At 43.5% G+C, this 72,089-nt stretch overlaps 3 protein-coding genes across 4 annotated transcripts in view; 1 reads left to right on the forward strand and 2 right to left on the reverse strand.

Moving 5' to 3' along the window:
* Positions 1–4,417: 4,417 nt before the first annotated feature.
* On the reverse strand, positions 4,418–5,881 carry LOC139422084 (forkhead box protein I3-B-like). Its single transcript, XM_071173233.1, has 2 exons — positions 5,147–5,881; positions 4,418–4,966 (listed from the first exon to the last, which is right to left on the reverse strand). Exons 1-2 carry the CDS (start codon positions 5,739–5,741, stop codon positions 4,425–4,427), a joined length of 1,137 nt encoding a protein of 378 aa, XP_071029334.1. The 5' UTR covers positions 5,742–5,881; the 3' UTR covers positions 4,418–4,424.
* Positions 5,882–10,962: 5,081 nt separating this feature from the next.
* On the reverse strand, positions 10,963–22,701 carry LOC139422085 (lymphocyte cytosolic protein 2-like). The gene is made up of 21 exons (XM_071173234.1): positions 22,425–22,701; positions 22,223–22,285; positions 22,046–22,092; positions 21,350–21,415; positions 21,225–21,253; positions 21,061–21,101; positions 20,731–20,935; positions 20,464–20,561; positions 20,306–20,366; positions 20,111–20,212; positions 19,999–20,024; positions 19,684–19,703; positions 19,321–19,425; positions 18,841–18,865; positions 17,825–17,837; positions 17,612–17,687; positions 17,429–17,472; positions 17,203–17,288; positions 12,061–12,135; positions 11,672–11,821; positions 10,963–11,342 (listed from the first exon to the last, which is right to left on the reverse strand). Exons 1-21 carry the CDS (start codon positions 22,500–22,502, stop codon positions 11,205–11,207), a joined length of 1,548 nt encoding a protein of 515 aa, XP_071029335.1. The 5' UTR covers positions 22,503–22,701; the 3' UTR covers positions 10,963–11,204.
* A 38,844-nt stretch (positions 22,702–61,545) lies between these two features.
* Positions 61,546–72,089, forward strand: part of LOC139420838 (protein FAM53C-like) — a 22,246-nt gene continuing 11,702 nt past the window's right edge. For both annotated transcript variants that reach the window (XM_071171182.1, XM_071171181.1), the window contains exons 1-3: positions 61,546–61,739; positions 62,992–63,232; positions 67,719–67,776. In XM_071171182.1, coding sequence (XP_071027283.1) covers positions 63,161–63,232; positions 67,719–67,776 — 130 coding nt within the window. In that variant the 5' untranslated portion in view covers positions 61,546–61,739; positions 62,992–63,160. The remainder of the gene's footprint in view (positions 61,740–62,991; positions 63,233–67,718; positions 67,777–72,089) is intronic.

Below are 72,089 nucleotides of genomic sequence, written 5' to 3' on the forward strand. Positions count from 1 at the left end.
TACTCATTCCAGGGTTTTTCTTTATTTTGACTATTTTCTATGTTGTATTATAATAGTGAAGTTATCAACACTATGAAATAACAGATATGGAATCATGTAGTAACCAAAAAAGTGTTAAACAAATCAAAATATATTTTATATTTGAGATTCTTCAAAGTAGCCATCCTTTGCCTTGATGACAGCTTTCCACACTCTTGGCATTCTCTCAACCAATGTAGAAAATTGTACAACTTTTGACAGGTACTGGTACTCTATATAAACAAACATTTAATAAATTAGCAATGTTTTTGAGACATAAATTCCAACTGAAGACCATGTAAATATGGGTTTAATGTCAGTCTACTGAACAATCCCCCAATTAGGCCTTTGTTGTTGTAAAATACCTGCAATAAGATAACACTATCTTGGGCAAAGTCATAACAATCAACTTTCTCAAATGTCTTAAAATGTCATTAATATCTTTGATGCTCTTACTCAACTCTGATCATATTTTTAAACTGTACCAAACAAATAAAAACACAATGTCTTCTACATACTCTGTATCCCTCTTCTTCTTTCTTTGGGTGGATCCAACAGTTTGTTCCAGACCTGTAGGATTGAGCTCGAGGGCATAGTGAGGTGTTCATCTCTACCCCCATCAGCATCAGTGTTTACCAACAATACTGTCCTATTGATGTGGAATGTGTCAGTAAACACAAGGCACACTTACTGTGTCGTTGGACGTGAGGCACCTCGTCAGATTTACTCATCTGAATGGGTGCCCCATTTTACCAAGGGCAGATAGCGATAGCATTATGCCTGCCCTGTTGTATCACTAAAGACGTAAAGCTTGTGTCATTTGACAGGGCAAGGTCAATACAATGAAGAGAAGTGTGTGTGTGTGTGTTTGTGTGTGTCTGCATGTGTGTGTGTGTGTGTGTGTGTGGCACATGCCGGACTTATCAGTGTATTAGTGTTGACTGGGTTATTATTGCCCCAGTGTTGCCAGGCTGGGGTCTTTGTATTAAGGTCCACATTACTCTCCCCCACCTCTACGTAATTAGAGTCATTGAGTGATTCACCCAGTTGGGATGGTAGCACACCTTTCTCTGTGTCAAATGGGTTTACTGGTTTGGATTGAATGTACTCACGTTAGGGTTGGTACAATGAACTGTGTATGTGGCGTATTACAGTAATATACTTAATAATGATTACTCAGGAATTACCTACCTATGTGAAGATCATATGTAACTTCCTAAACCTACGCAATACAGTCGATGCAGTGGGAGATAATAGTTGAAAACAAACAAAAAAATTGTCGTCGGACACAACATGGATAAATCACGGTCATACCGTTCAACCCTGTCTTTTGGGATACAATACTGCTCCAAAGTTATTTTAAGCAACTGGAGAGAGAAAAAAAAGGTCTTAATTAAATATAATGTCTGATAAAGCCTTTTCATGTCAATGAATGTCAGCAGGTCTTTTCAAATGAAAATGAAGAACCTGCCTGAGTTGACGAGGTAGTGATGAAAATGCATTTTGGATCACGCCACTAGAAATGTTGATGTAAGACAGTGAATCAGGGGAGAAGCATTTGAACAGGTAAAAGTGACCCACTGTGCCATTCGCCCCCTTTTTTTTAACAATATCATTTGGTTTTAGACTGAGCGTGTGGATGAGCAGAGAGATGTGTACAGTGAACAGGTAGAGGGGGTTTCAGGATGCCGTCTGCCCCCTTTGGCCTCAGACGTGCCCCTGCTGTGAGCTAGAAGACAGACCACCGGCACATGTCAAACACAGGACGCATTAAGCCTGGCAGCTGTTGATCTATTTGACTTGTTAAGAGACATTCATTTACATATTGGGTTTTTATCTGATTATTATATTATTTCTAATCGTTTATGTAGAGAAATTGTATTTACCTTAATTAAATCGACCTGGCTAAGATTTTTTTATTATTTTTAAATACTAAGGGAGCCTGAGCTGGTTACAGGGAGCCTGAGCTGGTTACAGGGAGCCTGAGCTGGTTACAGGGAGCCTGAGCTGGTTTTTCCACTACTGGCATGCAGGAAGCTAAAGACAAAAGAAATCTATCTTTCCCCATAAGCAACACTGACAGAAACAGTTGAAGAGGCACAAGACTGTAAACACAGGGCACCCTTACTGTGATCGCTGGTCACGTATTTATCCCCTCTTTATGACACGTCTGAAAGGGGAGGGCTGTTTCATCCAGTCAAGATAGTATTGGGTCAATAAAAACACATGAGGATGAGGATGGGGTCACTGGAGAATGTGGGTGGGGTGGTGGCGGCGATGGTGCTATAGTTAGAGATGTGTGGCACATGCCACTCGTATCAGCTTTGACTGGGTAATGATGAGGCTGCTGTTGTCATGCGCTGACAGAGTGATTGGACGCCTGAGGGTTCATTTGGATAATAAGACAAAGACACATACTGTACTGATATTTGTCAAAAAAAACAACCATTCACACTTCTCTAACAGAGGAAAGGATTTTTTAAAATTGTTTTATTTAACTAGGCAAGTCGGTTTTTTAGTTACAATGACAGCCTACCCTAGCCAAACAACACTTGTCCATTTGTTCCCGCCCTATGGGACTCCCAATCACAGCTAGATATGATACAGCCTGGATTTGAACCAGGGACTATAGTGACACCTCCTACACTGGGATGCAGTGCCTTAGACCGCTGCGCCACTCAGGAGCCCAGGAGGAAAGGAAGCATCAAAGTAGAGAACAGAGGCGAATGATTATGCCTGTGACTATCACACAGCCAAGACCACTAAGACAAGTGATCATGCTTCCATGTTAAGGGAACCCTCTTTCCCCTTCACTCACCTTCCAGACTGAGTAGTAACAGGGGAGGTGTGGGGTGAGGAGAGGAGAGATGGATTGGAGGGCGCTGAGGCCTGTAGAGAGGATCATTATCCACTTCCCCCTTCTCCTCACTCTCCCCAATCCTCCCTTCAATTTCTCACTCAATGTTTCTCTCATGCCTCTCCACAGATTCTTCCATGCCAGAGATACACATGGGAATGGTTCCTCAAGCATGTTCTCTAGTCCCCCTTTGCTGCCTGCTACTCAGAGGGAGAAATGGGGTGCTGAGTTCCCACAGCTCTAAGCGTTGGGCTACAGATGTTGACCTCAGCATCTTACTGACCTCCTCAGTGGAATCTGTTGAGGTGATGTGTTTTTGTGTGTTTTTTTTAGCTCTTGTGAATATTAGAGGTGTGACATTTTAATGTTGCAGTCAGCAGTTTCTACATTGTGACGGGGTGAAAGCAAATAGTTCAAGCAAATAACTACATGCCGTATACTGTATGTAATGAGTCTACTGTGAATATTATTATTTGACCCTGCTGGTCATTTATGAACATTTGAACATCTTGGCCATGTTCTGTTATAATCTCCACCCGGCACAGCCAGAAGAGGACTGGCCAACCCTCATAGCCTGGTTCCGCTCTAGGTTTCTTCCTAGGTTTTGGCCTTTCTGGGGAGTTTTCCCTAGCCACCGTGCTTCTACACCTGCATTGCTTGCTGTTTTTTTTTTTTTTTCCAACATGGGAAATAGCACACAATTGCAAATAGTCTTTTAACGTTTTTAGGTGTGCTGTTCATATAGTTTAAAATGAAATGGATCTGTTAAATAGGTTATTATGTGTCCAAAAGCATGGCTGACTAATGGTGAGAGGCATTAGCTTATACCCTGAACCGAAGAGGGGCAAATAAAGGGAGATTGAGGAGAGGGGGCTGTAGCTGTAAGTGGGAGCAGAGGGCAACCTTGAGGAACAAGTTCTGTTGCATATATCTTTTTTTCCCTGGCTCTCACCTGTCCCCCTCCCATTCAGTGTTTAACGGTTTCTTTGCCTCCCTCATTTCACACCCTGTCTCTCAGATCATTGACTGTAATGGGAGCTTGTCTTATCTCAATCAAAAGCACTGGCAATCAGATCTAGATCAAACTGCATGATATAATGTACCATCCTAAATAGTTATTTCAGAATTAATCATGTTTTGAAGTGTGACCATAATCTGTATTTGCCTCTTTAAATCTGTTTTCATGCAATAAATACTCCCAGAAAAATAGCAGTGAGAATTTCTTATTGTTGTTGTTCTTTATTTAAAAAAATAGTAAAAAGCTCGATGACAGGACATTTACGTACATCACATACAAAACCCACTTTAAAAATGTTTGAATCCAAGAATCCCTCAAATGTTTTACAGATAGTTGAGTTCATATTATAAAGACAGTATATGGAACAACAAACAATATACATACGTACAATCAATTAAGAGTGAGGGAAAAAAAACATTGTAAATCATCCTCTTTAGTATGAGTTCAGTGAAGTTTCATTCTCTGCTGAGGAAGACGTTGTAGTGAGAGTTTGCCCAAAGGCAGGCTGCCCTATGGAGTATCAGTTGTGCTTTACACCTCTGTGCCTTCCTGTTGGTAAAGTATTGAGTCCAAGGCTGGGTATAGCTGGTTGCTGAGCAGGGAGCGGACAGAGTCCCTGTAGCCCCCAGGGTAGAGGGGAGGGGAGGAAGGGATGGTTGGGTGCTGCGGATGAGACATATGGACTTCCCAGTGAGGCACTGTAGCGTTGGGAGAGTAGGAGCCGTATCCCTGGGACGGAGAGGCCCGTTGGGGTACCTCTATAGGCAGCCTGGGTCTGTGGAGGGTGTCTGCCTCTACTGTGTTTGATACCGTCCCCACTTCAGCCATCTGAGACAGGAAGCTGTTCAGGCAGAGGGAGGGAGCTGAGGAGATGGGGGAGGGGCCGCGGTCAGAGGAGCTGGACACGTCACTCATGTTGTTGGGGTGTTTGGGGCTGGACTCTAATGACTCAGAACCTGAGGAGCCCCCGTCGCCAGGCAGGGATTCCGACTTCCTCTTCCTCTTGCGACGGAAGTTGCCATTGTCGAACCTCTTCTCACAGTTGGGGTCCAAGGTCCAATAGTTACCCTTGCCTATAAGGAGACACATAAGACATCTTTGTTAAGGATTTGCTCTCACATAGTTGGGCAAGAGTTAATATCTGTCTGAGACACATTACACCATTTTTTTAAAGGTTACAAATGTATACATTTCTCTTGGAACACCTTGAAATTAAAAGACCAATTTTTTTTAAACCAAGGAAATGTTCTTACCTGGATCATCCTCATCTCGGGGCACCTTCTTGAAGCAGTCATTGAGGGAGAGGTTGTGGCGAATAGAGTTCTGCCACCCGGCCTTGCTTTTGTTGTAGAAGGGGAAGTTGTCTGCTACATATTGGTAGATCTGGCTCAGGGTGAGCCGTCTCTCTTGGGCCCCATGTATCGCCATGGCAATAAGGGCAGAGTAGGAGTAGGGTGGCCTGACTAGCTTCATCAGCTCTTCTTGAGAGGGCATGGAAAACCAGCTCAGGTCCCCTACCACAACCCCCGGCCCATCAGCACCCAGATAGGGCCTTTGCATGTTGCAGTGTTGGGGCACATAGGGCCCACAAGCTGGCACCGTGGGTCCCTCTATGTAGGGAACACTGTTGAGCTCTGGGCCATTGAACCACAGGTAAGGGTTGGTAGAAGGGCTGGTGTAGTCTCCCAGGTCATAGGCAGGAGGGGTGGCCTGCTGCAGGCTAGGCACGGCTGGAGGGCTGTAGAAGCTGTCGCTGTACAGGCTGAACTCTGGAGACTCCTGTCCCAGACTGGGGTACTGGGTTCCACATGAAGGTGGAGAGAGGCTCTGTGGCACAAACATCGTCATGCTCACCCACAGACTGGTCCTTGGATTGGCAGCTGGTCTCTTCAGTCTGATAAATGGCTCTGGTAAAAAAAAAAAATCTGGATCTTACTTTTCTTCAGTATTATCTGTTCCTCTGCTTCGAGCTGAGAGGTGAATTTGCCTTTCACTCTGTTCTATTTTGTGTCCAGTACAGGTGCATCACAACCTGCCACCTGTCTCACCTGGTCAATTTATAGTACTACAGCGACACCCACGTCTGCTCTGATTGGTTGTTTCTGTGACCGTGTCACACTTTGCATTTGAGTGAGTTTAGGCCGGTTTAGGCGTGGAGGATTCCCTTTGAATTGGAGGTGGAATTCCACCAGTACTCCAACAGCAGTTAGTCTAAGCTCTGTGAAATGTTTTGCAATTTTAATTTGACACCCACCCAGTCAATATGGTTAAGAACATGGGAAAAATGATTGTTTTACTGAGTAATGGGAAATTGGTGCGGCATTTACAAATATTACAGTAATTTAAAAGCATGCATAACAATTTAGACTCTAATATAATAGGTCACTTATTCTTTGGGGAAATCCTGTAAATGGGTTAGCTAACAACGTCACAAAAACGATGCGCACACATCAATGGGGCAGAAGTCCGGGAGTTGTTGTGAGTCTGGGTGGCCAGATATCTACCAACAATGAAAAGAAACTGCCATGTGGGGAATAGTAAGTGACTCGTTTCAGCTAGTTTTGTCTTGTTCTTGATACCCAACAAGATCTCAGAGCATTTCGTATTATTCTCTACGTAAATCTAAGACACTAGTTTTTGTATGATATGTTATGTTTCGTATGGTGTGTATTAATTTGTGGATGTACATCATCCATTTCAATTACAATTCATATAAAATGTTTTACAAATTGCAATTTGTACAATATGTTACAAATTTGCAAAATGTACAATATGTTACAAATAGGGCCTAAAACGATGTTTTCCTTCTACCAGCCACTGTGGCAAGTAGATTTAAAAATCTACCAGCTACTAACATTTTTTACCAGTCAAAATGTTTTTTGAAACACGAGGATAAAGTCTCACTTTAGTAGTTAGACCAACTGTTATGCCTGTGTGCATTGGTTATAAAAACAAATCTGTCAGCACTTCACTCACAGCGCACACAGCCCCCCAGCATGGATTCCTATTTATTTGTGTATTACCAGATATGAAATAAAATTTTATTAAATTCTTGCATGGTAGAGCCCTGTGTGTGACCATCCGCCAACGTGGCTGGTGAATTAGACATTCTTACCCACCAATGCCAAAATCTACCCGCATTTGGCAGGTGGCCGGTGTTCATTTTAGGCCCTGGTTACAAATGTCCAAAATGTACAATATGTTAGGAATTTGCAAAATGTATGATATGTTACAAATTCCAATTTGTTGTGACTAAAAGGTTAAGGTTAGGGTTAGGGGAAGGGTTAGCTAACATGCTCAGTAGTTGCAAAGTAGCTATAAAGTAGTAAGTAGTCGAAAAGTTGCTAATTAGTTAAAATGCTAAAGTTGTCTGTGATGAGATTCAAACACACAACCTTTCGGTTATATGCCCACCCATTCACCCCGACCAACCACCCGCCTTTCATTTTTGCTTAAAGTAACCTTCTGTCTTATGTAACCATACCAAACTGTAACATATCTTACTCATTTTGGTGGCCCGGATTTAAGTTACTATGTTATGTCTAGTATATGAGACCAGGCTGTGATACCATGTCTTGTTTTGAGCTGTTTTGACTCATTTCATGTCATTGCTAATATGGCTAAAATTCACTGGCTAGCTAACCAACAAATGTAACAATGTATTTGAGAGACAAACAAGTGATCATTGTGCAAATGTATTCATGTTTTCAAGAAACATTGGAGACGAAATATAGTTTACATGTTGTCAACTATCTAAGCCAACCCTGTCTGTTTTACCACATAGTTGCACATGCATCTGGTTTTGTTGCTAAACAACCAACCCGTCTATGGTGAAATAACTGGTGTTTTTGTAGGGTTTCTAAATAAACACCAACAATTTGGTCATTGGTAAACACAGGCGTAGGAGATCTTATATGTTTTGTTCTACGAGATAATCTTCATCAGCTAATGTCTATTTTATCTATAGTATTTATCTATTTTTTTAAAGTACATAAAGGCTTCATAATTCAGAAAGGTCATGACTGAAATGATCTCCTAGAACAAAATCTCCTAAACCTGTGTTAACCTCAGAACTTATTTTCGGCGTTTATCCCAAAACCCTGTTCTTTCCCCATTAATTTTCCCCATAGAGACGGCTGATCGAACCAGAGGTAACTCATTTCCGGGTTATATGATACAAGCTGGCGAGCTCTGTTGTCATGAATCTTGACCTGGAGGCAGGTCTTAGGGGGGTACAACAAATTACAGACACGTATTGACTGTTTTTACGGCTTTCTTATTAAAATAATGTAGTAATAATGATTTTAATGTACTGCTCAAACTCCTTTTAGAAAACAAGGAATAATGTTTTTTTATTTGTGAATTTATATAAACGAATATGACATTTCCCCATTAGCACAATTAAATGTGAAATAGTTTTTATTTATCCTTATTATAGTTAAGGAAACCGAGCAGCATATTTTCCCATAATAAACAAAAGTCCTCAAGAATGTTATCAATTATAAATCTGCAAATATCTTGCCATAATCTCTTTACATGTAGACAATGCCAAAATACATTCAAAAAATGTTTCTGGATGCTCATCACAAAAAGTACAGTTAATGCTAATGTATGTTCTTATGTTAGCCATGGTATATTGGCCATTTACCACAAGGTGCCTTATTGCTATTACAAACTGGTTACCAAAGTAATTAGAACAGTAAAGGATTTTTTTGGAATACCCATTGTATACGGTCTGATATGCCACAGCTTTCAGCCAATCAGCATTCAGAACTGAAACCACCCAGGTTATATTAACAAATTATTTCCCGTAAGTTGTAACATAAGGAATAAATACAACATCCCTTTGAAATAAAGCACATATATTTCTATCATTGAACTGAGGGAGCAAGGAGAAACACATTGTTCCTGGATAGTCAACAGGAGGCTATTTCAAAAAGGTGAGGTCTGGTTACACCTCTAAACGGCATGAGAGTTCCAGATGGAATATTGTCAAAGACTATGGCAAACTCTCTAGGATGGCGTATATGCTGTTCTCTGTTCTATGCTTCCTGTATGGATACTGGTGTTTTGTGCAATAAAATAAATAATAATAATAATAAGCAATTGAAAGAAATGTTAACAGATTTTTTTAAATGGCAGAACTGAGCGATTTCCGCTAAATGGGCCAGCTGCATGAAAACCAAAATGAGCTTTTTGGTCTTCATTTAAGGTTAGCAGTGTGGTTAAGGTTAGGTTAAAAATCAGATTTTATGACTTTGTGGCTGTGCCAGCTACCACTCTGCAGAGCTGCGTCCAGTTGGCTACATGAGTCACCCCAATAAATACCACCGGCAATTCTCACTGAAGTGTTTTTGTCAACTGGGTGCCAGTTAGTTGGTCAGTCAGATTTCTGCAGCAGAATATGAAGACAGATGCTGTTCTCCATTTAGCTAACTATAATAAATAACTTGAAACAACACTAATGTTTACAGGTATCTTTATTTAGGGACAGTGCTAACATGGTGAGTGTATTTGTGATTGTGAAAATTATTTTTAAAGGAACTTCAACAGGAGAGATCACATGGATCTTATTGCTATCGATAAGCCACACTTGGGACAGCTAACCTTTTGTTCACAGTACATTTAGCAGGAAGGGTCTAGCTATATGGTAACATTTGATCATAAATACCATAGCAAAATGATTTTCATGTGGTAGCCCAGTTAGCCACGGTTTGCAGGCAGCATCAATGTAACATTTGCAGGTAGTGTCTTATGTAACCATACCAAACGTAACATATCATACTCATTTGTATCTTGCGTTTTCATTTACTATGTTACGTCTATTCTATGAGGCCAGGCTGCGTGGCTCCAGAGAGCTTGATGTCTATGGCTTCTTCATGCAGAATAATTCATTTTTACTTAGACAGGGACTTATGTACCGCCATGGCCTTTTTCAGGGTGAGCGAGGGCTTTGATTTCAGTGATCCATGCAGGCTTTACTGCGAACATTTCTGCACAGTCATGGATGATTCAAGCCTGAATTTCGGCAGACAGAGGTATATGGCAGTTGGGTAGTTTTTGTTCCTCATCATTTGTTCCTCCCAAATATATATCCCACCTTATCAGCTCAGAGTTGTCTCTCTCAAGTTGCCTGCAAGGACAGGTTAAGTGTTCCATGATTCATTTCCAGGAAAAAAAAATCTTGGAGGCTGCCAAGGATGGCAGTTAGTGTGATTGATGTAATCCTCTCCTGCTGTGCTGACACAGACATAACAGCATGTCTGTCTCTCCAGGAGGGTTATATTGTCGGCTATTGTATTATACATACTGTACGATTTATATTTTCTCTCTAGGCAGAGGAGTCAGGTTTAACATGTATTACACTAATGTAAGGCTTGTGTAAATTATAACAAACACATTTGAGATTAGGGACATACATCTTTTATATACAGATTATGATTATGGTTTACAACAGGTTCGTGGTGCAGATGCAACACACTTGAACTTGTTTTAATACTACACCACCAGATCAGCAGTGAGACAACCCTTTTTGTCATCGTCTATGTTTCAGGCAAGTTAGAGAAACAACGGAAGTCGTTGACAAAAAAGTCAATGGAAAAGACGGGCAGAATTTGGCACAGAGGTCAGTGAAGTTTTTCTAGTGTGCCGCCATCAATAACCAATGATTTGTAGAATTTCTGCCACGTTTCCAATCCCAAAAAATGCAAAGATGGTTTAAACAGTAAATACAGCTACATAAAGGAACATACAGTGTCAGAAATTAAATTTACATTGCTTTCATTTAACCGTGCAAGGAAAGAAATACTGTTTAATTTGGAAGCCAATCAATTCCGTATTATGAAAGCTCAGCAGTAGTGATTGACTGTTTACCCCACTATGTCCTTACTTGGACAATGTGTGCTTGGTTCTGATTCACAGCAGATCTTGCTGCTATCTAGGCTCGTAACAGGAAAATAACACAGAGCAACATAAACATTTACAGAACTACGCACACGGACATTTTCAGCCTCTGTGGTTTCCGTACTCAAATAAATACATAAGTAGAGAGAAAAAAAAAGACAAATATTGTTGAACCAGTATTGACTTTTCTTTTTCAAGTCCATCGAGTAAACAGTTGACAGTGGCGCACTCTTCATCCAAGAGTCACTTGGCTTTACATTAAATGACTGTACATGTAAAGACAATGTACTGGAATTCAAAGGTTGCATAATTCATTCCCCCATAATGTTAGTGGTATTCTTTTATTAAAACCAATGTCAATCTTGACTATTGGTCCATGTTATTGTTCTCCCTCCCCCCAGGTTTCTACTAAAAGGATGGACGGAGACCTGCTGGGTAGATCAGGGGACACTGGTTCTGCTGACCTGCTTCACGGTTCTTAGCATCAATCAGCAGAAGTGGTTGCTGTCTGTAATGGTTGATGATGTGTGCCACCATCGGAAAGGTCTGAAACAGAAAACAGGAACCCATCCATTAGCAGGGGTTCATTGAGTCGTATCATAACAAAAGCTGAAACATACATGTCAGATGGTACATCTAATCAAATATTCTTGTTGATTGTGGAGCCAAAAGTACTATATAACAAACTTTCAGATTCCAGATACAGTTCACAAAGCTCACTACGTCATCCTCAGAATGCTTGCTAATATGATATAGAATTACACATTTTACTCCGACTGGTCATAATTAGGGCTATGAATTTATTTTGGACCATTTGACCTGAACAGGATCAACTCCAAGCCTCAGTCAGGATGAATGAGGTAGATATTGTGTACCTCTGAGCCCTTCAGACCAGTTCCCAGCAGAAACTCGTTCTGTTCGCAGCGAATCTGGATATTGTAGACTTTGTCCTGGTAAAGCACCATGAGCGTATAGGGCTGGATGGACGAGCGCTTAGAACTGTCTCGTACCAGAAATGCACCATCCTAATCAGCAAGTGAAACAGAAAAACACTGCTCGTCATAGTGGTGTTTGTATTCTATCACCACAGAGCACTAGTGAACTATACATATTTATTTAAATAATATTGTCATTTTGGACATTGGACTATATATGATATTTCATGGTCCCCTTCGAAAAACCATTGTCACAATGAATCTGTAAGTGCAGAGTTATTACCGTCAACCAGGTGTGTGAGTGATATTGGTAGCAGAAGACGCCTCACCTTATTGACCCGTCTGAGACAGCTCTCCGCTTGGCCCCGTGACACCTGGCCAACGTACCACTGAGGGTTCATGTCCTACACATTCACATAGGAACACAATCACACATCAATAATATGGGATTTGTGACCTGTTACTAATTTCTGTAATAGGATTCAGACAAAAACCATGTCACAACAACAATTGCTACGTTCGTAATGTTTCCAAATGTTTCAATAGAAGTGAGTTGTCGTCTTTTACAAACCTATCAAGAATATTTTTTCCATCCTCGTAACATTGCCTAAATCAGAAAACTTTTGTCTAAAAATGTGCAGAAAAGCTAATCCATGCTTTTGTCACTTCTAGATTATACTACTGCAATTCTCCACTCTCCGGCTGCCTGGATAAAGCACTAAATTAACTTCAGTTAGTACTAGACTCGGCAACTAGAATCCTGACTAGAACCCAAAAAATGTGATCACATATTACTCCAGTGCTAGCGTCTCTACACCGGCTTCCTGTTAAGACTAGGGCTGATTTCAAGGTTTTACTGCTAACCTACAAAACATTACCTATCTCTCCGATTTAGTCCTGCCGTACATACCTACACGTACGCTACGGTCACAAGACACAGGCCTCCTTATTGTCCCTATAATTTGCTAATCAAACAGCTGGAGGCAGGGCCTTCTCCTATAGACCTCACTTTTTATTGAACGGTCAGCATATCGAAGTGAGAGACACAGACTCGGTCTCGAGCTTTAAGTCTTTACTGAAGACTCATCTCTTCAGTAGGTCAGTTGGACCTATGATTGAGTGTAGTCTGGCGTAGTTGAACGGCAAGGTACTGGAGAAACAAACTGCCCGGGTCCCCCTCTCTCCACTGGGTTTCTTTATCTCTAACCCTATTACGGGGGCTGAGTCACTGGCTTACTAGTGCTCTTCCATGCCGTTCCTAGGAGGGGTGCGATACTTGAGTGTGTTGTGTCAGACATTATCTTTCTGTCTGGTTTTGCGCCCCGTCGGCCTTGTGCGTCGGAGGAGATCTTCGTGGGCTATACTCAGCCTTGTCTCACTGTAGTAAGTTGGTAGTCTGTTGATATCCCTCTAGTGGTGTAGGGGTTGTGCTGTTGTAAAGTGGGTGGGGTTATATCCTGCCTGGTTGGCCCTGTCCGGGGGAATCGTCGGGTGGGGCCACAGTGTTCCACTTGACATTTCCCACATGTTATGTTACTGCCTTATTCTAAAATGGATTAAATAAATAACAATCCTCATCACACATCTACACACAAATCCCATAATGACAAAAAACATTAGTATTCAGACCCTTTACTATGACACTAGAAATTGAGCTCAGGTGCATCCTGTTTCCATTGATCATCCTTCAGATGATTCTACAACTTGACTGGAGTCCACCTGTGGTAAATTCAATTGATTGGACATGATTTGGAAAGGCACAAAACCTGTCTATATAAGGTCCCACAGTTGACAGTGCAAAAACCAAGCCATGAGGTAGAAGGAATTGTCCGTAGAGCTCCGAGATAGGATTTTTTTTTTAAATGTATTTATTTTTATTTTACTAGGCAAGTCAGTTAAGAACAAATTCTTATTTTCAATGACAGCCTAGGAACAGTGGGTTAATTGCCTGTTCAGGGGCAGAACGACAGATTTGAGGGCCCTCGGAGTGTGGTGTCAGGAAAACAACCTCACACTCAACGTCAACAAAACTAAGGAGATGATTGTGGACTTCAGGAAACAGCAGAGGGAACACCCCCCTATCCACATAGATGGAACAGTAGTGGAGAGGGTAGCAAGTTTTAAGTTCCTCGGCATACACATCACAGACAAACTGAATTGGTCCACTCACACAGACAGCATCGTGAAGAAGGCGCAGCAGCGCCTCTTCAACCTCAGGAGGCTGAAGAAATTCGGCTTGTCACCAAAAGCACTCACAAACTTCTACAGATGCACAATCGAGAGCATCCTGGCGGGCTGTATCACCGCCTGGTATGGCAACTGCACCGCCCTCAACCGTAAGGCTCTCCAGAGGGTAGTGAGGTCTGCACAACGCATCACCGGGGGCAAACTACCTGCCCTCCAGGACACCTACACCACCCGATGTCACAGGAAGGCCATAAAGATCATCAAGGACATCAACCACCCGAGCCACTGCCTGTTCACCCCGCTATCATCCAGAAGGCGAGGTCAGTACAGGTGCATCAAAGCTGGGACCGAGAGACTGAAAAACAGCTTCTATCTCAAGGCCATCAGACTGTTAAACAGCCACCACTAACACTGAGTGGCTGCTGCCAACACACTGACACTGACTCAACTCCAGCCACTTTAATAATGGGAATTGATGGGAAATGATGTAAATATATCACTAGCCACTTTAAACAATGCTACCTTATATAAATGTTACTTACCCTACATTATTCATCTCATATGCATACGTATATACTGTACTCTATATCATCGACGGTATCCTTATGTAATACATGTATCACTAGCCACTTTATACTATACTATGCCACTTTGTTTACATACTCATCTCATTTGTACATACTGTACCCGATACCATCTACTGTATCTTGCCTATGCTGCTCTGTACCATCACTCATTCATATATCCTTATGTACATATTCTTTATCCCCTTACACTGTGTACAAGACAGTAGTTTTGGAATTGTTAGTTAGATTACTTGTTATTACTGCATTGTCGGAACTAGAAGCACAAGCATTTCGCTACACTCGCATTAACATCTGCTAACCATGTGTATGTGACAAATAAAATTTGATTTGATTTGATTTGATTTGTACCTTGTCAGCTCGGGGGTTTGAACTTACAACTTTCCGGTTACTAGTCGGTTACTAGTCCAACACTCTAACCACTAAGCTACCCTGCCGCTGTCGAGGCACAGATCTGGGGAAGGGTACCAAAACATTTCTGCAGCATTGAAGGTCCCAAAGAACACAGTGGCCTCCATCATTCTTAAATTCAACAAGTTTAGAACCACCAAGACTCTTCCTAGTGCTGGCTGCCAGGACAAACTGAGCAATCAGGGGAGAAGGGCTTTGGTCAAGGAAGTGACCAATAATCCAATGGTCGCTCTGGCAGAGCTCCAGAGTAGAAGGACAACCATCTCTGCAGCACTCCACCAAATCAGGCCTTTATGGTAGAGTGGCCAGACGGAAGCCATTCCTCAGTAAAAGGCACAAGACAGCCCACTTTGAGTGTGCCAAAAGGCATCTAAATGACTCTCAGACCATGAGAAACAAGATTCTCTGGTCTAATGAAAACAGGATTGAACTCTTTGGCCTGAATGCCAAACGTCACGTCTGGAGGAAACCTGGCACCATCCCTACGATGAAGCATAATGGTGGCAGCATCATACTGTGGGGATGTTTTTCAGCGGCAGGTAATGGGAGACTAGTCAGGATCGAGGGAAAGATGAAGGGAGCAGAGTACAGAGAGATCCTCCTGCTCCAGAGCGCTGAGGACCTCAGACTGGGCCGAAGGTTCACCTTCCAACAGGACAACGACCATAAGCACACAGCCAAGAGAATGCAGGAGTGGCTTTGGGACAAGTCTCTGAATGTCCTTGAGTGTCCCAGCCAGAGTCCGGACTTGAACCTAACTTAACATCTCTGGAGAGACCTGAAAATAGCTTTGCAGCGATGCTCCCCATCCAACTTGACAGAGCTTGAGAAGATCTGCAGTGAAGAATGGGAGAAACTCCCCAAATACAGGTGTGCCAAGCTTTTAGAATCATACCCAAGAAGACACAAGGCTGTAATCACTGCCAAAGGTGCTTCCACAAAGTACTGAGTAAAGGGTCTGAATACTTATGTGATATTTCTTTCTTTTAATTTCTTCAAAATTTGCAAACATTTCTAAAAATATATTTTTGCTTTGTCATTATGGGGTATTCTGTGTAGATTGATGAGGGAAATATGCTTCCTCTAATTCTCTCTCTCTCTCCTCCCAGAGGAGCTGCACTCTAGGACCGTGCTTCAGGACTTACATTTTTTTTTAAATCTTTATTTAACTAGGCAGGTCAGTTAAGAACAAATTCTTATTTTCAATGACAGCCTTGGAACAGTGGGTTAACTGCCTGTTCAGGGGCAGAATGACAGATTTGTACCTTGTCAGCTCAGGGATTTGAACTTGCAACCTTCCGGTAATAGCCCAACGCTCTAACCACTAGGCTACCCTGCACTACTTGGCCGGATGACTCCTGGCTGTCCCCAGTCCACCTGGTCGTGCTGCTGCTCCAGTTTCAACAGTTCTGCCTATGGCTATGTTCACCGGACGTACTACCTTGTCCCAGACCTGCTGTTTTCAAAATCTCTCTCTACCGCACCTGCTGTCTCGACTTCTGAATGCTCAGCTATGAAAAGCTAACTGACATTTAGTCCTGAGGTACAGACCTGTTGCACCCTCTACAACCCTGCTGGTCATCTATGAACATTTGAACATTTTGAAGAACAATCTGGCCTTAATGGCCATGTACTCTTATAATCTCTACCCGGCACAGCCAGAAGAGGACTGGCCACCCTTCAGAGCCTGGTTCCTCTCTAGGTTTCTTCCTAGGTTCCTGCCTTTCTAGGGAGTTTTTCCTAGCCCCCGTGCTTCTGCATTGCTTGCTGTTTGGGGTTTTAGGCTGGGTTTCTGTATAGCACTTTGTGACATCTGCTGATGTAAGAAGGGCTTTATAAACACATTTGATTGAATGATTGATTAAATGCTCAAAATTACCATTATTTGCACATACAGTACTGCATGAGGGCCTACTGACATATTTGATTGATTCAATAGGAGCTGACTGTCTCACATAGTCAAAGGGCTCTGCTCGTAGACACCACAGCAATTGAGACTAGGGGCTGCAGCCAGAATCTACAATACTCCCTTGGAAGTTATTCCATGTGTAACTCTGTGTTTTTGTCTGTGTCACACTGCTTTGCTTTATCTTGGCCAGGACGCAGTTGTTCTCAACTAGCTTACCTGGTTAAATAAAGGTGAAACTTAAAAAAATAAATAAAGAAGAACAATACAATGTCGCCACCTACTGAGCTATGCAAGTCATTGCATCACTAGAGCCGGTCCAACGTAAGTACGTTCATATTCGAGAATCTGTCTGTCTGTCGGTCTGTATGTTAGGCGGTCACCTGTTCATCCTCTAGGTCTGCCGGTGGGGGCATGGAAGCTTGCACAGGTGACGGCACGGGCATAATCTTGCTCCTGTGGGAGAAAGCTTAGAAAGGAAAAAGGAGAATCCAATCAGTGATCAATCGAGAAGTTGTGAGTCATAGCTGTCAGCTGTGAGTCACACAGTATCATTTACCAGAGTAGAGTGTTTGATAATGGGGACCGAAGTCAAAACACAGCACTCACATGCCTGCAGTCTTGAAGCAGTTGTAGCGATATTAGGTGGCAAGCTGGAGAGAGGTGGAACAAGAGTTTAGAAGTTACCATTCAAATGGTAACCTTTATATTCCATCACCGCTGCAAAGTTATATCCTCCGTATAAGCCATTTTCCTTCCCTAACTTTGACGTTACAAAACAACTGATCTTACCAGTCTGAAGGTAAGGGTGGTCTAGGGAGCCCTGGTCTAGGAAATGTGTTGGAGTTGAAGGACTTGGCCATGGACACTAGAAGAGATACATATAATCATTATGAGAATGAAAGACGTACTGCATAGTCCCTCAGGTTAAAAACAGGAGGAAGATGAAGTGTAATGTAAAGTTCCCTTGTACAAGAAGAAAAAGCTTTTTAGAAAATGACTTACCTTCATTTCGTACCTGTTGGTGACATAAGAGAGGAACATGGTATGAGGTGGAGCTACAGCCTTTTCTCAAGCCCCGTTTATACCTGGTGCTAACATGAGTCCTTTGTTTTGACCCTGTCCACGTTCTGATTGTGCCCACTTTTGCAGATACGTGTCTACACATGGTATTAAATATGTATTTTATGCGTCCACTATGTCTGCATTGTGACCAGATTTCCTGGTTATTACTTGAAGGGATATCCTTTCAAAATAATATTTATTTATTTTAAGACACATGCCACCTGTCAATGATTTTAGAGGGCGGGATAAGGATGATTTAAATGTTTTCAGATTAGATCTACACTTGCAAGATATCCAGACACAATGATTGGTCAGGAAGATCTGATCACAATCAGATCACAATGCGTATTTTATTTTCTTACTACACCTGTCAAAAAATGTGGGCACAATCATAATGTGGACAAGATCAGGACAAAGGACGCATGTTAGAACCAGGAATAAATAGGGGTTTAGTGAAGCTAAATACACAGTTTCAAAATCCTTATTAGCACCCTGCAGCCCACTGCTGGCTTGCTTCTGAAGCTAAGCAGGGTTGGTCCTGGTTGGTCCCTGGATGAATCAGATGCTGCACCCTTCCTCTGGTCTAAAAAAAAAATGCCCCAGGGAAGTGTTTGGGGATATTGCCCTGTGTAGGGTGCCGTCTTTCAGATGGGACTTTTAACGGGTGTCCTGACTCTCTGTGGTCCCTAAAGATCCCATGGCACTTATTGTAAGAGTAGGGGTGTTAACCCTGGTGTCCTGGACAAATTCCCAATCTGGCCCTCATACCATCACGGTCACCAAATCATCCCCAGCTTACAATTGGCTCATTCATCCCCTCTCCTTTCCCCTGTAACTATTCCCCAGGTCGTTGCTGTAAATGAGAATGTGTTCTCAGTCAACTTACCCGGTAAAATAAAGGTAAAAGAAAAATAAAAAACTTCCACCGTTGTGGTGATCCAGTGAAATAGCCTTACCTCATTTCTTGCACCAGGCACATATCTGCAACAGAAATGGACATTACAGATGAATGAGTTGTTATATTCACTTGGATATTTCTAATTAGCGTTAAACTGAGTAAGCGAGCACAAAGATTTAGCCAAATATGTGCAACAGCCAACAAATCAAACGAAACACAGACGGAAAACTGGAAGGGTAATACTAAAACGCTACACATGTTGTGATGCAGAGAGCTTCTCCTTTGTACCACAAGCAAAGGTCCTACAAAGGAGTGATCTGTGGCAGTGATTCACCCCAGCTCAAATAGCTCCCGCTAACTAAACAACCACCATTCCACTCCTCCACCCCATGTCTTCCTGATGGAGTGTACTGTACTTCCGTAACCATTGAACCACAGTGTGTTTATTTAAGGATCAGCTGATATGTAGTGTATATGACATAATGTGCCTGGAGCTGTGCTGTATGGAGCATGAAGGGAAGGTGGATGCACGGCAGACCTGTTGTTGCCCACCGACGAGCTGCTCCTGATGACTCTAGCTGACAGAGGGAGGGGCGGTTTGGGCATCCTGGGAGGGTCTGGACTCCTCTCTTCTGCCTGAGGCCTGGAAATAGAAGGTATGTGAAGTCAGAGGTTCCCATACTGGTCAGAGTAGTGAGCATTTCAGTTATGGCTTGTTTCATTTCTTGAGAAAAAGGAACAGTTATATAACTGAGTGTATGTACAACAAATGTGGCACATATGCACATGTGCAGTCATGATTCAAACACGGAAGGCGGTGCATTGTCAATGACATGAAATAGAACTGGGAGAAGTCGTACGAAGGAAAGCAATACACACAAAAAAAAGAAGACTTCTTTACCTCCATAAATGTGGAGCAGGCTGTGTGTGTGAGGAAAAACAAACATGTCATATACTTCATTGTGAATTCTACCTATTTCGAACTATTAATAAAGACTCATACTATTAGTAAAGGCCTTTAAACACTCACATGTGGACATGCTTCCAGCTAAAATGTATACAGTTATTAAAAGCTAAGTATAACTTCAGCAAGCACATAAAAGATGTATGTGTATAATTGTCTTCACTTGACATTGAGCGATGATGTAGGGATGAGAAGAAAGTTGTTTGGACACAATATAGGACTAATAAGAACATAATCAAATGTAATTCTCACCCTATCGGTTGTGTTCAACTTCCTTGCTGTGTGGACAAACAGAGCAGGTGTAAGAACAGACAACTGCTGTAGTAAACTTTTGCTTGCTAGGTTAAGATTGGTGTGAGAGTACCTGGTACTGGAGATTCAGTAAGGTTTGTTCGATCCAGTTTGGTGGGCTTTATTCTGCGGTCAACTAGTGGAGCAGGGGGAGCACTTGAGAAAGGAGCGGGCACTTTAAAAGACAATATGAAAAGACAAGGTAAAAATCAATACAAGTGACTGAAAAGTGAGATACTAACATTCCAAAGTGTACATTTACTCTTACCAGGGAGTCTGCCAAGGCGCTGGGGAGATTGCTCCCTTCTGGGTGGGGGAGGCTCCACTAGCTGCAGAAACAAAGAGTTTAACGTAATGATGAAGGACTGAGTGAAAGGAGAGAGTGGGGGAGTGAAAGAGGAGTGCAGTCAGAGGGGACATACTCACACTAGGGCGACTGGCGGAGGGGAGTGGAGGACCAGGCCCAGGGCGTTGAGGTGGTGGAGGTGGTTGCCTTACAGCTGTACCGCGGTGCGGGGTACTATCTAAACACAGAGACAGAGACAGACAGACAGACAGACAGACAGACAGACAGACAGACAGACAGACAGACAGACAGACATATTGTAATCAATGTGGGACAATACAAAGTGACAACATATGTCCTTTGTGAGAGTAGTTTTGCATGGCAGTGTTGTACTGATGTCTCCGTACCAATGTAGTCATCGTCAGCCATGCGCTTGGCAGCAAAGAGTTTATGGGGAATCTCATCAGGCGGCTCAGACGGAGGTGGCTCATAGTCATTGTCACTGTCCTCACCTCCAACCTCCGGCCCCTCTGTTGGGTACTCATAATCGCCCACACTGCCGTCATCATCATCAGCATCTGGGCTTACATAGTCATCGTCATCGTCATCATCCTGGGAGTGACAGACAACCAAGTTAAATACTGATGAAAAGATAAATATTCCCGAGAGGAACAAGACTTGAAATTAAGAGGGAGGAATGGAATGCAGTAAACTAACATGGCCAAATACAGACTTACAAATTCATCAGGTCCCCAGGGCTGAACCTCTTGTGATGTATCTGCAGTAGGAAGCAGTAGAATGGTAAAATGTCCCATTTATCATGGTCCAATTGCTTCTATGTCAATCATAATAACTTGATCTAGGGTAAAGCCTATGCTTTCAAATTCTAAATAATACATACCTGGTTCATGATATTTTGGTGCTGTAGATCTGGAGAAAGTACAGAGGAGAGAAAGATTGTGCTTGGATATTGCTTTGAATTAAACTACTAAAGTTGAATAGCTAAGAATTGCAAGAAGTGCACACCTTTTAGCGAAGAATGGCCTTTTTTCTTCTTTCCTGTTGATTTCACAGCATATTTTGGAGATAAGTCTGTAAAAAGAGCAGACAACATTGTGGCAGTCAATACTGCTACCATCTATTGGGGCAAACAGTGTCACCATCTTTTGTCACACAGTCGCGTATCGACACAGTCAATAATTCCCTTATAATTCTATTCTGAGCATGTGTCGCATGTTTAATATTGTGAGCAGTGATTGGTGAGTGCTATTTGAGTCTGCCTGTGACAGGATGTGGGATCTAAAAAGTAGGTTGAAATTTCATTGTCACTCTTTGGCTCTCCGAATGTTCTTCTAAAATAAGGCACCCTACCACTCTCCTCCCTATCTGTCTATCCCTCTGGTCCTTCTTGGTCCCCCGCTTTACTGTTTCCTGCCCTAAAACACTAATGTTAAAAAAAAGAAGTTTATCTCTGTTGAATAGTTTCCTCTCCCTGTGTAATTATCATACTTCCCAACATTTTCATTGTTCAGGGGCATAAGAGACTGAGTGGTCTTCATTTTGCCTTACAATGGTCCACCCAAAAGTGGAGCACTTTTTCAGGGTGCTTAGTCTACCTGGGTGCCTATGCTGGTTTTCCGTGTGAGCATGTAAAAATGGTTTGATGTAATTGTTGAAATGTTCAGTTTAACAAAATTCAAGAGAAATGAATGAAATACTCACGGTGAATGGACTTTGGGGAATTTCTGAATGTCATTTTCACTCATGTTCTACAAAATGATAGATTAAGTATTTCCATTAAGTGATATATCACGACAGTACAAATATTAATTATTTTGTCTTCCAGTCCAACTAGGAACACGTGGGAAAAGGGACACACATTTGCTTCATATCTCTTACCAAGAACCTTTGCCCATTAATATTACATTTCACGATGACTTTGTCACATCCACTTAACTCCAACTGTAAAAAAAAAAAAAAATTAATAAGGACACTGTGAAACAGCTTTGAATATGATGTTGTATGACAGAGAATTAAGGAAAGCTTTTACAGGTTGTGAGCTGTCAACAAAAGGTGCACAATTAACCTGAAAATGACTTACCCTCCTCATGTAGTCTGACAATTGGTGTGGATTCCAGCCCATGACCTCTGACTTGGATGGCACTCTGTCAAAACTCATTGTTTCCCCTCTGTCTTCTGAATATAAATTAAATATTTACAAACTCCTTGGAAAGACAGCTGGCTGGGAAACCTCCTATGTTACGGGGCAGTCATATCCATAACCATGTTTGACTTTGAGGCCTGTCAGAAAATGGCTCCTTGTATCTTGCTGCGACACCCTTGGCAGTGTTCTGTCTGGCGCTGTGCAGAGGAAGTGTGCAGCCTGAAGAGTGTTCAGAGAAATAAAATGGGAAGATATCACTCTTTCACAACACAGAAAAGAGGCAGAACAACACCCACCACAAGTGCTATCTGAGGGCAAAAGTAGAAAAAAAACTATTCTGTGAAATCGTGTCAGGTGTGATGTCAAGTGGCTGGTAGGTGATGAAATCCATCCACCAAGAGTTTTGTATGATCTGAAGTCCAGACAACAGCAACATATACATTTAAATGTCAATATCTTAAAAGCTAGTCCGTTCCCTGAGAGCTCTGAGAAAAGAAAGAAAGCAAACTTCCTCTTGAGTTTCCTGTTGATGATGACAGTAGTGGTGGCAACAGCAAGGGGAAGTACAGCCCCTTGTAAGAAAAATACCAGTTAACATAGCTAGGAGCATAACATACACAACAGGCCTAATGACACTCACGAAGAGCTGTAAAATCTGGACCCCTACAAATCAGCTGGGCTAGACAATCTGGGCCCTCTCTTTCTAAAATGATCCACCGCAATTGTTGCAACCCCTATTACTAGCCTGTTCAACCTCTTTTTCGTATCGTCTGAAATTCCTAAAGATTGGAAAGCTGCTGCGGTCATCAGCCTCTTCAAAGGCGGAGACACTCTAGACCCAAACTGGTACAGACATATATCCATCCTGCCCTGCCTGTCTAAAGTCTTCGAAAGCCAAGTTAACAAACAGATCACCAACCATTTCGAATCCCATCGTACATTCTCCGCTATGCAATCTGGTTTCCGAGTTGGTCATGGGTGCACCTCAGCCACGCTCAAAGTTAAAAACAATATCATAACCACCATCGATAAAAGACAGTACTGTGCAGCCATCTTCATCACCTGGCCAAAGCTTTTGACTCTGTCAATCACCGCATTCTTATCGGCAGCCTCAATAGCCTTGGTTTCTCAAATGACTGCCTCGCCTGGTTCACCAACTACTTCTCAGATAGAGTTCAGTGTGTCAAATCGTAGGTCCTGTTGTCCGGACCTCTGGCAGTCTCTATGGGGGTGCCACAGGGTTCAATTCTCGGGCCAACTCTTTTCTCTGTATACTTAAATGATGTCGTTCTTGCTGCTGGTGATTCTCTGATCCACCTCTACGCAGACGTATACATGCATTCTGTATACATTTGGCCTATCTTTGGACACTGTGTTAACCTCTCTGGGATATTAGGGACGGTAGCGTCCCACCCCGCCAACAGCCAGTGAAAGTGCAGGGCGCCAAATTCAAAACAACAAAAATCTCATAATTAAAATTCCTCAAGCATACAAGTATTTTACACCATTTTAAAGATACAATTCTTGTTAATCCAGCCACAGTGTCTAATTTCAAAAAGGCTTTACAGCGAAAGCACCACAAACGAATATGTTAGGTCACCACCAAGTCACAGAAAAACACAGTCATTTTTCCAGCCAAAGAGTGGAGTCACAAAAAGCAGGAATATAGATAAAATGAATCACTAACCTTTGATGATCTTCATCAGATGACACTCATAGGACTTCATGTTACAAAATACATGTATGATTTGTTCGTTAAAGTGCATATTTATATCCAAAAATTACATTTTACATTGGCGTGTTATGTTCAGCAGTTCCAAAACATGCAGTGATTTTGCAGAGAGCCACATCCATTCACAGAAATACTCATAATAAACATTGATAAAATATATAACTATTATACATGGAACTTTAGATAAACTTCTCCTTAAGCATCTCCATTCCAAAATTAAATCTAGAATCGGCTTCCTATTTCACAACAAAGCATTCTTCACTCATGCTGCCAAACATACCCTCGTAAAACTGACTATCCTACCGATCCTTTACTTCGGCGATGTCATTTACAAAATAGCCTCCAACACTCTACTCAAGAAATTGGATGTAGTCTATCACAGTGCCATCTGTTTTGTCACCAAAGCCCCATATACTACCCACCACTGCGACCTGTATACTCTTGTTGGCTGGCCCTAGCTACATATTTGTTGCCAAACCCACTGGCTCCAGGTTATCTATAAGCATTTGCTAGGTAAAGCCCCACCTTATCTCAGCTCACTGGTCACTATAGCAACACCCACCCGCAGCACGCGCTCCAACAGGTATACAGTGCCTTGCGAAAATATTCGGCCCCCTTGAACTTTGCGACCTTTTGCCACATTTCAGGCTTCAAACATAAAGATATAAAACTGTACTTTTTGTGAAGAATCAACAACAAGTGGGACACAATCATGAAGTGGAACGACATTTATTGGATATTTCAAACTTTTTTAACAAATCAAAAACTGAAAAATTGGGCGTGCAAAATTATTCAGCCCCCTTAAGTTAATACTTTGTAGCACCACCTTTTGCTGCGATTACAGCTGTAAGTCGCTTGGGGTATGTCTCTATCAGTTTTGCACATCGAGAGACTGAAATTTTTTCCCATTCCTCCTTGCAAAACAGCTCGAGCTCAGTGAGGTTGGATGGAGGGCATTTGTGAACAGCAGTTTTCAGTTCTTTCCACAGATTCTCAATTGGATTCAGGTCTGGACTTTGACTTGGCCATTCTAACACCTGGATATGTTTATTTTTGAACCATTCCATTGTAGATTTTGCTTTATGTTTTGGATCATTGTCTTGTTGGAAGACAAATCTCCGTCCCAGTCTCAGGTCTTTTGCAGACTCCATCAGGTTTTCTTCCAGAATGGTCCTGTATTTGGCTCCATCCATCTTCCCATCAATTTTAACCATCTTCCCTGTCCCTGCTGAAGAAAAGCAGGCCCAAACCATGATGCTGCCACCACCATGTTTGACAGTGGGGATGGTGTGTTCAGGGTGATGAGCTGTGTTGCTTTTACACCAAACATAACGTTTTGCATTGTTGACAAAAAGTTACATTTTGGTTTCATCTGACCAGAGCACCTTCTTCCACATGTTTGGTGTGTCTCCCAGGTGGCTTGTGGCAAACTTTAAACAACACTTTTTATGGATATCTTTAAGAAATGGCTTTCTTCTTGCCACTCTTCCATAAAGGCCAGATTTGTGCAATATACGACTGATTGTTGTCCTATGGACAGAGTCTCCCACCTCAGCTGTAGATCTCTGCAGTTCATCCAGAGTGATCATGGGCCTCTTGGCTGCATCTCTGATCAGTCTTCTCCTTGTATGAGCTGAAAGTTTAGAGGGACGGCCAGGTCTTGGTAGATTTGCAGTGGTCTGATACTCCTGCCATTTAAATATTATCGCTTGCACAGTGCTCTTTGGGATGTTTAAAGCTTGGGAAATCTTTTTGTATCCAAATCCGGCTTTAAACTTCTTCACAACAGTATCTCGGACCTGCCTGGTGTGTTCCTTGTTCTTCATGATGCTCTCTGCGCTTTTAACGGACCTCTGAGACTATCACAGTGCAGGTGCATTTATACAGAGACTTGATTACACACAGGTGGATTGTATTTATCATCATTAGTCATTTAGGTCAACACTGGATCATTCAGAGATCCTCACTGAACTTCTGGAGAGAGTTTGCTGCACTGAAAGTAAAGGGGCTGAATAATTTTGCACGCCCAATTTTTCAGTTTTTGATTTGTTAAAAAAGTTTGAAATATCCAATAAATGTTGTTCCACTTCATGATTGTGTCCCACTTGTTGTTGATTCTTCACAAAAAAATACAATTTTATATCTTCATGTTTGAAGCCTGAAATGTGGCAAAAGGTCGCAAAGTTCAAGGGGGCCGAATACTTTCGCAAGGCACTGTATTTCACTGGCCATCTACAAAGTTAACGCCTCCTTTGGCTGCCTTTCCTTCCAGTTGTCTGCTGCCAATGACTGGATGAATTGCAAAAATCACTGAAGCTGGAGACATATCTCCCTCACTAACTTTAAGCATCAGATGTCAGAGCAGCTTACCGATCACTGCACCTGTACACAGCCCATCTGTAAATAGCCCACCCAACTACCTCATCCCCATATTGTTATTTTTTTTTCTCCTTTGCATCCCAGTATCTCTACTTGCACATCATCATCTGCACATCTATCACTCCTGTGTTAATGCTAAATTGTAATTATTTCGCCACTATGGCCTATTTATTGCCTTACCTCCCTAATCTTACAACATTTGCACACACTGTATATAGATTTTTCTATTGTGTTATTGACTGTACGTTTGTTTATCCCATGTGTAACACTGTGTTGTTGGTTTTTGTTGCACTGCTTTGCTTGATCTTGGCCAGGTAGCAGTTGTAAATGAGAACTTGTTCACAACTGGCATACCTGCTGAAATAAAGGTGAAAAAAATGAAAAAATTAAATATGAAGCTCCTAAATAAGATCTGGTGCAACCAATTACCTTCAGAAGTCACATAATTAGTTAAATAAAGTCCACATGTGAGCAATCTAAGTGTCACATGATCTGTCACATGATTTCATGTTCTGAAAGGCCCCCGAGTCTGCAACACCACTAAGCAAGGGGCACCACCAAGCAAGCGGCACCATGAAGACCAAGAAGCTCTCCAAGCAGGTCAGGGAAAAAGTTGTGGAGAAGTACAGATCAGGGTTGGGTTATAAAAAAATATCAGAAACTTTTGAACATCCCAAAGAGCACTATTAAATCCATTATTAAAACAATTGAAAGAATATAGCACCACAACAAACCTGCCATTAAAGGGCCATTCACCAAAACTCACGTACCAGGCAAGGAGGGCAATAATCAGAGAGGCAACAAAGAGACCAAAGATAACCCCGAAGGAGCTGCAAAGATAGACAGTGGAGATTGGAGTATCTGTCCACTTTCAGCCATACACTCCACAGAGCTGGGCTTTACAGAAGAGTAGCCAGAAAAAAGCCATTGCTCAAAGAAAGAAATAAGCAAACTTGTTTGGTGTTCCCCAAAAGGCATGTGGGAGACTCCGCAAACATATGGAAGAAGGTACTCTGGTCAGATGAGACTAAAATGTAGCTTTTTGTCCATCAATAAAAATGCTATGTCTGTTGCAAACCCAACACCTCTCATCACCCCGAGAATACCTTCCCTACAGTAAAGCATGGTGTTGGCAGCATCATGCTGTGGGAATGTTTTTCATCGGCAGGGACTGGGAATCTGGTCCGAATTGACGGAATGATAGATATCGCTAAATACAGGGAAATTCTTGAGGGAAACCTGTTTCAGTCTTCCAGAGATTTGAGACTGGGACAGAGGTTCACCTACCAGCAGGACAATGACCCTAAGCATACTGTTAAAGCAACACTTGAGTGGTTTAAGGGAAAACATTTAAATGTCTTGGAATGGCCTAGTCAAAGCGCAAAACTCAATCCAATTGAGAATCTGTGGTATTGCTGTATACCAGCAGAACCCATCCAACTTGAAGGAGCTGGAGCAGTTTTGCCTTGAAGAATGGGCAAGAATCCCAGTGGCTAGATGTGCCAAGCTTATAGAGACATACCCACAAGAGACTTGCAGCTGTAATTGCTGCAAAAGGTGGCTCTACAAGCATTGACTTTGGGTGGGAGGGGTGAATAGTTATGCACGCTCAAGTTTTCCGTTTTTTCTTTGTCTTATTTCTTGTTTGTTTCACAATAAAAAAAAATTGCATCTTCAAAGTGGTAGGCATATTGTGTAAATCAAATTATACAATCCCCCCAAAAATATATTTTAATTCCAGGTTGTAAGGCAACAAAATAGGAAAAATGTCAAGGGGGATGAATACTTTTGCAAGCCACTTGTATATATTTACCCAATAATATATGGGGGATTGGAAATGATGCAAAAAAATTACATTGATGGAGGCTACAATCTATCCACAATATTAAAGTTGATCTACCTCCTAAAAAAAGAAGAAAAAAAGGTGTAAACAAGGTCCAAGACCAAGGCCAGTCACAGAGGCCTTTCACACGCTCCTCGGCGGAGGTCTATTATTACTTAGCTAGCTAATCACACAGGTAAGGTTCTTTGATGTAATAGAAGCACCAGAATCTATCTATCGTGTCTGCCGCCATCACAAGCAGTCACTCACAAGCCTAATAACGTCAACAACACATAGCTAATGTGCTATAATTGTAGCTATTTGTTAGCTACTTGCTTGTTTGTCATTGCATAGTTAGCTAATGGTTGCGCTATCGAACCTGCTAGCAAACTAGTAGATATTTGTGCTATCATTCTTTTTTTTCAGAGAGGTGGGGTGGGGGGGTTTACAGGTACAAAAACAATCAAAGAAATGCATACAAAGATAACCCCAACCCATTCCCCATCAGTCACCATCCACCCGACCACATCCTCCCTCCCCACCTGGAAACCACGTTTCCCAACCCGTCTTCCACCATTCGACTAGCACCATTCATTCTCGCTGTCGATAATTCTAATGTTATAACTTCTAATTGTAACTGTATCCACTGGTTAAATGGGAGAGAGTGGGTTGGTTGCCATCTTAAGAGACAAAAACATTTCCCCCAGAAGTGCTGCCTACCAGCTGTAATCTTCTCTGATTGATTGAGAGATTGAAGGGGCTATCAATGTTAAGTAACATAATAGATGCAAACATTGAATATTTACATTCATGCAAATCAAAAGTCATTTTGTAACTTTGCAGCAGAAGCATTTAACTGCAGGGCAATCCCACATCCTATGAAGGAATGTGCCTATCTGATTTAGGGGACACCGTATAACTTTTCCTTGGTGTTAAATACAGTCTGGGAACAAACTTGAAATGTTGATGGTTTGGATTACGGGATGTCAAGTTCATACTTTTCCATATTCTGTTCCAGTTAAAGGGTTGTTCGGATTCAATTAGGACTATGGACAATACATTTTGAATATAAACTTTCCAAAATGTGTTTATACATATTATAGAGATCAGTCCTTTCGGGAGTCCGGAGAATTTATTTTTGAAATCCCATCATTGGATGATTGGGTAGTTGGGTTTCTCACGGGACTCCATAGCTGTCCAAAATTGTAAATATAGAAAAAAGATTTGCCTGGTAATGCGTATGTATCTTTCAAATCTTGGAATGTTATAAAATTGTTACTGTCCATGATATCGGTAAGGGTATGGAGTCCACATTTGGACGATGGGGTGATGCAAAAGGCCGGCCTCCAGATCGCCAGGCATTATTGTGAAATATTGGAGTATGGGCATGCAATTTTGCTTCCCAGTTACATTGTTTTTCAATGTTTCTCCAAATAGAGATTGTGTGAGAAATAATAGGACCAAGGCATAGTTTACATTGTCTAAGGGATATGTCAGTGAAGACCACCTCCTCCAGGGAAATAGGAGATACCATATTTCTCTCTGTACTTAGCCAGAGGCAGAATAATCATGTCAAAACCAATTTAGGATGGGGCGAAATGCTAGTGCCTGGAGATACAACTTAAAGTTTGGTACGGATAGTCTTCCTACATCTTTCCCTCTTTGTAAATTTGATAATTTTATCTTGGATCGTTTACCTTGCCATATACAGTAAAAGCTCTTATTTGTGGATTTTAAAAATCTTATAACTATAGCTACAACTAGGATTGCACATGACTCAAGTTTGGGCTTGCGTTTGTGGAGGCCGGCAAGACAGATTCAAAGAACGTCTACAAAAAATGTAGCAGACAGTTGAACAAAAATTGAACATTTTCACAATTTGTTTCCAATGGTGGGTGGTGGGTGGGCACTTATCTTGAGCTGCACACCCACCTTTGAATTTTTTGGGGGGCATCTTCAATAACACCTTTCACAATATGTAAATGTTACCTTTGAAGAAGATCATTGTGTGAGTGTTTAATCTATGAAGAATCAAGAATCACATCCAAAAAATTTGACTGATATTTTAGGCTACTGTAGCTGTCAAATTCTCACATGCCTCCACTGACACCAACACATAAACAGGTTGTAAGCAATATGCTTGCATGTTAGTGCAGTAGCAATAGAATGCATGCCGCTTGCTGTCTTGACAGCAGTTGTTTCAATAGCACAGTTTCCACTTCCTGCTGACTGATGTGGCAAAGTAGGAGTTTGTGAACTCTGTTTACAGGTCAAAGAAGAAAATGAGTAGGTGACTGATTAGATCATGAAGATCTTTAAATCTGCTGGAAAAAAGTAGTCATGCTTTATTGCAATTACAACTGACAAAACAATAGGCCTAACGGGTAAAGCAAAGTTCACCATTTCTTTTTCCATCCATTTTGTTTGTGTTCACAGTTGTCACCTTGCTGGCCCTGCATTTGCCTTTGGGGAGCACAACACTTGTATCAGAACCCAATTCTTCCCCACACTGGACAACACAAACATGGTGTACTTCTTCAACTATGTTCGCTGTGCTGTGGCCACTACTCTGGCACTAGGGGCTGCCAACGAGAGAACAGAACCCACCTCATATCTGCAGGGTTGGGGTGTAACTGATAGGGTTGGGGGGGCAGGGTTGGGGTGTTACGTTAAAGGCAAAAATATTGTAATCAGACTACAGATACTTAAAATATATATATATATATATATATATATATATATATATATATATATATATATATATATGATTACTTGTTGAATGTTTTTAAATTCAGATGTTTGCAAAAAAAATACATTATGGTACCTTACTGTTTTCACAATGACATTCAATTCAGCACTGAAAAAAGGCGCAAGTTTAAGTTTGTTCCAGCTGAGCGAATCTGACCACAAGTGAGAGACCACTATGATGACACCCTAAATGCGTTTGATGGATCATGTTTGTCTTCTCCTAGTGCACAAGGGGAAAGTAATCAAAAAATAACTGAAAGTAATCCAGAAATTACATTACTGATTACAAGGTAACTAGTAACTGTAACCAATTACATTTAGAAAGTATAATACTCAAACCTGCATATGTTTTCTGAGGTATTCTCACTCACTGATTCTAAAACCATGGTTCTTGGGCCACTTTCTCTCCACTCAATACTTTTGAGGTGAGGTCTGTTATATGGCCTGTGTTGAGAGTGTTCTTGTTTTCTCAGAACTAATCTACCCTCTGGCTTGTCACTGGGTCCGGGACCAGCAAGGCATCGTCAGTCAAACCTCTGCCTCCTACCCATCACAGGTGTGAACCAGTCACATACCATACTCAAATTCAAGATTCAGGTATGTATTATAAGCAGAGAGAGTATCTCGTATTGACCCAGACTTCTGTCCATGCAGACTGAATCAGTGTGATCTTGCTGGGTTATGCAGCTGCTACCATATGCTCATGATGCTGGTGTCCCAATTTCAAAGGCCATCGGAAGGTATTCAGACCCCTTTGACAGCCTTATCCTAAAGTGTTTTAAATAGTTTTCCTCTCATCAATCTACACACAATACCCCATAATGACAAAGCAAAAACAGGTTTAGATTTTTTTCTCACATTTATTAAAAATAAAATACTGAAAATGCCATTTACATAAGTATTTAGACCCTTTATGCAGTACTTTGTTGAAGTACCTTTGGCAGCAATTACAGCCTCAAGTCTTTTTGGGTATGACGCTACAGACTTCGCTTGTATTTGGGGAGTTTCTCTGTCAAGTTGGATGGGGAGCATCGCTGCACAGCTATTTTCAGATCTCTCCAGAGATGTTCGATCAGGTTCAAGTCCGGGCTCTGGTTGGGCCACTCAAGGACATTGAGACTTGTCCTGAAGCCACTCCTGCGTTGTCTTGGCTTTGTGCTCAGGGTCATTGTCCTGTTGGAAGAAGAACCTTCACCTCAGTCTGAGGTCCTGAGCGCTCTGGAGAAGGTTTTCATCAAGGATCTCTCTGTACTTTGCTTCGTTCATCTTTCCCTCAAACCTGACTAGTCTCCCAGTCCCTTCTGCTGAAAAACTTCCCCACAGTATGATGCTGCCACCACCATGCTTCACTGTAGGGATGGTGCCGGGTTTCCTCCAGACGTGACGCTTGGCATTCAGGCCAAAGATTCAATCTTGGTTTCATCAGACCAGAGAATCTTGTTTCTCATGGGTTGAGAGTCCTTTAGGTGCCTTTTGGCAAACTCCAAGCTGGTAATGTGCCTTTTACTGAGGAGTGGCTTACGTCTGGCCACTCTACCATAAAAGCCTGATTGGTGGAGTGCTGCAGAGATGGTTGTCCTTCTGGTAGGTTCTCACATCTCCACAGAGGAACTCTGAAGCTCTGTCAGAGTGACCATCGTGTTCTTGGTCACCTAAGTGACCAAGGCCCTTCTACCCCGATTGCCTAGTTTGGCCGGGCGGCCAGCTCATGGAAGAGTCTTGATGGTTCCAAACCTCTTCTATTTAAGAATGATGGAGGCCACTGTGTTCTTGGGGACCTTCAATGCTGCGGAAATGTGTTGGTACCCTTCCCCTGATCTGTGCCTCGACACAATCCTGTCTCGAACTCTATGGACAATTCCTCCAACCTCATGGCTTGGTTATTGCTTTGAAATGCATTGTCAACTGTGGGACCTTATAGACAAGTGTGTGCCTTTCAAACTCAGGTCCAATCAATCTAATTTACCACAGGTGGTCTCCAATCAAGTTGCAGAAATATCTCTAGGATGATCAATGGAAGCAGGACACACCTGAGCTAAAATGTTTGCCTCATAACAAAGGGTTTGAATACTTATGTAAATAAGGTATTTCTGTTATTTGTTTTTTAAACATTTCAAAATAACTGTTTTCCCTTTGTCAATATGGCGTATTGTGTGTAGATTGATGAGTAAAAATAATAATGTAATACATTGTAGAATAAGGCTGTAACGTAACAGAATGTGGAAAAAGTGAAGTGGTCTGCACTGTATACTGTAGAATAGCATAAATCAAATCAAATCAAAATCAAATCAAATCAAATGTATTTATATAGCCCTTCGTACATCAGCTGATATCTCAAAGTGCTGTACAGAAACCCAGCCTAAAACCCCAAACAGCAAGCAATGCAGGTGTAGAAGCACGGTGGCTAGGAAAAACTCCCATACAACACACTGCATTATCCCTCGATCATGTGTAGTACTTACTATAGAATGTTGTAGTACACTGTAGAATTCTATAGTAATTACTAGTGTTATCCTAAAAAAATGTAGTAAATACTACAGTAATGTAACAGTAATGTCCCCAAAAACTCTACACTTTAACCATAGTAAATACGACAGTTTTTAGTTTGCATAAACTGTGCCCAATCCCCTCCCCAAAATTCCAATTTGTGCAGCCCATAAGTGAGAAACCTACATGCTAAGTATAGACCATATATTGTGTTCCATGCAGGTTATAGAAAAGAGCTTAAGCTCTAAACTATTTGGCTGCCCCCAGGTGGTAAGGGTAGGTAACAGCACATTCGACACGCTGATCCTCAATACGGGGGCCCCTCAGGGGTGTGATGCTTAGTCCCATCCTGTACTCCCTGTTCACCCATGACTGCATGGCCAGGCACGACTTCAACACCATCATTAAGTTTGCCAATGACACAACAGTGATCACCAACAAAGATGAGGCAGCCTATAGGGAGGAGGTCAGAGACCTGGTCGTGTGGTGCCAGGATAACAACCTCTCCCTCAATATGATCAAGACAAAGGAGATGATCGTGGGCTACAGGAAAAGGAGGACTGAGCAAGCCCCCACTCTCATCGATAGGGCTGTAGTGGAGCAGGCTGAGAGCTTCAAATTCCTTAGTGTCCACATCACCAACAATGTATCATGGTCCAGAGTGTAGTGCGTATGGCCAGTACATCACTGAGGCCAAGCTTCAGTGATGTACTGGCCATACGCACTACACTCTGTAGTGCCTTGCAGTCGGAGGCCGAGCAGTTGCCATAACAGGCAGTGATGCAACCAGTCAGGATGCTCTCGATGGTGCAGCTGTATAACTTTTTGAGGATCTGAGGACCCATGCCAAATCTTTTTAGTCTCCTGAGGGGGAATAGACATTGCAATTCCCACTTCACGACTGTCTTGGTGTGTTTGGACCATGAACTTGAAGCTCTGAACCTGCTCCACTACAGCCCCGTTGATGAGAATGGGGGCGAGCTCCTTTTCCTGTGGTCCATGATCATCTCCTTTGTCTTGATCACGTTGAGGGAGAGGTTGTTGTCCTGGCACCACTCTGCCAGGTCTCTGACCTCCTCAGTATAGGCTGTCTCATCGTTGTCGGTGATCAGACCTTGTGGTAACATTGTTGTGTCGGTGGCAAACTTAATGATGTTGTTGGAGTTGTGCCAGGCCATGCATTCATGGGTGAACAGGGAGTACAGGAGGGGACTGTGCACACACCCCTGAGGGCCCTCCTTGTTGAAGATCAGCATGTCAGATGTGTTCTTACCTACCCTTACCACATGGGGGCAACCCGTCAGGAAGTCCAGGATCCAGTTGCGGAGGGAGGTGTTCAGTCCCAGGGTCCTTAGCTTAGTGATGAGCTTTGAGGGTACTATGGTGTTGAAAGCTGAGCTGTAGTCAATGAACAGCATTCTCAAGTAAGTGTTCCTTTTGACCAGGTGGGAAAGGGCAGTGTGAAGTGCAATAGAGATTGCGTAATCTGTGGATGTGTTGGGGTGGTATGCAAATTGGAGTGGGTCTATGGTTTCTGAGATGATGGTGTTGATGTGAGCCCTGACCAGCCTTTCAAATACATGCGTTCACTATTTGTTGTAGCATAGCTTTAAAGCCATTAATGTCACGCCCTGACCATAGTTTACTTTGTATTTTCTATGTTTTGATTGGTCAGGGTGTGATCTGAGTGGGTATTCTATGTTTCATGTCTTGTTTGTCTATTTCTATGTTCAGCCTGATATGGTTCTCAGTCAGAGGCAGGTGTTCGTCATTGTCTCTGATTGGGAACCATATTTAGGTAGCCTGGGTTTCACTGTGTGTTTGTGGGTGATTGTTCCTGTCTATGTGTTTTATCACCAGATAGGCTGTTTAGGTTTTCGTTACGTTTTGTTTTGTAGTATTGTATTGGAGATTCGTGTTTCGTATTATTAATAAACATGGATCGTAAACCACACGCTGCATTTTGGTCCGACTCTCCTTCGTATGAAGACGAAACCCGTTACAGAATCACCTACCACCAACGGACCAAGCAGCGTGTCAACAGGCAGGAGCAGCGCGAGGAGAAGCGCAATAAGGATTTCTGGACATGGGAGGAAATCCTCGACGGGAGAGGACCCTGGGCTAAACCAGGGGAGTGTAGCCGCACTAAGGTGCAGCGGGAGAAGAAACAACAGGAGCAGCCCAAAGAGGAGGTATGGACATGGGAGGACGAATTAGAAGGAAGAGGACCCTGGGCTCAGCCAGGAGAATATCGCCGCCCCAAAGAAGAACTGGAGGCGGCGAAAGCTGAGAGGCGCAGATACGAGGAGGCAGCACGACGTAGCGGATGGAAGCCTGAGAGGCAGCCCCAAAAATTTATTGGGGGGGGGCTAACAGGGAGTATGGCTATGCCAGGTAGGAGACCTGAGCAGACTCCCTGTGCTTACCGGGGGGCTAGAGAGACCGGACAGGCACCGTGTTATGCAGTGGTGCGCACGGTGTCTCCAGTGCGGGTGCATAGCCCGGTGCGGTATATTCCAGCTCCGCGTGTCTGCCGGGCTAGATTGAGCGTCGAGCCTAATGCCATGAAGCCGGCTCTACGCAGCTGGTCTCCAGTGCGTCTCCTTGGGCCGGCTTACATGGCACCAGCCTTGCGCTCGGTGTCTCCGGTTCGCCTGCATAGTCCAGTGCGGGCTATTCCACCTCGCCGCACTGGCAGGGCGACCGTGAGCATTCAACCAGGTAAGGTTGGGCAGGCTCGGTGCTCAAGAGCTCCAGTGCGCCTGCACGGTCCGGTTTTTCCAGTACCACCTCCACACCCCAGCCCTCCGGTAGCAGCTCCCCGCACCAGGCTTCCTGTGCGTGTCCTCGGCCCAGTACCACCAGTGCCAGCACCACGCATCAGGCCTACAGTGCGCCTCGCCTGTCCAGCGCTGTCGGAGCCTTCCTCCTCTCCAGCGCTGTCGGAGTCTCCCGCCTGTTTAGCGCTGTCAGAGCTTTCTGCCTCTACAGCGCTGCCGGAGTCTCCCGCCTGTTCAGAACTGCCAGTTAGCATAGAGCTGCCAGTTAGCTTAGAGCTGCCAGTTAGCAAGGAGCTGCCAGTCTGCAAGGAGCTGCCAGTCTGCAAGGAGCTGCCAGTCTGCAAGGAGCTGCCAGTCTGCATGGAGCTGCCAGTCTGCATAGAGCTGCCAGTCTGCATGGAGCTGCCAGTCTGCAAGGAGCCGCCAGAGCTGCCTGTCTGCAGGATGCCGCCAAAGCTGCCTGTCTGCAAGGAGCCGCCAGAGCTGCCAGTCTGCAAGGAGCCGCCAGAGCTGCCAGTTAGCATGGAGCAGCCAGGGCCGCCAGTCAGCATGGAGCAGCCAGGGCCGCCAGTCAGCATGGAGCAGCCAGGGCCGCCAGTCAGCATGGAGCAGCCAGGGCCGCCAGTCAGCATGGAGCAGCCAGTCAGCATGGAGCAGCCAGTCAGCATGGAGCAGTCAGAGCTGCCAGTCAGCATGGAGCAGCCAGTCAGCATGGAGCAGCCAGAGCTGCCAGTCAGCATGGAGCAGCCAGTCAGCATGGAGCAGCCAGAGCTACCAGTCATCATGGAGCAGCCAGTCAGCATGGAGCAGCCAGAGCTGCCAGTCGACCAGACTCTTCCAGAGCTGCCAGTCGACCAGACTCTTCCAGAGCTGCCAGTCGACCAGACTCTTCTAGATCTGCCAGTCGTCCAGACTCTTCCAGATCTGCCAGTCGTCCAGACTCTTCCAGATCTGCCAGTCGTCCAGACTCTTCCAGATCTGCCAGTCGTCCAGACTCTTCCAGATCTGCCAGTCGACCAGACTCTTTCAGATCTGCCAGTCGACCAGACTCTTCCAGATCTGCCAGTCGACCAGACTCTTCCAGATCTGCCAGTCGACCAGACTCTTCCAGATCTGCCAGTCGTCCAGACTCTCTCAGATCTGCCAGTTGTCCAAATTCTCCCAGATCTGCCAGTCGACCAGATTCTCCCAGATCCGCCAGTCGACCAGATTCTCCCAGATCCGCCAGTCGACCAGATTCTCCCAGATCCGCCAGTCGACCAGATTCTCCCAGATCCGCCAGTCGACCAGATTCTTCCAGATCTGCTAGTCGACCAGGATCTGCTGAAACCGCCAGCCAGCCAGGTTCTGGTAGTTTCTACTACCTGCCTGGGCTTCCTCTCAGTGCTGAGCTTCTTCTCAGTGCTGAGCTTCCTCTCAGTGCTGAGCTACCCATCTGTCCCGAGTTACCTCTGTCCCGAGCTGTCCCTCTGTCCCATGTTATCATTGTGGTGGGTAACCTATTTAGGGACGTTTAGGAGGGGGATTAAAACTGTCATGGAGTGGGGTCCACGTCCAGCGCCAGAGCCGCCACCGCGGACAGATGCCCACCCAGACCCTCCCCTATAGGTTCAGGTTTTGCGGCCGGAGTCCGCACCTTGGGGGGGGGGTACTGTCACGCCCTGACCATAGTTTACTTTGTATTTTCTATGTTTTGATTGGTCAGGGTGTGATCTGAGTGGGTATTCTATGTTTCATGTCTTGTTTGTCTATTTCTATGTTCAGCCTGATATGGTTCTCAGTCAGAGGCAGGTGTTCGTCATTGTCTCTGATTGGGAACCATATTTAGGTAGCCTGGGTTTCACTGTGTGTTTGTGGGTGATTGTTCCTGTCTATGTGTTTTATCACCAGATAGGCTGTTTAGGTTTTCGTTACGTTTTGTTTTGTAGTATTGTATTGGAGATTCGTGTTTCGTATTATTAATAAACATGGATCGTAAACCACACGCTGCATTTTGGTCCGACTCTCCTTCGTATGAAGACGAAACCCGTTACAATTAAACTCTTGAGTTTTTACCAAAAAGTTATATTTTGGTTTCATCTGACCATATGACATTCTCCCAATCTTCTTCTAGATCATCCAAATGCTCTCTAGCAAACTTCAAACGGGCCTGGACATATACTGGCTTAAGCAGGGGGACACGTCTGGCACTGCAGGATTTCAGTCCCCTGGCGGCGTAGTGTGTTACTGATGGTAGGCTTTGTTACTTTGGTCCCAGCTCTCTGCAGGTCATTCACTAGGTCCCCCCGTGTGGTTCTGGGATTTTTGCTCACCGTTCTTGTGATCATTTTGACCCCACGGGGTGAGATCTTGCGTGGAGCCCCAGACCGAGGGAGATTATCAGTGGTCTTGCATGTCTTCCATTTGCTAATAATTGCTCCCACAGTTGATTTCTTCAAACCAAGCTGCTTACCTATTGCAGATTCAGTCTTCCCAGCCTGGTGCAGGTCTACAATTTTGTTTCTGGTGTCCTTTGACAGCTCTTTGGTCTTGGCGTTTGGAGTGTGACTGTTTGAGGTTGTGGACAGGTGTCTTTTATACTGATAACAAGTTCAAACAGGTGCCATTAATACAGGTAACGAGTGGAGGTCAGAGGAGCCCCTTAAAGAAGAAGTTACAGGTCTGTGAGAGCCAGAAATATTGCTTGTTTGTAGGTGACCAAATACTTATTTACCACCATAATTTGCAAATAAATTCATTAAAAATTCTACAATGTGATTTTTTGGATTTTTTTTCTCATTTTGTCTGTCATAGTACCTATGATGACAATTACAGGCCTCTCTCATCTTTTTAAGTGGGAGAACTTGCACAATTGGTGGCTGACTAAATACTTTTTTGCCCCACTGTATGTACATTTAATTTGCAATGCTGGCACAAGCAACCCAGCAGGTTAAGTCAGCATGTTAGACATACCAGCAATGACATTTATTTCCTGACCTGAACTAATAGACATTACATCCATTTGTACTAACACAGAGTAAGCTTATTCTAGCCCCATCACTGACCCATTCTCAAAGCTATTTCATGCGCTCTTCAAAATCATTCTCCTTCTGCTTCTCCTCAATCTTCTTATTGTTAGCTTCAAATCGTTTCTTCACCCGGACGAATGAGGAGCGCTCTATTCGCATGGACATTTCCAGATTCCTCTGGTCTGTGAGAAGAAAGAAGATGAGAGGAGAGAATACAAATTATTACCAAATTAGCCATCTACTCAGCCCTTCTAATGTGCAGTAAACAAAAATATAAACCCAAGATGTAAAGTGTTGGTTCCCATGTTTCATGAGCTGAAATAAAATACCCCAGAAATGTTCCAAATGCACGAAAATCTTATTTCTCTCAAATTTTGTGCACAAATGTGTTTACATTGCATTTATTTCACCCTAAAACTTTATAAATAAGCGGAAAAGCCTTATTCTGTGGGGTTTATCAGCGGTTGACATCCAATGTTAAGGTGCATTACCGCCACCTAAATCGTACCTGCCAGCCCCATTTGTCTTAAAAAAATGTAAAAAAGGTTGGAATCTACTATATAACTAATGATGTTCTACTTAATAAACTGTTTTATACTCAATTCCTCTATCCCCTTCTCTGTCATACCACTTCTCAACCTCTCTCTCCCTCCCTCTCATATTGTCCACACTGTATTAACACAAAAGTTTGCAATTCCTGGCAATAACTACACTTTTAGGTGTTCAGCCGGCTGTGTCCTAGAGAAAATGGGCTCCTCTTTCCTGTCCCTTCCTGCCATCCTCCCCTCTCCAACTTTCCTTTGTATTTGCTAGAGATGCCTACCCTTCTTATGCCTGCATCACCACTGTCCATATGAGGCTCTTAGCCTCTGCCTTACTCATGGGCACCTCTATGTCCACCTCCCCACAAATTCTTATTTACAATGACAGCCTACCGGGGAACAGTGGGTTAATTGCCTTCTTCAGGGGCAGAACAACTGATTTTTACCTTGTCAGCACAGGGATTCAATCTAGCAACCTTTCAGTTACTGACCCAACGCTCAAACCACTAGGCTACCTGCATCCCCTATAACTACACTGTTTGTCTTGACTTCCTCCACCCACTGCAATGCCAACAGTACAGCTATCGGCTCTGCTGTGTAAACAGCGAAGTGATCCGTAATGCGTTTCCTGACTGCCACCCCACTTTCCTGTACAACAAAGGCTAAACCAGTCCAACCTGCCCTTGCGTCTTTTGATTCATCTGTATATATCGGCATAAAATCCTGATATACAGTATACAGCCATCTTTAAATAACTTGAATAAATCAACCCTCACCCTGTCTTTCCTTAATCTCTCCAACATGTGTAGACCAACTACTGGAGTAGGGAGTAGCCATGGTGGACTCACAGAGATAGGTAAGGTTGGGTTACACTCCCTGTCATACAGTCCCATCTGCCTCACCTCGGTATTACGCACCCATCCAAAGCTTGTATTCACACCACGTTCATGTTCCCAACATGCCTGTAACAGTCACCCCTTTCATGGGGTGAGACATGCCATGTCCCTCCCTGTAAGTTCACCCAATATTTGATTGCCAGCTGTTGTCAGCTGTTGTCTTCTAATATGTAATGGCATCTTCCCCCATCTCCAGCTGTGGAGCTAACACGGGAGAGGTCAGAAAGGTCCCACTACAGTTCTTGCACCTGTATGACATCATGACATCAACCCTTTCCAGTGATGTCCTGGCTGCCAAACCATACACTATAGTTCCATATTCTATTACAGATAGGATCAAAGCAACATACAGTTGAAGTCGGAAGTTTAGATACACTTAGGTTGGAGTCATTAAAACGGCTTTTTCAACCACTCCACACATTTCTTGTTAACAAACTATAGTTTTGGCAAGTCGGTTAGGACATCTACTTTGTGCATGACACAAGTCATATTTCCAACAATTGTTTACAGACAGATTATTTCACTTATAATTCACTGTATCACAATTCCAGTGGGTCAGATGTTTACATACACTAAGTTTGCTGTGCCTTCAAACAGCTTGGAAAATTCCAGAGAATGGTGTCATAGCTTTAGAAGCTTCTGATAGGCTAATTTACATAATTTGAGTCAATTGGGGGTGTACCTGTGGATGTATTTCAAGACCTACCTTCAAAGTCAGAGCCTCTTTGCTTGACATCATTGGCAAATCAAAAGAAATCAGCCAAGACCTCAGAAAATAAATTGTAGACCTCCACAAGTCTGGTTCTTCCTTGGGAGCTATTTCCAAATACCTGAAGGTACCACGTTCATCTGTACAAACAATAGTACGCAAGTATAAACACCATGTGACCATGCAGCCGTCAAACCGTCTCCTAGAGATGAACATACTTTGGTAAGAAAAGTGCAAATCAATCCCAGAACAACAGCAAATGACCTTGTGAAGATGCTGGAGGAAACAGGTACAAAAGTATCTATATCCACAGTAAAATGAATCCTATATCGACATAACCTGAAAGGCTGCTCAGCAAGGAAGAAGCCACAGCTCCAAAACCGCCATAAAAAACAGACTACGGTTTGCAACTGCACGTGGGGACAAAGATCGTACTATTTGGAGAAATGTCCTCTGGTCAAATGAAACAAAAATGGAACTGTTTGGCCATAATGACCATCGTTATGTTTGGAGGAAATCGGGGAGGCTTGCAAGCCGAAGAACACCATCCCAACCGTGAATCACAGGGGTGGCAGCATCATGTTGTGGGGGTGCTTTGCTGCAGGAGGGACTGGTGCACTTCACAAAATAGATGGCATCATGAGGAGGGACAATTATGTGGATATGTTGAAGCAACATCTCAAGACATCAGTCAGGAAGTTAAAGCTTGGTCGCAAATGGGTCTTCCAAATGAACAATGACCTCAAGCATATTTCAAAAGTTGTGGAAAAATGGCTTAAGGACAACATAGTCAAGGTATTGGAGTGGCCATCAATAACCCCTGACCTCAATCCTATAGAACATTTGTGGGCAGAACTGAAAAAGCGTGTGCGAGCAAGGAGGCCTACAAACCTGACTCAGTTACACCAGCTCTGTCAGGAGGAATGGGCCAAAATTCACTAAATTTATTGTGGGAAGCTTGTAGAAGGCTACCCGAAACGTTTGACCAAACTTAAACAATTTAAAGGCAATGCTACCAAATACAAATTGAGCGAATGTAAACTTCTGACCCACTGGGAATGTGTTGAAAGAAATAAAAGCTGAAATAAATCATTCTCTCTACTATTATTCTGACATTTCACATTCTTAAATTAAAGTGGTGATCCAAACTCACCTAAAACAGGGATTTTTAAATGTTTTGTGAAGGAATTGTGAAAAACTGAGTTTAAATGTATTTGGCTAAGGTATATGTAAACTTCCGACTTCAACTGTACATGGTCCTCAGTGAGGAACACCCAGCCCCGCACTCCATCTCTGTCAAATAGCGCATCACATTTATAACTTTTTAACATTTTACCCTCACTCTCTCCATGTTTTCTGCCGAGGCCAGTTTAGTATCAATGTACACCCCAAGGAACTTGAAGAACCCCACAACCCCAATGTCTCCATACTCAGGATGGCATCGACAGAGAGGGCTGCCACGCTTCTAGTCCTTAGGAAACTTTGCATTATGTATTATTATGTATTATATATTATTTCTTACATTGTTAGCCCAGAAAATCTTAATTGTTATTACATACAGCCTGGAATAACTATTAGATATCAGAGCGACATCAACTTACGAGCAATACGACTTTCCCGAAGCTGATCCTTTGTCTTAACTTCCCAGGGCATTTCAGCTGATTCCAGAGACTGAGCCTAAACAACGCTGCCAGAGAAGAGGTAGACGGAGCGGTCTTCTGGTCAGACTTCTGAGGCGCGCACACCACCCACCGCCTCCGAGTATTTTACGCGCTAATGTCCAGTCTCTAGATAACAAGGTAGACGAAATTAGGGCAAGTGTTGCTTTCCAGAGAGATATAAGGTATTGTAACACACTCTGTTTCACTGAAAACTTGGCTCTCTCGGGATATGCTGTCGGAGTCGATACAGCCACCTGGATTCTTTGTACGTCGCCCTGTAAGGAAAAACATCTCTTTGGGAAGAAGAAGGGGTTTGTTTCATGATTAATGACTCATGGTGTAATTGTAACAACATACAGGAACTGAAGTCCTTTGTTCCCCTGACCTAGAATTTCTCACAATATAATGCCGACCGTATATTCTCCTAAGATAATTATCCTCAGTTATTGTCACAGCCGTGTATATGCCGATACCACGACGGCCCTCAAGGAACTTCACTGGACTTCACTGAAACCATATATACTGAGGCTGCATTTATTGTAGCTGGATATTTTACCAAGCAAACTTGAGAACAAAGTTACCTGAATTCTATCAGCATATTGACTGTAGTACTTGTGCTGGCAAAATTCTGGATCACTGCTACTCTAACTTCCGCAATGCATACAAGGCCCTCCCCCACCCTCCTTTTGGCAAATCTGACCATGACTCAATTTTGCTCCTCCATTCCTATAGGCAGAAACTCAAACAGGATGTACCCGTGTTAATAACTATTCAATGCTGGTCTGACCAATCGGAATCCATGCTTCAATAATGTTTTGATCACGCGGACTGGGACATGTTCTGGGTAGCCTCAGAGAATAATATTGACGTATTCGCTGATTCGGTGAGTGAGTTTATAAGGAAGTGGATAGGAGATGTTGTACCCACTGTGACTATTAAAACCTACCCTAACAAGAAACCATGGATAGATGGTGGCTCAGACACAAGACGTATGTGGCAGGGTCTACAGATAATCACGGACTACAAAAAGAAAACCAGCCACTTTGGCCATCGTCAACTTCAGGAGGCTGAAGAAATTTTGCTTGTCACCTAAAATCCTCACAAACATTTACAAATGCACAATTGAGAGCATCTTGTCCGTCTGTTTCACCGCCTGGTATGGCAACTGCATCGCCTACAAACGCAAGGCTCTCCAGAGGGTAGTGTGGTCTGCATAGGACATCACCGGGGGAAAACTACCTGAATTCCAGGACACCTACAGCACCCGATGTCACAGGAAGGCCAAAAATATAATCAAGGACAACGACCACCCGAGCCACTGCCTGTTCAACCTGCTACCATCCAGAAGGTGAGATCAGTACAGGTGCATCAAAGCTGGGACCGAGAGACTGAAAAACAGCTTCTATCTCAAGGCCATCAGACTGTTAAACAGCAATCACTAACACAGAGAGGCTGCTGCCTACATAAAGACTTGAAATCATTGGCCACTTTAATAAATTGATCACTAGTCACTTTAATAATGCCACTTTAATAATGTTTACATATCTTGCATTACTCATCTCATATGTATATACTGTATTTTATACAATCTATTGCATCTTGCCTATGTGGCTCTGTCATTGCTCATCCATATACACTGCTCAAAAAATAAAGGGAACACTAAAATAACACATCCTAGATCTGAATGAATGAATTAAATACTTTTTTCTTTACATAGTTGAATGTGCTGACAACAAAATCACACAAACATTATCAATGGAAATAAAATGTATCAACCCATGGAGGTCTGGATTTGGAGTCACTCAAAATTAAAGTGGAAAGCCACACTACAGGCGGTTTTTGTCCTTAAAACAAGTCAAAATGAGGCTCAGTAGTGTGTGTGGCCTCCACGTGCCTGTATGACCTCCCTACAATGCCTGGGCATGCTCCTGATGAGGTGGCGGACGGTCTCCTGAGGGATCTCCTCCCAGACCTGGACTAAAGCATCCGCCAACTCCTGGACAGTCTGTGGTGCAACGTGTCGTTGGTGGATGGAGCGAGACATGATGTCCCAGATGTGCTCAATTGGATTCAGGTCTGGGGAACGGGCGGGCCAGTCCATAGCATCAATTCCTTCCTCTTGCAGGAACTGCTGACACACTCCAGCCACATGAGGTCTAGCATTGTCTTGCATTAGGAAGAACCCATGGCCAACCACACCAGCATATGGTCTCACAAGGGGTCTGAGGATCTCATCTCGGTACCTAATGGCAGTCAGGCTACCTCTGGCGAGCACATGGAGGGCTGTGCGGCCCCCCAAAGAAATGCCACCCCACACCATGACTGACCCACCGCCAAACCGGTCATGCTGGAGGATGTTGCAGGCAGCAGAACGTTCTCCACTGCGTTTCCAGACTCTGTCACATGTGCTCAGTGTGAACCTGCTTTCATCTGTGAAGAGCACAGGGCGCCAGTGGCGAATTTTCCATTCTTGGTGTTCTCTGGCAAATGCCAAACGCCCTGCACGGTGTTGGGCTGTAAGCACAACCCCCACCTGTGGACGTCGGGCCCTCATACCACCCTCATGAAGTCTGTTTCTGACCGTTTGAGCAGACACATGCACATTTGTGGCCTGCTGGAGGTCATTTTGCAGGGCTCTGGCAGTGCTCCTCCTTGCACAAAGGCGGAGGTAGCGGTCCTGCTGCTGGGTTGTTGCCCTCCTACGGCCTCCTCCACGTCTCCTGATGTACTGGCCTGTCTCCTGGATGAGCTGCACTACCTGAGCCACTTGTGTGGGTTGTAGACTCCGTCTCATGCTACCACTAGAGTGAAAGCACTGCCAGCATTCAAAAGTGACCAAAACATCAGCCAGGAAGCATAGGAACTGAAGAACCACTCCTTTATTGGGGGTGTCTTGCTTGCTAATTGCCTATAATTTCCACCTGTTGTCTATTCCATTTGCACAACAGCATGTGAAATTGATTGTCATTCAGTGTTGCTTCCTAAGTGGACAGTTTGATTCACAGAAGTGTGATTGACTTGGAGTTACATTGTGTTGTTTAAGTGTTCCCTTTATTTTTTTGAGCAGTGTATAATGCATTTTCGAAACAAAATCTGACTGCTTAATTTGAATTTTCGAGTCATTTAATTTGATGGAACAACTGGCTGTATTTCATTAAGATAAACAATCACATTGTTATCTGCTGTACATCAGGTAAGATTATTAAAGAAATTACTTTAATCATACTGAGATGTCGAACCAAAGAGCCATTGACCAACCCTTAAAATAGCACCGAACAGGGACAAGCATGTTACTCAGTCAATATACAGTCGTTTTAAACTACACATGATAGAATGACCAAAAAAACATACAGAGCTCGGCTCCATAATTGCACTTTGAATTGTGTGCTGTTTCGACGCGCTTTGGGGAAACGTGTAATCCAGTCCAAACCATAGGGAATTTAGCAAACATTCCAACTGAACGCACCCAAGATGCACACCCCTGCGGCCCCACCCTGATGGCGCTTGGCGTTAATTTAAAACCTGTCCTTTCAGCAATGACGAATTTACTGCGTGGCTGCAGACAAATTCATCATGTCAACACGCGTCAAAACTGCATTTCAAGGTCCATTTATGGAGCCGACCTCTGCAATCCGCCCTGGCATGCTGTCAATTAACTTCTGGGCCACATCCTGACTGATGGCAGCCCATTCTTGCATAATCAATGCTTGGAGTTGGTGGGGTTTTGTTTGTCCACCCGCCTCTTGAGGATTGACCACAAGTTTAAAATGGGATTAAGGTCTGGGGAGTTTCCATGGACCCAAAATATGTTTTGTTCCCTGAGCCACTTAGTTAAGCCACTTTTGCCTTATGGCAAGGTGCTCCATCATGCTGGAAAAGGCATTGTTCATCACCAAACTGTTCCTGGATGGTTGGGAGAAGTTGCTTTCGGAGGATGTGTTGGTACCATTCTGTATTCATGGCTGTGTTCTTAGGCAAAATTGAGTGAGCCCTTTCCCTTGGCTGAGAAGCAACTCCACACATGAATGGTCTCAGGATGCTTTACAGTTAGCATGACACAGGACTGATGGTAGCGCTCACCTTGTCTTCTCCGGACAAGCTTTTTTTCTGGATGCCCCAAACAATCGGAAAGGGGATTCATCAGAGAAAATTACTTTAAACCCAGACCTCAGCAGTCCAATCCCTGTACTTTTTACAGAATATCAGTCTGTCCCTGATGTTTTCCTGGAGAGAAGTGGCTTCTTTGCTGCCCTTCTTGACACCAGGCCATGCTCCAAAGGTCTTCGCCTCACTGTGCGTACAGATGCACTCACACCTGCCTGCTGCCATTCCTGAGCAAGCTCTGTACTGTTGGTGCCCCGATCCCACAGCTGAATCAACTTTAGGAGACGGTCCTGGCGCTTGCTGGACTTTCTTGGGCGCCCTGACGCCTTCTTCACAACAATTGAACCGCTCTCCTTGAAGTTCTTGACAATCCGATAAATGGTTGATTTAGGTGCAATCTTACTGGCAGCATATCCTTGCCTGTGAAGCCCTTTTTGTGCAAAGCAATGATGACGGCACGTGTTTCCTTGCAGGTAACCATGGTTGACAGAGGAAGAACAATGATTCCAAGCACCACCCTCCTTTTGAAACTTCCAGTCTGTTATTCAAACTCAATCAGCATGACAGAGTGATCTCCAGCCTTGTCCTCGTCAACACTCACACCTGTGTTAACGAGAGAATCACTGACATGATGTCAGCTGGTCCTTTTGTGGCAGGGCTGAAATGCAGTGGAAATGTTTTGGGGGGGGGTTCAGTTCATTTGCATGGCAAAGAGGGACTTTGCAATTAATTGCAATTCATCCAATCACTCTTCATAACATTCTGGAGTATATGCAAATTGCCATCATACAAACTGAGGCAGCAGACTTTGACACAAATATTCATTTTCATTCTCATCTTTTGGCCATGACTGTATATCAAGGACAGGCAACTCCAGCCCTGGAGGGCCTGATTGGTGACGTTTGCCCCTACTAACACACCTGACTCCAATAATCAACTAGCCGTGGTCTTTAGTTTGGAATGCTATTAGTTGAATCAAGTGTTTTAGCTATAGGGCTGAGGGAAAAGTGACACCGATCAGGCCCTCGAGGACTGGAGTTACCCATTCCTGCTGTATATTGATAGAGTAACATTTTGCTCCCTGTGTGCTGCTGTTTTAGGGGTTGGTCAATGCCTCTTTGTTCTGGCATCCCAGAGCTGCCCCCTGGCTTCAGGTCCAGAGCAACAACTCATTCATACAGCCCTGAACCTTGGCTTCTTCCAGGCTGTAGAGCTATGTATGACTGTCTGGTCATAAAAGGAGAAAGAAGAACCATCTAATTAAGATACCAGAGTTTCTTTTTTGATTCAGCACAACAGCCAAACATCAAAACATATCCAGAGAAGCAGGTTTAGGCCAAAAAAAGCTGCACTATGGTCTGACAGCATTTCTGTGTAGTTGAGGAATGTAAAAATGTGTTGTACTCCGAATTGTCCTATTGGCCTAACTGTTACACAGAGAAGATTGAATTTGATAATGGGACAACGCCACAGATAAACAAAGAGGCAGATATTTCACTGGATATGTGAAGCATCTGGTTGGCATGTCAACTCACTGTTAAGAGGAAGCCCGGTGGGAGAAGATGGAGTGAGATGGATTTTGGCCAAACATTCTGCAAATGTTCTTATCAATGAAACAAAGATGTAACAAAGCCTTGTTAATTTTTTTTAGACGTTTGCCAAAGTTGATTAAAAATGGGTGTTTAGGAGTGCAAGGGCGAATTGAGTTATTGCACACGTGCACTTCGGCATAGGAGTTCCCTAATGGCAATATGCAAATAAATGCTAGAACACGCCAATAGGATCTACCTAGTTTGGCTCTGCCCACCTCTTTGCTTGTTCTGCCCACTGATTAATGAGCTCCCATTGGAAACGATAGGCTCTGGTCAATCTTAGGTATGTTATTCAAATCTTTGACAAAGCATTTCTCATCCCTGGATTGAGGTACATTTTCCGAGGCATATCTCACATTGGCTCTGCAGTGTCTTAATCTACATATAGGAATGCTGTCTGACCCTAGTGCAGCTGGCTACTTTTTCTGCTGGCTACTTATACACAGGCAGAAAATGAACAGCGATGCTGTTAACAATGTTAGCTTTTATGCCTTTCCCTAAACCTTACCTTCAACTTACTGAAACTATACCTAACCTCCCCCATTCCTGTCATTATTGAAAGAGATTGTGATACCTCACATCTCAAAATAGGGCTACTTAATGTTAGATCCCTTACTTCAAAGGCAATTATAGTCCATGAACTAATCACTGATCATAATCTTGATGTGATTGGCCTGACTGAAACATGGCTTAAGCCTGATGAATTTACTGTGTTAAATGAGGCCTCACCTCCTGGTTACACTAGTGACCATATCACCCGTGCATCCCGCAAAGGCGGAGGTGTTCCTAACATTTACGATAGCAAATTTCAATTTACAAAAAAAATGATGTTTTTGTCTTTTGAGCTTCTAGTCATGAAATCTATGCAACCTACTCAATCACTTTTTATAGCTACTGTTTACAGGCCTCCTGGGCCATATACAGCGTTCCTCATTGAGTTTCCTGAATTCCTATCAGACCTTGTAGTCATAGCAGATAATATTCAAATTTTTGGTGACTTTAATATTCACATGGAAAAGTCCACAGACCCACTCCAAAAGGCTTTCGGAGTCATCATCGACTCAGTGGGTTTTGTCCAACATGTCTCTGGATCTACTCACTAACACAGTCACACTCTGGACCTAGTTTTGTCCCATGGAATAAATGTTGTGGATCTTAATGTTTTTCCTCATAATCCTGGACTATTGGACCACCATTTTATTACGTTTGGAATTGCAACAAATAATCTGCTCAGACCCCAACCAAGGGGCATCAAAAGTCGTGCTATAAATTCACAGACAACACAAAGATTCCTTGATGCCCTTCCAGACTCCCTCTGCCTACCCAAGGAGGTCAGAGGACAAAAATCAGTTAACCACCTAACTTAGGAACTCAACTTAACCTTGCGCAATACCCTAGATGCAGTTGCACCCCAAAAAACTAAAAACATTTCTCATAAGAAACTAGCTCCCTGGTATACAGAAAATACCCGAGCTCTGAAGCAAGCTTCCAGAAAATTGGAACGGAAATGGCGCCACACCAAACTGGAAGTCTTCCGACTACCTGTGCAGTATCGAAGAGCCCTTACTGCTGCTCGATCATCCTATTTTTCCAACTTAATTGAGGAAAATAAGAACAATCTGAAATGTATTTTTGATACTGTCGCAAAGCTAACTAAAAAGCAGCATTCCCCAAGTGAGGATGGCTTTCACTTCAGCAGTAATAAATTCATGAACTTTGAGGGAAAGATCATGATTATTAGAAAGCAAACTACGGACTCTAAATCTAGGTATTCCTTCAAAGCTCAGTTGTCCTGAGTCTGCACAACTCAGCCAGGACCTAGGATCAAGAGAAACACTCAAGTGTTTTAGTACTATATCTCTTGACACAATGATGAAAATAATCATGGCCTCTAAACCTTCAAGCTGCATACTGGACCCTATTCCAACTAAACTACTGAAAGAGCTGCTTCCTGTGCTTGGCCCTCCTATGTTGAACATAATAAACAACTCTCTATCCACCAGATGTGTACCAAACTCACTAAGTGGCAGTAATAAAGCCTCTCTTGAAAAAGCCAAACCTTGACCCAGAAAATATAAAAAATTATCGGCCGATATCGAATCTTCCATTCCTCTCAAAGATTTTAGAAAAGGCTGTTGCGCAGCAACTCACTGCCTTCCTGAAGACTGCACTGAGACTGCATTTGTGAAGGTGGTAAATTACCTTTTAATGGCATCAGACCGAGGCTCTGCATCTGTCCTCGTGCTCCTAGACCTTAGTGCTGCTTTTGATACCATCGATCACCACATTCTTTTGGAGAGATTGGAAAACCAAATTGGTCTACACGGACAAGTTCTGGCCTGGTTTAGATCTTATCTGTCGGAAAGATATCAGTTTGTTTCTGTGAATGGTTCATCCTCTGACAAATCAACTGTAAATTTCGGTGTTCCTCAAGGTTCCGTTTTAGGACCACTATTGTTTTCACTATATATTTTACCTCTTGGGAATGTCATTCGAAAACATAATGTTAACTTTCACTGCTATGCGGATGACACACAGCTGTACATTTCAATGAAACATGGTGAAGCCCCAAAATTGCCCTCGCTAGAAGCCTGTGTTTCAGACATAAGGAAGTGGATAGCTGCAAACGTTCTACTTTTAAACTCGGACAAAACAGAGATGCTTGTTCTAGATCCCGAGAAACAAAGAGATCTTCTGTTGAATCTGACAATTAATCTTAATGGTTGTACAGTCGTCCCAAATAAAACTGTGAAGGACCTCGGCGTTACTTTTTGCCGAACAAATCAAGACTGTTTCAAGGAGAGCTTTTTTCCATCTACGTAACATTGCAAAAATCAGAAACTTTCTGTCCTAAAATGATGCAGAAAAATTAATCCATGCTTTTGTTACATCTAGTTTAGACTACTGCAATGCTCTACTTTCCGGCTACCCGGATAAAGCACTAAATAAACTTCAGTTAGTGCTAAATACGACTGCTAGAATCCTGACTATAAACAATTTTTTTTATCATATTACTCCAGTGCTAGCCTCCCTACACTGGCTTCCTGTTAAGGCAAGGGCTGATTTCAAGGTTTTACTGCTAACCTACAAAGCATTACATGGGCTTGCTCCTACCTATCTCTCTGATTTGGTCCTGCCGTACGTACCTATACATACACTACGATCACAAGACGCAGGCCTCCTAATTGTCCCTAGAATTTCTAAGCAAACAGCTGGAGGCAGGGCTTTCTCCTATAGAGCTCCATTTTTATGGAATGGTCTGCCTGCCCATGTGAGAGACGCAAACTCTGTAACGATTTTCGTTGGTGGAAGGAGAGGAGGACCAAAGTGCAGCGTGGTACGTATCCATAATACTTTTAATTAAGAATGAATACACAAACAAAAACAGTACCACCCCCAAAGGTGGGGACTCCGTCCGCAAAACCTAAACCCATAGGGGAGGGTCTGGGTGGGCGTCTGTCCGCGGTGGCGGCTCTGGCGAGGGACGTGGACCCCACTCCACCATAGTCTTTGCCCACTTAAGTGGCGCCTTTGGAGTGGCGACCCTCGCCGCCGACCTCGGACTGTGAGACTCTGGTAGCACCGGAGTGAAGGGCGACTCTGGCCGCGCCGGAGTGAACGGCGACTCTGGCCGCGCCGGAGTGAAGGGCGGCTCTGGCAGCTCCTGACTGACGGGCGGCTTTGTCAGCTCCTGACCGACAGGCGGCTCTGGCAGTTCCTGACCGACGGGCGGCTCTGGCAGCGCCTGACCGACGGGCGGCTCTGGTAGCTCCTGACCGACGGGCGGCTCTGGCAGCTCCTGACCGACGGCCGGCTCTGGCAGCTCCTGACTGACGGGCGGCTCTGCAGCTCCTGACCGACGGTCGGCTCTGGCAGCTCTGGACAGGAGGGCGGCTCTGGCAGCTCCGGACAGGAGGGAGACTCTGGAAGTGCTGGACAGGCGGAAGAACCTGGAAGGAGGAGACGGAGGAGGCACAGGATAGACCGGGCCGTGGAGGTGCACTGGAGGTCTCAAACTAAGGGCCTGCACAACCCGTCCTGGCTGGATGGTGATTTTACCCCGGCACGTGCGGGGCGCAGGCACAGGACGCACTGGGCTGTGCAGACACAAGGGAGACACAGTGCGCAGAGCCGACGCAGGATATCCTGGCCCGAGGAGACGCACTGGCTGCCTGGAGAGCAAGGCTGGCACCATCCGCCCTGGCTGGATCCTCGCCCTAGCCCGGCAGATGCAGGGATCTGGGATGTAGTGCAGCGGGCAAAGAACGCGTACTGGGGGACACCGTGCGCTCCACCGCATAACACGATGCCTGACAAGTACGACACCTGCCACGGTAAGCACAGGGAGTTGGCTCAGGTCTCCAACCTGACTCTGCCACACTCCCCGTGTGCCCCCCCGCAGTACATTTTTGGGGCTGACTCTCTGGCTTCCTTGCCAGCCGGGCAAACTCCTCGTAGTGTTTCCGCTCAGCCTTAGCTGCCTCCAGTTCCTCCTGTGGACGGCGATACTCCCCAGCCTGTGCCCAGGGTCCCTTGCCTTCCAGTATCTCCTCCCATGTCCATTTCTCCAGATAGCACTGCTCACCTGTCCAGGAGTCCCTTCCACGCTGCTTGGTCCTTTTGTGGTGGGTAGTTCTGTAACGATTTCCGTTGGTGGAAGGAGAGAAGGACCAAAGTGCAGCGTGGTACGTATCCATAATACTTTTAATTAAGAATGAATACACTAACAAAAACAACAAAACGATAAACGAACAGTTCTGACAGGTGCAACAAACACTAACCAGAAAATAAATACCCACACCTCATAGTGGGAAAACAAGCTACCTAAGTATGGTTCTCAATCAGAGACAACGATCGACAGCTGCCTCTAATTGGGAACCATACCAGGGCAAACACAGAAATTCTAGAACAAAAACATAGAATGCCCACACCAACTCACGCCCTGAACAAACTAAAACAGAGATATAAAAAATTAACTAAGGTCAGGACGTGATAAACTCGGTCTCAACCTTTAAGTCTTCACTGAAGACTCATCTCTTCAGTGGGTCATATGATTGAGTGTAGTCTGGCCCAGGAGTGTGAGGGTGAACGGAAAGGCTCTGGAGCAACGAACCACCCTTGCTGTCTCTGCCTGGCTGGTTCCCCTCTTTCCACTGGGATTCTCTGCCTCTAACCCTATTACAGGGGCTGAGTCACTGGCTAACTGGTGCTCTTTCATGCCATCCCTAGAGGAGGGGTGCGTCACTTGAGTGGGTTGAGTCACTGATGTGATCTTCCTGTCTGGGTTGGCGCCCCCCCTTGGGTTGTGCTGTGGTGGAGATCTTTGTGGGCTATACTCGGCCTTGTCTCAGGATGGTAAGTTGGTGGTTGAAGATATCCCTCTAGTGGTGTGGAGGCTGTGCTTTGGCAAAGTGGGTGGGGTTATATCCTTCCTGTTTGGCCCTGTCTCAGCCTCCAGTATTTATGCTGCAGTAGTTTATGTGTCGGGGGGCTAGGGTCAGTTTGTTATGTCTGGAGTACTTCTCCTGTCTTATCCGGTGTCCTGTATGAATTGAAGTATGCTCTCTCTAATTCTCTCTCTCGGAGGACCCGAGCCCTAGGACCATGCCTCAGGACTACCTGGCATGATGACTCCTTGCTGTCCCCAGTCCACCTGGCCGTGCTGCTGCTCCAGTTTCAACTGTTCTGCCTGCGGCTATGGAATCCTGACCTGTTCACCGGACGTGCTACCTGTCCCAGACCTATTATTTGACCATGCTGGTCATTTATGAACATTTGAGTTCTGGGTAGATAGCCAATGAGCTTAGGTAAACGCCAGTATGTAATGGTTTTGGGTTGGACCACCATTCCTTGCTTGTAAATGCACGCGTAAGGAACTCCATTCTCGCCTTGACTGTCAGAGGAGTTGCTGTGAGGCTTGTTACGCGCAGCAGTATATAAAGTTGTATTTTCAACGATTTCATTGAAGATATCATAGAGAATAAATCAAGAAAAGCGAAGACAAAGTCTAAAGTGAAAGTGAAAAAGTGAAAGTGAGACGAATTTTTGTTTGAGGAATCTTTGAGTGTTATGATTCAAACAGGAACTGAGGAGGTGTTTCTGCAAGGACAGGACGTACTTCTGGACGGGTAAGTGCTAATGCCGTTTTATGAAATATAAATATATATACAGTGGGGCAAAAAAGTATTTAGTCAGCCACCAATTGTGCAAGTTCTCAAACTTAAAAAGATGAGAGAGGCCTGTAATTTTCATCATAGGTACACTTCAACTATGACAGACAAAATGAGAAAAAAAATCCAGAAAATCACATTGTAGGATTTTTTATGAATTTATTTGCAAATTATGAATGCTGGCGGTGCTTTCACTCTAGTGGTAGCATGAGACGATGTCTACAACCCACACAAGTGGCTCAGGTAGTGCAGCTCATCCAGGATGGCACATCAATGCGAGCTGTGGCAAGAAGGTATGCTCTGTCTGTCAGCGTAGTGTCCAGAGCATGGAGTCGCTACCAGGAGACAGGCCAGTACATCAGGAGACGTGGAGGAGGCCGTAGGAGGGCAACAACCCAGCAGCAGGACCGCTACCTCCGCCTTTGTGCAAGGAGGAGCAGGAGGAGCACTGCCAGAGCCCTGCAAAAGGACCTCCAGCAGGCCACAAATGTGCATGTGTCTGCTCAAACAGTCAGAAAAAGACTCCATGAGGGTGGTATGAGTGCCCGACGTCCACAGGTGGGGGTTGTGCTTACAGCCCAACACCGTGCAGGACGTTTGGCATTTGCCAGAGAAAACCAAGATTGGCAAATTCGCCACTGGCGCTCTGTGCTCTTCACAGATGAAAGCAGGTTCACACTGAGCACATGTGCCAGACGTCTGGAGATGCCGTGGAGAACGTTCTGCTGCCTGCAACATCCTTCAGCATGACCGGTTTGGCGGTGGGTCAGTCATGGTGTGGGGTGGCATTTTTTTCCTCTATGTGCTCGCCAGAGGTAGCCTGACTGCCATTAGGTACCAAGATGAGATCCTCAGACCCCTTGTGAGACCATATGCTGGTGCGGTTGGTCCTGGGTTCCTCCTAATGCAAGACAATGCTAGACCTCATGTGGCTGGAGTGTGTCAGCAGTTCCTGCAAGAGGAAGGCATTGATGCTATGGACTGGCCCGCCCGTTCCCCAGACCTGAATCCAATTGAGCACATCTGGGACATCATGTCTTGCTCCATCCACCAACGCCACCTTGCACCACAGACTGTCCAGGAGTTGGCGGATGCTTTAGTCCAGGTCTGGGAGGAGATCCCTCAGGAGACCATCTGCCAACTCATCCGGAGCATGCCCAGGCATTGTAAGGAGGACACACAGGCACGTGGAGGCCACACACACTACTGAGCCTCATTTTGACTTGTTTTAAGGACATTACATCAAAGTTGGATCAGCCTGTTGTGTGGTTTTCCACTTTAATTTTGAGTGTGACGCCAAATGCAGACCTCCATGGGTTGATAAATTTGATTTCCATTGATAATTGTTGTGTGATTTTGTTGTCAGCACATTCAACTATGTAAAGAAAAAGTATTTAATAAGAATATTTCATTAATTCAGCTCTAGGATGTGTTATTTTAGTGTTCCCTTTATTTTTTTGAGCAGTGTATGTATTTTCCATGTCAGATTATATTTTCCATTTTTTTTTTATTCAAATGGAATGGAGTAGAACAGCAAACACACACATGGCCACTGCGCCTGCTACTCCTCTCCATTTCCATATAAAATTGCCATTGGGTGCTGTTCAGGGGAGGGCAGGCACACAACAATGGCTGGAGTTGGCCGGAGTTCACCTTAGTGACTGTTCCCTCTGCTCTATACAATACATATCTGTTTATTTTATGTGATGATAAAAGGCTCATACAATACAAATATATTTAGCATGTTTTCTTTCACAGTGATAGCGCCTCCGACTGGGAGCCCCCGGTGCCAAGCTGCCCGCTCTACCTCTGCCCCCAGTGGTGTTCATATGCCACAGTTCATTACTGCAGGCATGACTGTGCCTCAGGGCCAAAAGGGCACAGCATGGAGGCGTCGTTGTGTTCTGTGTCGCATGAACTGCACCACTTGTTCAGTTTGCCTCTGCTTTACATCAGAAAGAGACTGCTATGAGACATGGCACAGGCAGCAAAATATTGTGTAGAGGACTTCCAAAGGGTGTACAGTTTTTTACAAATATTTATTTTATAATATTTTTATTTAAAAAAAATGTGTGTGTGTGTGTTTGTTAGAATATTTTTGATAGGTTGTATATAGTTATTTTCACTGTTGTATATAGTTATAGGTCATTTCACCAATTCGGCCACTTGGGTTCATTTGGGCAACTTGTGTGGGACATCTGGGTGACTTCATGCTAAATGTCATGTAGCTCACCCATTCCTGAAGTTCTCAGTCTGAAACTTTGCACACATACAGTTGCCCTCTTGTGTTACCCATCAAAATTATCTCCAGCATCCTATCTGACTGTGTGGCTATTCTAGTACACGTGAAAGATGATGCTACAACAATAAAAAACAGAAAATGTATGCTCTTTCTTTCTCTTTTCTTCCACCAGATCTACTGTGTTATATTCTCCTACATTCAATTAACATTTCCACAAACTTCCAAATGTTTCCAATCAAATGATACCAAGAATATGCATATCCTTGCCTCTGGGGCTGAGCTACAGGCAGTTAGATTAGGGTATGTCTTCAGGCGGAAGTTGGGAACAAAGGGATGCAGCCATAAGAGGTTTTAACCTAATGTTAAAGGTTGACTCAGCTAAATTAAGTTGCCATGAGCAGCACCAGAGATATTGAGATGCAAGACACACAGTATCTGTGCATGGGTTTGCTTCACTCTGAGTGTGGTAGTTACAAAACACTGGAGGAGTTTAGCCTCACGCTTCAACGCTCTTAGTTGTTTTGGAAATTGACCCACTATGCCGTTTACTTTTTGCACCTATGTCATATTGCGGAGTTTACCTTTAACCCTAACCTTAATTAATTTCGACCCTTATGCCGAATCTTAAATATTTGTTCAGCCGGTCAAATATCCATTTCCCTACTTATCTTTATTACGTTTTTAATCACCATTTACTGTCCCTTTTTTAGTAATCCAGCCCCAGCCATGCCTACCTCACCCATGAATGGTGAAAGGGGACCTGCCCCTGCTATGCAAAAGCATTGCAGGTACTGTTCATGACTATGGTATTCTAGCACCTGCCTTGGACTTAGTGCAAACGTAGCAAAATGTTTTGCAAATGAAAATATCCGGTTCTTATTGGATAAGTTGCTTTTCCCATCAGGCCATCCATCCTTCAGCGACGTATCCTAAGCATGTCTACTGCCAGTGTTGCTGTTGGAACAGAGGACATGGATGGTATCAGGAGGTCAGTATGTTAAAATATATGCACACACTCCTGCAAGTCGCTCTGGAAAAGCACATCTGCTTAATGACTAAAATGTAGATAATAAAAAATTGTTAACCTAAAGAACACAATTAAGCACACTCATCTGAAGGGCCTCAGTACCTCAATTGGTGGAATTGAACCATTTACCATTCTACATTACCCTTCCTCTTTTGAAATGTAGTGCATGTTCTTTATTTCCATGCACAATATTATTTCAAGCAATATTATAGGGGTAAATCATGAAGGCTTGTTTTTCCTAGGTCCCAGGCAGGGTTGCGGTGGGCCCTACGAAACCTGGATCCAGCTCACACAGAAGACAATGAATCGGTCTTGAAACGACAGCAGTAACAGATTCAGTACGGCAAGAACACGTCTGGCTACCAGAATTACCTGGAGCAAGTTCCCAAGTATGAGAACTGATTATACTACAATACATTTTTATTGTAACTAGGTTCTGAAAGGTAACTGATGGCCTGTGAAGAGCCCACAAAAACACATTTATTGAACTGTTTATTGGATGAGACCTACAGTGTATTCAGACTCCTTGTTTTTTGTTGTTGTTTTTTTTTTTTTTTTTTTTACATTTTGTTACCTTACAGCCTTATTCTAAAGTCTATTCAATTATTTTTTTCCTCCTCATCTACACACAATACCCAATAATGACAAAGCAAAAACAGTTTTTTAGACATTTTTACAAATGTGTTAAACATAAGTATTCAGACCTTTTGCTATGAAACTCAAATTTGAGCTCAGGTGCTTCCTATTTCCATTGATCATCATTGAGATATTTCTACATATTTCTACAACTTGATTGTAGTCGACCTGTGGTAAATTCAATTGATTGGACATGATTTGGATAAGCACACACCTGTCTATTGACTGTGTATGTCAGAACAAAAACCAAGCCATGAGGTAGAAGGAATTGTCTGTAGAGCTCTGAGATAGGATTGTGCAGGTCGAGGCACAGGAAGGGTACTAACAAAATTCTGCTGCATTGACGGCCCCCAAGAACAGTGGCCTTCATCATTCTTAAATAGAAGCTTTGAACTTTTCCTAGTGCTGGCTGCCATGCCAAACTAAGCAATCGGGGGAGAAGGGTCTTGGTCAGGGAGGTGACCAAGAATCCGATGGTCACTCTGACAGAGATCCAGAGTGCCTCTGTGGCGATGGTGGAGTGCTGCAGGAAGGTTCTCCCAATCAGGCCTTTATTTTAGTGGCCAGATGGAAGCCACTACACAGCATAAGGCACATGATGGCCCGCTTGGAGTTTTCCAAAAGGCACCTAAAGACTCTCAGACCATGAGAAACCAGGTTCTCTGGTCTGATGAAACCAAGATTAAAGTATTTGGCCTGAATGCCAAATGTCACGTCTGGAGGAAACCTGGCACCATCCCTATGGTGGTTGCAGCATCATGCTGTGGGGATGTTTTTAGCAGCAGGGACTGGGAGACTAGTCAGGATCGAGTCAAAGACGAATGGCGCAAAGTACAGAGATCCTTGACTATATCCTGCTCAGGACCTCAGACTGGGGCGAAGTTCACATTCCAACAGGACAACAACTCTATGCATACAGTCAAGACAACGCAGGAATGGCTTCAGGACAAGTCTCTGAATGTCCTTGAGTGGCCCAGCCAGAGCCCGGACTTGAACCCGATCGATCATTTCTTGAGAGACCTGAAAATAGCTGTGCAGTGAAGCTCCTCATCCAACCTGACAGAGATTGAGAGGATCTGCAGAGAAGAATGGGAGAAACTCACCAAATACAGATGTGCCAAGCTTGTAGCATCATACCCAAGAATACTCTAGGATGTAGTCGCTGTGAAGGTGCTTCAACAAAATACTGAGTAAAGGGTCTGAATACATATGTAAATGTAATATTTCAAGTTATATTTTGCTCAGATTTCTCCTGGAAACTGATCATGATCAACAAGGGCCCATGCAGGGAGACTGGCTACCGTGGAAACCATTCTGATCATGGCTGTCAGTCACAGCGGTATCGACTTGCAGGGGTTCACTGGGTGCTGACTGAAAGATATGATTTCTGTCAAATATTGACCACACACTTGTCAGTTTTGGGACACTTTTTACACATTGTTTTAAGCAATATCTGCTTCACTAATGTTTTACCTAGATGTTTATTTAGACCCAGTATTATTCTTAACTTGTTTAAACTTTATTTTCTTGTCCCAATTACATTTATTTGTGTTGGGTTTTCTCCATGGCCAAGCCCTCTAACACTTTTCTCACCCTCCCAATTCTGTTTTCTTTCTAAAGAGTAATGACGTCGTATTTGGCTTTGTTGCTTTTGACCCACTAGCCACTTCACCATGTTCACCAGTCTGCGACTCAGCTGACTCTCAGGCTCTACTCTCTAATGCTGTCTCATCTATCCTACATACCTCACTGTTTTTCTAAAAACAGAATGTTGATCACTTTGTTTTGTTGGTTTCTTATTTTGTTTTTCTCAATTGTCATTTGTTACAACCGGAGTACTGATGCAAAGCGAAATGAATAAAGATTAGATTTTTCCACACACAATTCTCATGAGATGTCCGCAAAGTTGGCTTTCCTGGTTTAATGAGTCTCCGGGATTGGGGGGATAGCGCTGAGGTCATAACATTTTGCGCTTTCATTTGGCCGGTCCAACATGCAACGCTAACTGCAGTATTCAAAGCATCCACAAGATAACGGTATGAGCTATTTCTTGTACTTGCCTCACCAATAAGTCGTACGGTGGGATGATATATAAGTAATATGAAAAGTGACATATTCCAGTGTTAAAGGCGTGACTTTCAAATGGTCACAGGGCCTATCAATTTGTCAAGTAAACAACTGATCCGAATATGAGTAGCGAACTACAAGTACCACACTTTATTGCCATCTAATAACCTTACGTCGGTTCAGTCAAAGTTGTGCCATTTTCAACAATGAATGAAATCTTGCGATTTGACATCTTTAAAAAAAATGTTTTTGTCCGCTCTTTTAAAATGCTACGCTATTGCACGTCAGCTACTTCTGTTGTTCGAATAATCATCGAATGCGCCCACTGCTTGGGCGCCCCCTATTTATACATTAAAATCGCTCACAGGTTTGAACGTTTTTAATTTATTTTAAATGGTTGACTGAATTGTATGCGGCGCTATTTTTTTTTGTCTAAGACGGATATGTCTTGTATATTTCAATTTATGTTCCAGATATTGTAATCAACAACGGTTCTGGTACATGTTATGCTTTTTAATAGGTCAATAATATCGGAGACACGGATACTAACGTGACTGCCAGTCGCGTTCTGCACAGGCTCCAAATTGGTTTATCCTTCACCAGCAGCATTTAACCCTTGTAAGGCCTGATGTACGGTGGTGTTGGTCGAGGTAAGAACGACATTTGAATCAAGTAGCTGTTACAAAGAAAAGTTATTGATTAGCAGTTTTATTTATCTGAAACGTCTCACTGCGTTATAAAATGCATGGCCGTGTTTTTGCAAGCACGCGTCCTAGACATGGCACAGCGGTCCAAGGCTCTAGCGATAAATGCATGCAATAATAGCTAGCGAGACTCGACAGCTAGTGATCTAATCGGGTAGGAGGTAATAATTAATTTGTTTATTACAGATTAACAAGCGGTGTTTTGTGTGGATGTGTATGCATAATCGGTTAAATGACGTACACAACTAGCTAGCTTGCTAACCATACAAATTACGATTTGCGTTAGCTAACCGAGCTAGTTAGCATCATATTGTCAGTGCGGCTTGCTGTTGCTAACGTTAGTCATCTTGACTGAGCTAGCTAAGTGAAGGCTTCATATTCTGTGAAGGGGTTTAGAACGATCTTCAAAAATATTATATACTAATTGTGAATGAATAGCTCGCTACCACACATTGCTCATTTGAAAGGTTTGTAATGGACAGCAAGGATACCATCATTTGATATAAACTAGTTATGTAGCCATCATTCTGGCTTTCCAAATGTTCTTATCAAAATGGTAGATACCAAACGTTAGTTAGCTAAGAAGCTTTTTCTCAATCTTGTTATTGAGTGAAGAAGAGCATGCCAGTTCTTGATAGATCATGACATGCTTGGTTCTTTGCCAGATTGGACCTCAGTATGCACCCTTTTCAAATTCACGTATCCATCATTAAGGTTACTGGTTGAGGTTTTTGGTTACATTTTCTGGTTGTCGGACATGTGCCTCGTGATCTTGAGTAGGTATTCAATAAACCCCCGAGTGGCATCAGGAAGGCCATCTCTGGCATCAGGAAGGCCATCTCATCCCAGGCACCTGTCACCATTACTTCTGCACTCAGAGATGGTGTGTCTGAACACTTGTGAGCACGTTTGGTCAGTGGTTGAGCATCTAAAGACGTGTTAAAGTTATGTCAGGTCTTGAAAAGACCCCATTTCGACATCTAGGCTTAATTTGTCTACTCCATAAGATACAGAGAAAGTGATGGGTTACCAAAAGTCAATATGGCAAACTGTACAGAACATGAAAATGTGATTACAAATGTCCTAAAACATTAACAGCTTCCCCATTTGAGCGGTATCACCTGTATTTGAAAACCCCTGCACTGTCATTTCCTTTTGGTAACACTGGTCCGTCCTGCTATCGGACTTTACCCTCCAGGTGAGCTGACTACAGTGATGACCATGTCCCAGTGAGACTGGGCAGGGCAACCTGGCCCAGAGGATGAGTGGAGGTGCCAGAGAAGCTCTGCCAGTCACAATTAGATTGAAGAACAGATAGAGGGACACGCCCCTTCCCCTCAACACTGCCCACCACCTCGCAACCATGCATGGTTTCACTGATCGAGCATCTGCAGAAACATAGTCTGGACAGCAACGCTCACCAAAGGGCCCTAAACGTGGTAAGTTTTTTTTAATTTAACCTTTATTTAACTAAGCAAGTCTGAAACATAAATAAGAGCGCCAGCTTTTCCGGAGGACCGTGTGATCACTCTCTCCGCAGCCGATGTGAGTAAGACCTTTTAAACAGGTTAACATTCACAAGGTTGCAGGGCCAGACAGATTACCAGGACGTGTACTGAGAGCATGCGCTGTCCACCTGGCAAGTGTCTTCACTGACATTTTCAACCTATCCCTGTCCGAGTCTGTAATACCAACATGATTTAAGCAGACCACTGTAGTCCCTGTGCCCAAGAACACTAAGGTAACCTGCCTAAATGACTACCGACCCGTAGCACTCACGTCTGTAGCCATGAAGTGCTTTGAAAGGCTGGTCATATCAACTAGAGGTCGACCGATTATGATTTTTCAACACCGATACCGATTATTGGAGGACCAAAAAAAATCTGATACTGATTAATCAGACTATTTTTATTTATTTGTAATAATGACAATTACAACAATACTGAATGAACACTTATTTTAACTTAATACATCAATAAAATCAATTTAGCCTCAAATAAATAATGAAACATGTTCAATTTGGTTTAAATAATGCAAAAACAAAGTGTAGAAGAAGTGTAGATTTTTCAACACCGATACCGATTATTGGAGGACCAAAAAAAATCTGATACTGATTAATCAGACTATTTTTATTTATTTGTAATAATGACAATTACAACAATACTGAATGAACACTTATTTTAACTTAATACATCAATAAAATCAATTTAGCCTCAAATAAATAATGAAACATGTTCAATTTGGTTTAAATAATGCAAAAACAAAGTGTAGAAGAAGTGTAGAAGTGGAGAAGAAAGTAAAAGTGCAATATGTGCTATGTAAGAAAGCTAACGTTTCAGTTCCTTGCCCAGAACATGAGAACATATGAAAGCTGGTGGTTCCTTTTTAACATGAGTCTTAAATATTCCCAGGTAAGAAGTTTTAGGTTGTAGTTATTATAGGAATTATAGGACTATTTCTCTCTATACCATTTCTATTTCATATACCTTTGACTATTGGATGTTCTTATAGCCACTTTAGTATTGCCAGTGTAACAGTATAGCTTCCATCCCTCTCCTCGCTCCTACTTGGGCTCGAACCAGGAACGCAATGACAACAGGTCACCCTCGAAGCAGCATTACCCATGCAGAGCAAGGGGAACAACCACTCCAAGTCTCAGAGCGAGTGACGTTTGACCCCGCTAACTAGCTAGCCATTTCACATCGGTTACACCAGCCTAATCTCGGGAGTTGATAGGCTTGAAGTCATAAACAACTACTGGCAAATGCACAAAAGTGCTGTTTGAATGAATGCTTACGAGCCTGCTGCTGCCTACCATCGCTCAGTCAGACTGCTCTTTCAAATCATAGACTTAGTTATAACATGATAACACACAGAAATACGAGCCTTATGTCATTAATATGGCCAAATCCGGAAACTATCATCTCGAAAACAAGACGTTTATTCTTTCAGTGAAATACGGAACCGTTCTGTATTTTATCTAACGGGTGGCATCCATAAGTCTAAATATTCTATATGTCATAATTATGTCAAATTCTGGCAAATTAGGCGGCCCAAACTGTTGCATATACACTGACTGCGTGCAATGGACGCAAGAGAAGTGACACAATTTCACCTGGTTAATATTGCCTGCTAACCTGGATTTATTTTAGCTAAATATGCAGGTTTAAAAATATATACTTCTGTGTATTGATTTTAAGAAAGGCATTGATGTTTATGGTTAGGTACACATTGGAACAATGATACGCACCGCATCGATTATATGCAACGCAGGACACGCTAGATAACTACACATGGTTGATGATATTACTAGTTTAACTAGTGATTATGATTGATTGAGTTTTTTATAAGATAAGTTTAATGCTAGCTGGCAACTTACCATGGCTTACTGCATTCGCGTAACAGGCAGTCTCCTCGTGGAGTGCAATGAGAGGCAGGTGGTTAGAGCGTTGGACTAGTTAGTTTGTAAGTTTGCAAGATTGAATCCCTGAGCTGACGAGGTAAAAATCTGTCGTTCTGCCCCTGAACAAGGCAGTTATTGAAAATAAGAATGCGTTATTTTTTCTTTTAAAAAAAACTTTTTTACCCCCCTTTTTTCTCCCCAATTTCGTGGTATCCAATTGTTAGTAGCTACTATCTTGTCTCATCGCTACAACTCCCGTACGGGCTCGGGGGAGACAAAGGTTGAAAGTCATGCGTCCGATACACAACCCAACCAAGCCGCACTGCTTCTTAACACAACGCGCATCCAACCCGGAAGCCAGCCGCACCAATGTGTCAGAGGAAACACCGTGCACTGCGCCCGGCCCGCCACAGGAGTCGCTGGGACAAGGATATCCCTACCGGCCAAGCCCTCCCTAACCCTGACGACCCTATGCCAATTGTGCGTCGCCCCATGGACCTCCCTGTCGCGGCCGGTTACGGCAGAGACTGGGCGCGAACCCAGAGTCTCTGGTGGCACAGCTAGCGCTGCAGTACAGCAACCTTAACCACTGCGCCACCCTTGAGGCCCAGAATGCGTTCTTAACTGACTTGCCTGGTTAAATGAAGATGAAATAAATAAAATACAAATTTTAATCGGCCAAATCGGTGTCCAAAAATACAGATTGTTATGAAAACTTGAAATCGGCCCTAGTTAATCGGCCATTCCGATTAATCGGTCGACCTCTAATATCAACACCATTATCCCAGAAACCCTAGACCCACTCCAATTTGCATTCCGCCCTAACAGATCCACAGATGCAATCTTTATTGCACTCCACACTGCCCTTTCCCACCTGGACAAAAGGAACACCTATGTGAGAATGCTATTCATTGACTACAGCTCAGTGTTCAACACCATAGTGCCCTCAAATCTCATCAATAAGCTAAGGACCCTGGGACTAAACACCTCCCTCTGCAACTGGATCCTGGACTTCCTGACGGTGTGCCCCAAGGTGGTAAGGATAGGTAACAACACATCCGCCACGCTAATCCTCAACACGGGCCCTTCACTGGTGCGTGCTCAGTCCTGTACTCCCTGTTCACTCATGACTGCATGTCCAGGCACAACTCCAACGCCGTCATTAAGTTTGCCAATGACACAACAGCCTGATCACAGACAACAACGAGACAGCCTATAGGGAGGAGGTCAGAGACCTGGCCGTGTGGTGCCAGGACAACAACCTATACCTCAACGTGATCAAGACAAAGGCGATGATTGTGGACTACATGAAAAAGAGGACCAAGCACGCCCCCATTCTCATCGACGGAGCTGGTTGAGAGCTTCAAGTTCATTGGTGTCCACATCACCAAACAAACTAACATGGTCCAAGCACACCAAGACAGTTGTGAAGAGGGCACGACAAAACCTATTCCCCCTCAGGAGACTGAAAAGATTTGGCATGGGTCCTCAGATCCTCAAAAGGTTCTACAGCTGCACCATTGAGAGCATCCTGACTGGTTGCGTCATTGCCTGGTATGGCAACTGCTCGGCCTCCAACCGCAAGGCACTACAGAGGGTACTGCGTACGGCCCAATACATCACTGGCGCCAAGCTTCTTGCCATCCAGGACCTCTATGCCAGGCGGTGTCAGGAAGGCCTTAAAAATTGCCAGACTCCAGCCACCCTAGTCATAGACTGTTCTCTCTACTACCGCACGGCAAGCGGTACTGGTACGCCAAGTCTAGGTCCAAGAAGCTTCTAAACATCTCTTACCCCCAAGCCATAAGACACCTGAAGATCTAATCAAATGGCTACCCAGACTATTTGCATTCCTCCCCTTTACACAGCTGCTACTCTCTGTTATCATCTATGCAGTCACTTTAATAGCTCTACCTACATGTACATATTACCTCGACTAACCGGTGCCCCCGCACATTGACTCTGTACCAGTACCCCCCTGTATATAGTCTTGCATTGTTATTTTACTGCTGCTCTTTAATTACTTGTTTCTTTTATTCTTATGTTTTTTTGTTTATTTGTATGTATTTTTAAACTGCATTGTTGGTTAGAGGCTCCTAAGTAAGCATTTCACTGTAAGGTCTACACTTGTTGTATTCGGCGCATATGACTAATAAAATTTGTTTTGAAGTCGAGAATAAATTCTTATTTTACAATAATGGCCAAACCCTCCCCTAACCTGCACGACGCTAGGCAAATTGTGCGGCGCCCTATGGGACTCCCGATCACAGCCGGTTGTGATACAGCCCTGGATCGAAACCAGGGTCTGTAGTGATGCCTCTAGCACTGAGATGCAGTGCCTTAGACCGATGCACCACTCGGGAGCCCACTTATGTGTCAGCCTATGACTCTGCTTGCATGTCCTTGTCTTGATTGTAACAGTGCTCAGCTTCATGACCATTTATTTCTCTTGCTGTTAATTGAGCCGTTCTGAATTGTTTTCCCTGTGCTTTTGCTCCTCAATAAACATGTCTGTCTTCCAGTTTCTGCTGGACCCCAACAACCTAGGAATTTGCTGGCCTACAGATGGATTGATGCCTGGTGAGTATGTACAAGTGAAACCATGTAGCCTGTTATTCAGCAATGTATTGCATTAGGCATTGTAACTTTGGCTTTGCACTGTTGATAAGAGCACAGATAAATGGAGGTGAATTCCAAATGACAGAAAGGAAATGTTTGTATAGGTTGTTAAACAGGAAACCACATTACGTGATTTATTCCACGCATGTGTCTTCTCAGGCTGATCATGCAAAGGGAGTCTTCTTAAAGGTATACTCAGCAATACAGTGCGTTCGGAAACTATTCCGACCCCTTGACTTTTTCCACATTTTGTTATGTTACAGCCTTATTCTTAAATTGTTATTTTACCCTCAATCAGATACATACAATACCCCATAATGACAAAGCAAAAACTGTTTTAAATGTTTTTCCCCCAAATGCATTTAAACTGAAATCACATTTTCTTAAGTATTCAGACACTTTACTCTGTAGTTTGTTAAAGAACCTTTGGCAGCGATTACATCCTTGAGTCTTCTTGGGTATGACGCTACAAGCTTGGCACACCTATATTTGGGGAGTTTCACCCATTCTTCTCTGCAGCTCCTCAAGCTTTGTCAGGTTGGATCGGGAGTGTCGCTGCACAGCTATTTTCAGATCTCTCCAGAGATGGTGGATTGTGTTCAAGTCTGGGCTCTGGCTGGGCCACTCAAGGACATTCAGAAACTTCAATCCTTCAATGCTGCAGAAATGTTTTTGTACCCTTCCTCAGATCTGTGCCTTGACACAATCCTGTCCCGGAGCTGTACAGACAATTCCTTCGACCTCATGGCTTGGTTTTTGCTCTGACGTGCTTAGACCTTATATAGACTGGTGTGTGCCTTTCCAAATCCTGTCCAATCAATGTCATTTACCACAGGTTGACTCCAATCAAATTGTAGAAAGATCTCCATGATGATCAATGGAAACAGGATGCACCTGAGCTCAATTTTGAGTCTCACAGCAAAGGGTCTTAATACTTGTGTAAAAAAGGTATTTCTGGTATTTAAAAATAAAATAAAACATTTATACATTTGCAAAAACCTGTTTTCGCTTTGTTATGTGGTATTGTGTGTCGTTTGAGGAAAAAATTGTATTTCATTTTAGAGTAAGGCTATAACGTAACAATGTGGAAAAGAGCAAGGGGTCTAAATACTTTCCGAATGCACCGTGTACAGCAGTAAATATAAACTCAGCAAAAAAAAGATACATCCACTCACTGTCAACTGCGTTTTATTTTCAGCAAACTTAACATGTGTAACTATTTATATGAACATAAGATTCAACAACTGAGATATAAACTGAACAAGTTCCACAGACGTGTGACTAACAGAAATGGAACAATGTGTCCCTGAACAAAGTGGGGGTCAAAATCAAAAGTAACAGTCAATATCTGGTGTGGCCACCAGCTGCATTAAGTACTGCAGTGCATCTCCTCCTCATGGACTGCACCAGATTTGCCAGTTCTTGCTGTGAGATGTTACCCCACTCTTCCACCAAGGCACCTGTAAGTTCCCGGACATTTCTGGGGGGAATGGCCCTAGCCCTCACCTTCCGATCCAACAGGTCCCAGACGTGCTCAATGGGTTTGAGATCCTGGCTCTTCGCTGGCCATGGCAGAACACTGACATTCCTGTCTTGCAGGAAATCCCGCACAGAACGAGCAGTATGGCTGGTGACGTTGTCATGCTGGAGGGTCATGTTAGGATGAGCCTGCAGGAAGGGTACCACATGAGGGAGAAGGATGTCTTCCCTGTAACGCACAGCGTTGAGATTGCCTGCAATGACAACAAGCTCAGTCCGATGATGCTGTGACACACCGTCCCAGACCATGACGGACTCTCCACCTCCAAATTGATCCTGCTCCAGGGTACAGGCCTCGGTGTAATGCTCATTCCTTCGACTATAAACGTGAATCCGACCGTCACCCCCCTGGTGAGACAAAACCGCGACTCGTCACTTGAAGAGCACTTTTTGCCAATCCTGTCTGGTCCAGCGACGGTGGGTTTGTGTCCATAGGCGACGTTGCTGGTGATGTCTAGTTAGGACCTACCTTACATCAGGCCTACAGGCCCTCAGTCCAGCCTCTCTCAGCCTATTGTGGACTGTCTAAGCACTGATGGAGGGATTGTGCGTTCCTGGTGTAACTCGGGCAGTTGTTGCCATCCTGTACCTGTCCCGCAGGTGTGATGTTCGGATGTACCGATCTTGTGCAGGTGTTGTTACACGTGGTCTGCCACTGCGAGGATGATCAGCTGTCCGCCCTGTCTCCCTGTAGCGGCGTCTCACAGTACGGACATTGCAATATATTGCCCTGGCCACATCTGCAGTCCTCATGCCTCCTTTGCAGCATGCCTAAGGCACATTCACGCAGATGAGCAGGGACCCTGGGCATCTTTCTTCTGGTGTAATTCAGAGTCAGTAAAAAGGCCTCTTTAGTGACCTAAGTTTTCATAACTGTGACCTTAATTGCCTACATCTGTAAGCTGGTAGTGTTTTAACGACCGTTCCACAGGTGCATGTTCATTAATTATGGTTCAAGCATGGCAAACAGTGTTTTAAACCCTTTAAATGAAGATCTGTGAAGTTATTTGGATTTTTACAAATTGTCTTTGAAAGACAGGGTCCTGAAAAAGAGATGTTTTATTTTTTTGCTGAGTTTATTAGAGTAAGCTTAAGAGCTGGGCGGTATACACTTTTTTGTTTTAGCTTTATACAGGTATTGATGCACGGACTGGTTTGGGTTTTTACTTTACCTTCTGTACCGGTATTTGAATGTTTGGTTTCTTAAATGTGATACGCAATGTGTAGCGTCCATTTTTATAGTTTACTCTGCTACTTGAGTCATCTCTTTCTATGCCGCTTTCCACAGAGACCTAGGCACACTCCCTGTCACTCAAGGAGCGTGTTTGATATTCCTCAATCAGGAGACACTTGCCTTCAGTCTGCATGGTCAATGCAGCATATGCAACACAGTTGATAACATCGATGCAGTTGTCACTTTGCTTCTTAATATAAATCTACTAGCATTCTATAATTACACTATTAGCTTGTTTCTTACATCTGCAAACAGCTAGTTTGTCTTTTCTTAGCATTTTGTTCCTAAATCTTGTTAGCCGCTAATGCTAATCGCTAGCTAGCTAATAAATGTACTGAGTAAGAGCAAGCGTAATTAGCTATGCAGCCTGATAATACCAGTGATTGCGTAGACGTAATCGGCATGTTTGTGCAACAGTGCCTTCTAAATTAAAGAGGTAAACGCAAAGCAAGAATGTTATCTACATGAAGTAGCTAAGAGAAAACATTCAATGTAGCCAAAGATTATTGGGTCCCCTAGGAAACACCTATCAACACATTAGTTTTTACACTGTCACAATAACTCCTCCCTGGCATTTTCATTCGTTGTCATGTCAAACAACACTGTATTAAAAGTGCCCACTATTATATTCTAACTATATAATTACAATGGACATTCTATTCCCATGATTCCAACAGTTAACCCAAGTGTTTTGCTCTAAATTGCAAGTCAAATTGCAACATTTGGTTAAAATAAGGCCCAGATTACTTGCCCATATCGTGCAGCCCTACGTGGCAGTGTGGAAATGATCTCAAATGCAGAAATGGAAAATTACGACTTTTGGTGTTGAACTGTTTTATACTGTTCAATCAGAATAGAGAAAGACCCATTGAAATCACTTAGAATGTGTGTGTTGCCACCCTAGGGTCACGCACTACTCATAAAGCAAATTTAGAACTTATATTATTAAAAAACATAAAATGCTGTCGTACTGTAATAAATAAAATACTGTGATATAACATTTTGGCCATATCGCCCAGTCCTAAGTAAGCTATGTCAAGAATCCAGTATATTTTTTATTTTATTTTATTCTATTTAACCAGGTAGGCTAGTTGAGAACAAGTTCTCATTTACAACTGCGACCTGGCCAAGATAAAGCATAGCAGTGTGAACAGACAACACAGAGTTACACATGGAGTAAACAATTAACAAGTCAATAACACAGTAGAAAAAAAGAGAGTCTATATATACATTGTGTGCAAAAGGCATGAGGAGGTAGGCGAATAATTACAATTTTGCAGATTAACACTGGAGTGATAAATGATCAGATGGTCATGTACAGGTAGAGATAATGGTGTGCAAAAGAGCAGAAAAGTAAATAAATATAAACAGTATGGGGATGGGGTAGGTAAATTGGGTGGGCTATTTACTGATAGATTATGTACAGCTGCAGCGATCGGTTAGCTTCTCAGATAGCAGATGTTTGAAGTTGGTGAGGGAGATAAAAGTCTCCAACTTCAGC

Source organism: Oncorhynchus clarkii, chromosome 12, assembly GCF_045791955.1.
Source record: "Oncorhynchus clarkii lewisi isolate Uvic-CL-2024 chromosome 12, UVic_Ocla_1.0, whole genome shotgun sequence".
NCBI lineage: Eukaryota > Metazoa > Chordata > Actinopteri > Salmoniformes > Salmonidae > Oncorhynchus > Oncorhynchus clarkii.

Excerpts from the sequence above, each read along its gene's own strand:
- LOC139422085 (XM_071173234.1), bottom strand. The coding sequence starts at position 22,502 with ATGAGTTTTGACAGAGTGCCATCCAAGTCAGAGGTCATGGGCTGGAAT. Across the intron at positions 17,289-17,428 it reads TGCTTCAAGACTGCAGGCAT|CTTTCTCCCACAGGAGCAAG; the intron begins GTGAGTGCTGTG and ends TTCCTTTCTAAG. Across the intron at positions 11,822-12,060 it reads GTCTCAGACGGGTCAATAAG|GATGGTGCATTTCTGGTACG; the intron begins GTGAGGCGTCTT and ends CTTGCTGATTAG.
- LOC139422084 (XM_071173233.1), bottom strand. The coding sequence starts at position 5,741 with ATGACGATGTTTGTGCCACAGAGCCTCTCTCCACCTTCATGTGGAACC. Across the intron at positions 4,967-5,146 it reads CCGAGATGAGGATGATCCAG|GCAAGGGTAACTATTGGACC; the intron begins GTAAGAACATTT and ends GTCTCCTTATAG.